Raw genomic sequence first — 71,240 nt, forward strand, 5'->3', positions numbered from 1 at the left:
GGCAAAGAACGCTGAGATCACGGATGCTAGGAAAGGTTTCTGAGAGGCCCCTCAGACGGCTAAGATCACAGACATGACATATCCACATAACACACAACACACAAAAGACAAGTGACACGAGACACACCGGGACTGCTCTGCCCTGCTGCCCGGCTCAGCACCGTAACCAAAACTGAGACTTTGCTTTTATGAAGCCTAAGGGGCCACATCTTGCCTACCCTCATCTCCAGAGCCAATTCAAACCCCCCACCCTGGGAGTCTGACCTAGCACCCCACTTTCATCCCCTCTGTGGTTCATAGCCCTCTACTTATCTCTCAGACATCTGGTGATGCTGGTCCGTATCGGGTGCGAAGGAAGGCCGCCTCACCGGCTGGGGAGTTCCTGCTGCCACCGGGCTGTTGTCTCTCAGACAGCTAGATTAAAGAAAACCAAACATCGGTGCCTGATCTTGGCACCGCATCGGCCAAAACCCACAAGCCTGCTACTCACCGTTCTCCTAACAATGGCCGATCTCCTGGAGTCACACGCGTCAGCCATGCTCAGACACCGATGCCAGCATCACAGAGTACACCTGCATGAAGAGGACAGGAGATGATGTGGGATTGCTGAAAACTGAGTGGACCCTCGCTCCTCATCCCTACTCGCCCGACTCACCGCAATTCCTCGGCGGTTCCCGACAGCTACCCGGAAGACAGGGCTGACGAGGGCAGCGAAACCGGTCCGTCTTCTGGTGGGGGATGGCAGCTTGATGTGCTCAGAGTGGCTTGACTAAGACACAAAAACCAGAATGGAGACTTAGACTTGCCCCAGGAACTGAGACCTCAGCAACAATGAAGGCTACTGGCCACTGCTCACCTTGCCTTCTTGAACTTGACTGCTGAGATCCAGCTATGCTTCCTAAAAATAAAGACAAAGAACAGACCTGTAACAGGGTCACACTTGCCACACACCCTGCACAGACAAATGGTGACTGACCTGATTTCGGGAACCCCCTCACACACGATAGGGTGCGCAGCCATGGATGCGATGCACCTGCACCTGAAAGAAAGTAAGAACATAGGTCAAACACCAGCAGTATAACTCAAAAGCTGCAAAAACCTTCTATCAACCTAGGAATATCATCTAGAGTCCAACTACACCCAACATTACAAATTCCAAGTCCCCAGGATTGGTCCTATTCCACCAGGCTAGGCAACAGGGCAGAGCAGCTCCGCTACCAATGTGTGCGGACACCCGTGACACAGGACAGACGGGACAGGACAAACAATGGGCACAACACACGGACAGAAATCTCTTGGCAAGGAAAATGGCTGCAAGGACTGAGAGAATGCAAAAGGAGATGACCGAGCTGACAGCAATGGTGAGCTGATGAGGCTCAGAGAGCCCTGGAAGAAGAAGATGCAAACTGAATTCTTTCTTCCAAGAACAGCACAGATGGATGCCTAAGAATCCTACAGTCAGAATCCTCTACCTAACCTCATATAATCACAAGTCCTAATCCACCACAATGGATCCAGGTGGGGCACAGCTGTCCGCACAGCTCACAACAAGACCTAAAAAGACATCAGATGGGATGCTTCCAAAGAGGGAAGAGAGTCTGATGCCTGTCTGAGCTCCCAGATCAGAAGTTCTATGGCCTGCGTGCCAGACCAGGGAATGCAGAGATCACAGATGCAAAGAATGACGCCAGGGTTTCTGACAGGACCCTCAAAGGGCTAAGGTACAAGACATGAGATACACAAACAACACACGAGGCACAACAGACAAGTGACCCGAGACACACCGGGACTGCTCTGCCGTGCACACCTCAGCACCGTGATCAAAAGTGAGTTGGCTTTTATGGGGCCTAAGGGGCCACTTCATGAACACCCCCCACCTACAAAGCGGACTCAAAAATCCCTCCCGGTAATTCCCAAACCGGCACCCTGCTTTCATCCCCTCTGCGGGTCACATCCCTCTACTTATCTGAGACATCGGGGTATGCTGGTCCCTGTCAGGTGCAATAAAAAGCCACCTCGTTGGCTGGGAAGGTCCTGCTGGCACCGGGCTGGTGTCTCTCAGACATGTATTAAAGAAAACAAAACGTCACTGCCTGACCGTGGCACCCCATTGCCCAAAACCCCACCAGTCTGCTACTCACCGTGCTCCTAGGAATGCCCGGCGGCTCAGGCTTCGCGCTTCGCGCACGCTCAGAGACCGAGGCCATAGTCACAGGGGACACCTGGATTAAGAGAGAATAAGGTGATTTGGCACAGCTGAAACCTGAGCGAACCCTCGCTCCTCCTCCCTACTTCCACCGCTCACCAAAACATCTCGGCAGTTGCCGAAGGCCACGCAGATAGCGCCATTAAATAGAGGAGTTCAGGGCTTCATCGCCGGGTCCCGTAACACATGCGCAGGACTCGCATCTGCGGGAAACCCAGTGCATCGGCCGGATGGCGACAGGGGCTTGGCATGCTCCGAGTAGATTGCCTAAAGCACACCAATGAGAATGGAAACTTAGAACTGCATCAACAATTGAGAGCTGAACAATAACAACTACTTCTCTCTACTGCTCACCTTGACTGCTGGTATCCAGATTGACTTCCTAAAAAGAAAAACAAAGAACAGAGCTGTAACAGAGTCATCGGAACACTTCCGCTGCAGAGACAAATGATGCCTCACCTGCTTGTGGGAATCCCCTCACCCTGGATGGGGCCCTCAGGCACTGATTTAATCCATCTGAATCTGAAAAAAGTTAGGACAAGAGTCAAACTGCTGCAGGATAACTGATGAGCTCCAGACATCCTGTGTCCATCTACAAATCCCATCTAGGATCAAACTACACCCCACATTACACATCCCAAGCCCTCAGGACTTGTCCTATCGCACCAGGCTATGCAACAGGGCAGAGCAGCTCCGGCCCAAATGTGTGCTGACACCCGTGACACGGCACAGACAGGACGTGACAAACAAAGGGTACAACCCACAGACAAAAATCTCTTGGCAAGGAAAATGGCTGCAAGGACTGAGAAAATGCAAAAGGAGATGACTGACTTGAAACTGAAGGTCAGCTGCTGATACTCAGAGAACCCTGGAAGAAGAAGCAGCTAACTCAATGATTTATTGCAAGAACAGCAAAGAGGGATGCCTAGAAATCTTATGGTCAGAATCCTCTACCTAACCTCATATTGTTACAAGTCCTAATCCACCACAATGGATCCAGGTGGGGCATAGCTGTCCATACAGCTCAGAACAAGACCTAAAAAGAGACCACATGGAATGCTTCCAAAGAGAGAAGAGAGTCTGATGCCTGTCTGAGCTCCCCAGTCAGAAGTCCTATGGCCTGCGTGCCAGCCCAAGGAATGCACAGATCACAGACGCTACCAATGATGCCAAGGCTTCCGACAGGCCTGCCTAAAGTAAAAGACATGGCATACAAAAACAACACATAATGCACAACAGACAAGTGACCCGAGACACACCGAGACTGCTCTGCCCTGCGCACTTCAGCACTGTGACCAAATGTGAGACTTGGCTTTCATGGGGCCAAAGAAGCCGTTTAATGAACGCCCCACACCTCCAAACTGGACTCAAAAACCCCTCCCGGTAATTCCCAAACCAGCACCCCACTGTCATCCCCTCCCCAGGTCGCAGCCCTCTACTTATCTCTCAGACATCAGGGGATGCTGGTCCCTGTCAGGTGCAAAGAAAGGCCACCTCGTCAGCGGGGAAGGTCCTGCTGGCACCGCACTGGTGTCTCTCAGACACCTATAATTAAGAGAACCAAACATCAGTGCCTGATCTTAGCACCGCGTGGGCGAAGAACTATGTGGGCCAGATACCTGCCAGGCAGCTACTTGCCCTCTCCTGAGTGTGCCTGGCTCCTTCAGGCTCCAGCTTCATCCCGATTCCCAGGCGGTGGCCTTCATTAGTGGTGGCACCTGGCTTAGAGAAAGGCAAAGTTAAACGGCATTCCTGTGAGTGCAGTGGAGGACCTTGTATGCTGTAAGACATGGGAACGCCTATGTTAGGCTTCTGAGAAGCCTTGTGTGTGGGGGGCCCTCAAATAAACACCCTTTCTCACCCTGCTGCCTGCAAACCCCCTCCCAAGAACTCCTAAACTGGATACCTGCTCTCTCTCCCTCTCCCAGTCACAATCCTCAACTCACCTGAGGCCTCAATCTCAAACATCATCCTTGACACTGGGCAGATCCCTCTTGTGACACGATGAATCTCCTGAAAAATCATTATACCTAAGAGCTGAGCACTACCAACTACTTCTCTCTGCTGCTCACCTTGGCTGCTGGTATCCAGATTGACTTCCTAAAAAGAAAGACAAAACACAGAGCTGTAACAGAGTCACCATACACACTTCTGCTGCAGAGACAAATGGGGCCTTACCTCCTTGGGGGAATCCCCTCACCTGGGATGGGGCCCTCTGGCACAGATTTAAGCCATCTGAACCTGAAAAAAAAAAATTAGGACAAGAGTCAAAAAGTTGCATGATAACTGAAGAGCTCCAGAGATCCTATGTCCATCTACAAATCCCATCTAGAGTCCAGGTACACCCCACATTACACATACCAAGTCTCCAAGACTTCTACTATCGTACCAGGCCATGCGGCAGGGCAGAGCAGCCCCATCCCAAAAGTGTGCAGACACCCGTGACACAGGACAGACCAGACGTGACAAACAAAGGACACAAGACACAGACAGAAATCTCTTAGCAAGGAAAACAGCTGCAAGGACTGAGAGAATGCAAAACAAGATGATGGAGCTGAAACCGATGGTGAGCTGATGAGGCTCAGAGAACCCTGGAGGAAGAGGATGCTAAACTGAATTCTTTCTTCCAAGAACTGCAAAGATGGATGCCTAGGAATCCTACAATCAGAAGCCTCTACCTAACTTCGTATTATTACAAAGTCCTAATCCACCATAATGGATCCTGGTGGGGCATAGCTGTCCATACAGCTGAGAACAAGACCTGAAAAGACAACTGACTGGATGCTTCCAAACAGAGAACTTTTGACTGGGGAGCTCAGACAGGTATCAGAATTGCATCTATGGCCTGGGTGCCAGGCCAAGGAATGCAGAGATGACAGATGCTACCAATGATGCCAGGGTTTCTGACAGGACCCTCAAAGGGCTAAGGAAAAAGACATGAGATACACAAGCAACACATAATGCACAATAGACAAGTGACACGATACACACCGGGACTGCTCTGCCCTCCTGCACACCTCAGCACTGTGATCAAAAGTGAGACTTGGCTTTTACGGGGCCTAAGGGGCCACTTCATGGACACCCCCAGCTCCAAGGGGACTCCAAAACCCCTCCCGGTAATTCCCAAACCGGCACTCTGCTTTCATCCCCCCTGTGGGTCATGGCCCTCTACTTATCTCTCAGACATCAGGGGATGCTGGTCTCAGGTGCAAAGAAAGGCCACCTCGTCAGCTGGGAAGGTCCTGCTGGCACCGGGCTGGTGTCTCTCAGACAGCTGTATTATAGAGAAAACTAAACATCAGTGCCTGATCTTGGCACCACATCACCCAAAACCCCACCAGTGTGCTACTCACAGTGCTCCTAAGAAGGCCCGGCACCTCCTACTCCTAACCCTGACCCTCGGCCAGGGATGCAAGGCATCTGCACCTGAAAGAAAGTTAGAACATATGTCAAACACCTCCAGGGCAACTCGCAAGCTGCAAACACCTTATGCCAACCTAGGAATAGCATCTACAGCCCAAGTACACCCCACATTACAAATTCCAACTTCCTAGGCTTGTCCTACTGCAGCATGCCACGCGGCAGGGCAGAACAGCTCCGGCACAAATATGTGCAGACACCTGTGACACAGAACGTGACAAACAGGGGGACGTGAAACACGACACATCATGCTTGTGGTGAGGGGATTGAGGGGGGAAGGGAAAAGGGACCCCAAAGACACACTAGGGAACGCGGCACACCGGACAACGTGACACAGACCGGAGCTGTTCTGCACTGCCCGCCTAAAAGCTGCCATCAAAAGTAAAGCCTCTCCCTTTAGCTATCCTAAGAGGCCCTTGCAGAAGATTGCTTTTCCATCTGGTAATTTTTAAATCTGGCCTAAGAACTCCCAACCTGCTACTCTCTCATCATCCCATCTCCAAGCTATAGCCCCCAACTTATCTTTTGTTTGATTGGTGATGTGGATCCACATTGCACCTGAAATGAGTCTGCCTTGGACGGGCCTCGTGGTGGCCTGTTAGCTTCTGGGTCAGCTACAATGAAAAAAACCAAAACCAAAGTATGAGTCCAGAGTTATGTGGGCCAAATCCCACCAAGGCAGCTACTTGCCCTCTCCTGAGTGTGCCTGGCGCCTTCAGGCTCCAGCTTCACCCTGATTACAAGGCTGTGGCCTTTATTAGGAGTGGCACCTGGGTTAGAGAAAGGCAAAATTGAATAGCATTCCTATGAGTGCAGTAGATAACCTTGTGTGCTGTAGGACATGGGAATACCTCTGCTAGGCTTCTGAGAAGCCTTAGGGGGGGTCCTCAAATAAACATCCTTTTCCACCCTGCTACCTTCAAACTCCCCCCACCCACAATAATTCCTAACCGTATACCTGCTCACCCTCCCTCTCCTAATCACAATCCTCAACTCACCTGAAGCCTCTGTCTCAAACATCATCCTTGACACTGGGCAGATCCCTCTTGTGACATGACGACTCTGCTGAAAAAAGCATGGTACTTGACACAACCAGGAATCTCTGGAAGCTGCACTCCTTCTAAAAAAAAGTACAAAACAAAACAATACCTAAACCAGAAATTACAAATGCACTTTACCACCCCTAAACACAAAACCCAAAATCGTGAACCTAAATGCGCCTTCTATTCCACGCTGTTTACTTCACAGAATCTTCAAAGCTTCAGTTCTTTAGATGCCCAGAAACACCCGCTGAAAAGAAGCTGAGATAAGCTGAAAGAGCCTCTTCACTGAAATGAGAGGAGAGCTCTTACCCCAGCACATCCCAGAGAGGGAATGAAGCCCCTCAGCCAAGGCTGGGGTTAATATACCCCTGATTGTGCCCGCCTCTCGTTCCCATGGCACCTGGGAAAAGGGAGGGGGCGACTCCCACCGGGTATAAAAGCCCTCAGAGCAGCTGCCGCTGTTTCGCCCCTCAGACTTGAATTGAAGGGGAGTGAAGGGCTTGTTATAGAAAAAAACTCTTCAGAAAAATAACAGCGCTTTCTTTTTTACAACAACTACTTGGAGCACAAGTGAGGAAAACTGGTAAGAAATAAAACTTTCTGTTTAGGCAGCATAACTAGATAAATTGGGTAATTGGCTGTTAACTTACGTAACTATTCCTTAGTAACTACGTAACTAGTGGCTACTAAGTAGTACTTCCCATGTGATTAAACTGGGTGGAGAAGAATACTAATGATATGAATAGTCTAAGTCGCCTTGGGACCTCCAATTTTGGCCATCTACCTTATAAGTAAAAATAAGAAAGATAAAAGCCTCCCAGGCAGTGTTAGGGTTAAGTGCATGCCAGGCTCATCCTTCTCTGAGATACTTGGTCCTACAGCACAGAAAGAAGTGCCCTGAAATGTAGTTTTAAACCCTTAAAATGCTGGAAAAGGCAGAGCTTCCTTCAAGTGACCTCCTTAAAAAGAGGAAATGGGGCAGTTATCTCTACTGAAGGTAATGCAATAACAAATACCTAGTTTCTGCTATTTAATTTGCTCTCCTTAAGTATTGGGAAAAGAGGGGCTTTCCACACTTTAAAATCTCTCCAGTGATGAAAAGAGAAGGATTTTTCCCTCAGTTCAAACCCTTAGGATGGAGGGATAGCTGGGCTTCTCCCTCAATTTGGGCCTCAGGACAACAAAAAGGGGGTGGCTACTCTTACTTCAAACCCATAAGAAACATTGTCAAGATTTTCCCCTTTTTTTTAAACTGCCAAATAATAGAGAATGGGGACTCACTGTCAATTAACGCCCCTAACAGCATAGAAAAGGCAGGGATTCTTTCAACTGAGACCATTACAATTGCAGGGGAATCCAAGTCCCTACCAGTTTGAACACAAACAGTAATGGAAAAGGAAGCTTTTCCCCTTTTCCCTAAACCCTTTTTCTCCTAATAACCCTTCTCCTTTCTGGGAGTGCTCTGGAGGGTCTGGGGCTTTGGAGAGGGACTGACACAGTAAAAGGGGACAGTTGCAAGCCCTCTCCTGGAACCCCACATGCTGCCTGGTCTGCTCAGATGCTGCCCCTTGGCAAAAGGGCTCTTCCCTTGGCGTTTTCCCAAAGTGATGCTCTGTGCCCGGGTGGGTCCGGCTGCTCCCTAGTCCGTGCTGGATGCTCTGACCATAGTTCATGGAGGGACACTTGGGATACCCCTGTTAGCCCCTCTGGCCGAGCAGCTCCCTGTGCACCTGTGCCCGGGTAACCCTCTGAAAGCAACTGGTCACACGGGGCGCTGCTAGACCTTGGACTGGGGGTGGAGGTGAAGAAAGGTCCTGTGAGGAGCTCCTTCCCCTACACAGCCCTTCTTCTGCCCCTTAAACCATGGGGTGCCACACTTTCCTTTCGAAGGAAATTAACAGCCTTTCCTCTCTGTGTGCCCATGCCTGAAACTGCGATTCGGCCTCCAAAACTGCAGAGAACAATTTCTCACAGCCCGCAGCTGCCGACACCAAGAATTCTCGCTGCCCTTGCAGTGCCACGTGCCTCTGACGTGGACACGCAGCAGGTGTGAGTTTGGTTTTACAGGGAAGACGCCGGCACAGGATTTCTCCAGGAGCAAAGATGCCCCCACCGAGAACTCGGGCTGCCCTGGCAGTGGCAAGCACCTCCTAGTGCAAACTGGCATCAGGAAACTCAGGGGGTGAGTTTTTCTGTGCAGAAATTCTCCCGGACCAAACCTGAGACCATCTAACCCTAACCACAACAACTTAACTGGGTCTAAAACTTACAACCTTTGGACTGGCAGGGTGGGACCCGACCCACTGTGCCACCGCTGGCCCCTTTCTAAAGCATTCCACTGCAGTCCTAAAACTCTGCCTTTTCAGAGGGTGTTTCCTCTGACCCTGACCATAATCTTGAAAATATGCTAAAGAATCATAGAATGGGTTGGAAAAAGCCCCAACAATACCCTGAAAAGTCCCTTCCAAAATCTTCTAAATACCTTTAAAAGTCCTAGACAAAAAAAACTCAAAAAGACGTGCTCGTCTCCGAATTCCACCTCTTGCTGTCTAGCCCACAGACGTCACCCCTACCTTTTTGCAGTGGGTCTGTTGGTCTCTGAGGGTTCTGTCATTGACCTGGTGTGTGAAGGCTGCTGTCTGGTCTCGCTGTTAGGGTTGCTGTGTTGTGCTGCTGCTCTTGGGGGAAAAGGCTGTTTTTAGGGGGGCTGGTTAGGCTGAGGTTAGGGCTGTCTCGGTCTGACCGCCTGGACCGCGGCCGCTCCGCCGGCCGTGCCGGGGGACGGAGGGGGGGGGGTCCTGCCGTGCGCACCGTGGTCACCGCACGGAGCGGGGTCCCGTCTGTTCTCACTCTGCTCGGCTCCCTCCGCTGCAGCCGGCGTCAGTCCCGGCTTTGTCTCTGCCGGATCAGCCGCCGTGAGCCACGCGGGAGCCATGCACGCTCCAGCTCGGTCTGCACCGGAACGGCCCCTCCGCCGATCCCCGCTGCAGATCCCGCCTCTGGAGGACCGAAACCTGAGCTGTGCCCAGCTCCCCCGTCCCGCCCTGAGCTCCGTTCCCTTGGTAACCACAGCTCCGGCTGCTCAGGGGAACTTTCTAAAGGAATCACCTTCTCGAAACACTACAAGTTCAGTTAAAAGAAAGCCCTCTCCTGCTTCTTCCTAAAAGTACGGGAAGAAAGCTATAGAGGATAAAAATCAAAAAAGAATGGGATAAAGGAATTGGTCTATTTCCATTAAAAGAAGCTCCCATAGGAGGGGGCGGACCAGGTAAGCAACACTCAGCCCCCCATGTTCCTTGCTGCGATTTCTGGAGCCATTTGGGACCCTAAAACCAGACTGACTTTACGGTGGTGGCAGCTTGGGTCAGCGAGGCATCCTGCGCAATGCAGAATTTTAGCAGGCTGATGGCCACGAAGGGCCCCCGGGGCCCTGAACGTGAACACCAGCCCTTTTCTAAGGTAAGCCTGACTCAGCAGCCCAGGTTCCTGATGGGAGATAGCAGGAGACACGTGCCGAGGCAAAAGCAGCTGGAGTTTTCACTGGTGCCAGCTTGGGTCTGGGAGGCACATTTGGCAATGCAGAAATATCAGCAGGCAGCCAGCCACTCCAGGCGAGGCCTCCTGAACACCAATGCCAGCCCTTTCCCAGAAGAAGAAAACTCAGCACCCCAGGTTCCTGATGGGAGATTGCTGGACACATTTGGGGACCCTCAAACCAGCCTGACTCTGCGGTGCTGGCAGCTTGGGTCTGGGAGGCATCCTGCGCAATGCAGAATTTCAGCAGGCAGATGGCCGGCCCCTCTTGGCCAGAGGCTCCTGAACACTAGTGCTGACGCTTTCCCCAGGTAAGCAAAACTCAGCCCCCCAGATTCCTTGTTGCAGATTGCTTGAGTCGGCTGAGGTGGCAGCTTGGGTCTGGGAGGCATCCTCTAACCCAGTAAGAACCAAAAAAAACCCCAACCCTTTCTTCTAAAAAATATTCAAATATATATATCCTTATGTTTTCATATTTACATTCACAATATGCATTATAAATATAAATGTATATTGCTTACTTATACATTTATCTTTATCAATGTCAATTTATAAATAAATTTTTATTCTATATCTACTCCAAGCACTTATTTATCTATTTTATACCTATTTTTACATATTGATTATATATTCCCCTGTCAAGATTTTTACTTCTGTAACACTTATGTTTTATTTTAAATAACATCTGCCTCTACTTAAATAAAAGCCAAAAAAATTCCTTTCCTTTGGAATATATTTACATAGTTTTATATTTTTATTCCTATTTATAATTTATAGTGCCCTATAATGTTATTTATATTCTATATTACAAATCTGCATTTTACTTACTTATGTTTATATTTAAATTTATATTCATAGTTTAGCAATTTCTCTTTATATAATTATTATATATTTCTAACTTACGATTCACATTTTTATAAGACTTATAGTATTTAAAATAAAACTCCTGCCTCTATAAAAACAGAGGACATCCCTTGAGTTAAACAATAGTTAAAATTCTATTCACATCTACCTTTAAAATTTTTATTTATTATATTTATAGATATATATTAGAGAGAATACCTTTTATTATAATAATAGATGTATTATTTTTATATTATGTATTTCTTTTACTTATATTTATTAATATTAGATATTTATAGATATTGGTATATAAATTATATATTTGTATATCTGGATTTCTACTTTTATAGTATTTCTATTTATATTATTTATTTAAAAAAACAGCCTACAACCTAAAAAAACCGAAAAAAATCTCCAATTTATTTTAACCTTTTTATATTTACATTCTATGTTTATATATCTTTCTTAATATATATAAATTATACTCCACTCTATATATAATGTTACAATTATATACCATATATTATACTTTTATGTATGTATCTGTTATCTATGTCTACCACTCTAATTTCATATTTATTTTTAAATTTATATTTATTTCTATTTTCATGTATATGTTAGACCATGTAAGTTCATTAACCCGACACATCAGAACCACAACAATACCGTACCTTTGTCAGCACCTGTACGCAGCCCGCGCTCATCCCATTGCAGCACATCAAAACAAAACCTATTTCTATTACTAAAGGAACAAACATCCCACAACATTGAACCCTAATAAAAACTCAAATAAACCTAACTGTAAATAAATTTTAAATCCCACTATAAGCAGCCCAAAGCCTCCACACATTCTCATCATAAACTTCCTCCTAAACCAATATCTCAAACACCCACAAACTCAAATACACCTTGAAAATGACACAACTACTAATAAAAACAAACACCCATTAAAAATTAAATCTAACCAACTCACTAGACTCAAAACTGTACAACTGACCCAAAACAGTACTAACAAAAAAAAGCTCTACGTTTATGCACAAATAATAACCGATAATCTGGAAAAGTTATTTGAAAAAATTTTACAAATTAACTAAAAGCATAAAAATAAAAAAAAATCTAAACTATTAAAATACTACAAAATATCACTAACTAAATTTAAAAAATATTGCCTATAAAACCCCACCATATAAATGCCCCTCTCCCCAACAATAAAACTAAAAACACCTAACGAACCAGAAAGAAATCGGAACTTAGGAACACTAAAACCATAGCGTTCAAGAAGTCACACCACATCCCTTATCATACACCAACTACAAACAACATAAAACAATACAGTGAATTCTTAAAAACCACCTTAAAACCACTACATTGAAAAACATTTCAAAAATGAAAAACTGCATTTAACAAAAGCCATCTAATAAATTCACACCCAAAACTCCAGCAGCCCAGCTGGCCCTACCAAAGCTGTATGTTTATACATAAATTAAACAAAACCAAAATGCCAGTAATACCTATCAGAAGTCTATGAAAGAAACCTCTTGAAATTAATCCTAGCTCAAATACAAACCAACCCATCCAGAAAGTCAGCTTCACCCAAAAAACAACTTACACAGAGTTAATAATACCAAGAAATAAAACAACACACCATATACCACCAATGAATATAATAGTGTAGGAAAAAAAATACTCCACTTTTTTTTTTTTTTTTTTTTTTTTTTATTTAAACTAACTTATTTTATTAGCTAGAACAGAAGCTTTTGCCAAGACTGTAACAACAACTTCTTTTTCTTCTTCTCCTTCTGAAATATCCCTTCTCACTCCCAAATTCCTCACAACTTCTGAGTTTAAATCCAAGCCAAAAGCAAAATTCGTGCACTTGTGCGTTCGATGCTCCTGCCAGATTCTCTGTTTCCCTCCACATCTTCTTACACTTTCAGTCTTCAGGCTGTCCTGCCGTGATGAGTTTGTCGGAAGAATGGGTAAAGAGAGGATTTCCCTGCCTCCCCCCCAGAGCTGGTTTCCTCAGCCATTTCACTCAATCCCAAACCGGCAATGATGCACGCTCACCTGAAGCAGGGGAATAAATCTCTAAATGTCACTAAATACATAAAATGTACACAAAAATACATAAATGTCACTAAATACATAAAAGCGCATCCCCATTGTTCCAACACTCGGCAGCCCATGCGGCCAAGGTCAGAACTCTCTGCCCCCCGAGGACACGGCAACCAGCGGGGCCCTTTGTCCCACTCTCCAGCATGGACCTACGAAGCCAGAGAGGAGTTTACAGAGACCGGGAGGCGGCCGGACGGGGCGGGCGCCCGGCCCGACCTTCCAAAGCTGGCGGCAGCGAGGGCGGGGAGCGCCACGGCCCCGCTCCGCCGCCTGCCCGCCGCCCCGGGGCCGCCCCGCCGGGATTGTCCGGCCCGCGGTCGCTCCCAGCGCCTGGAGCGGGGCGGGCGCGGGCTCGGGAGCTGCCGCCCTGTTCCGACGCCGCTCGCCCGCCCCCGCCCGCTGCCCCGGCCCGCGGAGCGCTGCGACCGCACCTCCGCCGCCCGCCGAAACCGGCCCCGCCCGGCCGCCCCCGCCGCGGCCGTTCTCCTCGGCCATCGCATCCCTTTGCATGACCGAATGTCCTTCACCCGCCCCCGCCATTTACAGACCCTGGGCCGACCGCCGCTGGCTCCAGCGCCCTTCCCTCGCTCGGCAGCCGCGTCCTTGCCCCGCCCCCGGCACTCAGCGGCGAGGGGCAGGGCGCTGGCTCGGGGGGGTGCGATCCCGCTCTGTGGCCACAGGGGGAGGAGATTTATGGGGGCGTGCGATTTCCCCGCCCATTTCGCCGCCATCTTGAGAAGGTCAAAGAACGCCCGCGACATTTGCGACGCGCCCCTCCCAAAATGGCGGCCGAGGAGGACCCTCGGAAGAAATAGGGTTTTACCCAGATGCCTCTCAGCAACCCGCCTAAATATGTTCGCCCACGGCGCCGCTGACCACATAGGCCGTGTCTTATACACTTAAAATGCCACATAAAAATCCATCGGGGCCGCCGTGGCGTCGGTGTTTCATGCAGGCAGCCGATTCGACCGACGCTGGCCCTCGACTTCCCCGCCCTTCTCGCTGCCATGTTAAGAAGGTCAAGGAAAAGTCCGTGACATCCGCGACTCGCCACTCCCAAGATGGCGGCCTCGCGGCTGCCGGTAGCGACAGAGCTGCAGTACCGCGCTCTGCCCACAAGGCGGCAGCACTGCCGCCCGCCCCAGCCGGGGGCGCAGCGCGCCTCGGGGCTGCGGGCAGGCAAGGTGGCAAAAAAGAACAGGGGCGACCCCCGCCAAAAACTGCTCTGAAATAAATGCCAAAAACCTGCCTCTTATCCCACCAGAATCAAACAAGGCCCCTTGCTTTAAAGCCATGTTTAAATAAATTTTTTATTTCCATTTTTCGTATTTATATTCACATGCATAGCTATAGTGGACATTGATGTAGCATGTAATTTATATAACATTATTCTATTGCTATTATTTATATTTACTTATATTTTGTGCTTTTATAAATATCTTTCCACATTGATTGTATATTTCTATGTCTAAAATTACATTTCTATCATGCTTTCACTATTTAAAATACAAATCCCATCCTAACTAAATAAATACAAAAAAGCTCTATTCTTTTAAACTACATTGAAATATTTTTATATTTATAGCGCTCATGACTACACTCACATTTATATTTGTAGTTTATACTTAAGTATTATATTAATCATTATGTATAACATGTATCCTATTCAAATAAGAGATAAATTATTTTCCTAATTATGTACCATATCTACTGCTACAACTTATTTTTCCTTACATTTTTAATTTTTATATTAACCTTCAGCTATTTATGATCTATTTCTATTCTTAGATTTCTACCTTTATATTATTTGTATTTATAATGTTTATACTAAAACACCTGCTTTTGCCAAATAAAAAAAAAAAATCCCCTTTATTTTAAACTACTTAAAAAAACCTAGAGTATATCAATCTGGTATAACATATAACAAATGATAGATATGATAGATGTAAAATTGATATAAATATTGTAGTGTATTATAGGAAATAAATAAAAATCAATATGATCCATAACACAAGTAATACTGTATAAATGTTATATTTATGTTATTTTATATTTCAAATAATTTAACATTTCTTTATATATTTGCATATACTTGACAAACATTTCTATATTTATACTTGGGTTGCGATTTTTTTCTGGGTGTTTTCTGGGTCTTTTCTTGCCCTTCTTCGAATTTTTTTCTGGGTTATTTCTTGTCCATCTTGGGGGTTTTTTCTGGGTTTTTTCTTGCCCATCTTCAGACTTTTTTCTGGTTTTTTTCTTGCCCATCTCAGAGTTTTTTTTTGGGGGTTTTTTCTGGGTTTTTTTCTTGCCCATCTTGGGTGATTTTCTGGGGTTTTTCTACGTTTTTTTCTTGCCCATCTGGGATTATTTTCTGGGGTTTTTTTCTCGTTGCTTTCTTGCCCATCCTGGGCTTTTTCTGGGTTTTTTTCTTGTCCATCATGTGGTTTTTTTCTGGTTTTTTCCTGCTCATCTTCGTCTGGTTTTCTGGGTTTTAAGCCAAACTCGGTACATATCATGTCAGTTCATGCAATACAACCCGGCTGGGGATTTTTTATTCTAAATTTAACAAGGAGTCGCAAAACCTGGAAAGCAAAAGTCACACACACAAGGTTAAATCCAGTCAGCATGCACTCACACACGCAGAAACGAGCAGACACAGACAGACACAGCCACGTGCTCTCACACACGCTCACACAATCTTTCCACTTAAATGCTCACTGCGGCCCTTACTCGAGATGCTGAAGAACGTGCTGTGACACATCTTCTGGCTGCCGCTCCTTGAGGTAAAATGGCAGATCCTGGGGAAATCAGCAGCCTCGGGGACCTGTGAGACGACAGGAAGGGTCAACGAGTGGCTATCTGACAGCTAGGACTTGTCTCCTCTCTGGACTGATAAATTTTCTACCCAAAATCCAACAGAAGACAGATGTATAGGTACATAGAACATAAGCCACCATAGGCAGATACAATACAAGCCAGGACTTGCAAAAATTCTCTGGAAGATGAATTCTAGCGCCCTATTCCCTTTCAGAAGAAGGAACCTACACAACTACTGCAGTCATCTGAGGAGGTGCATCTGAAAAAAAAGTTAGGACAACAGTCAGACGGTTCAATGATAACTGAAGAGCTCCAGATATCCTGTGTCCATCTACAAATCCCATCTAGAGTCCAACTACACCCCACACTGCACATTACAAATCCCCGGGCCCTCTCCTATTGCACCAGGCTATGCGGCAGGGCAGAGCAGCTCGGGCACAAATGTGTGCTGACAGCCGTGACACAGGATGGACAGGACAGGACAGACAACGGGGACACAACACAGACAGAAAATTCTAGGCAAGGAAAATGGCTGCAAGGACTGAGAGAATGCAAAAGGAGATGACCGAGCTCAAACTGATGGTGAGCTGATGAGGCTCAGAGAACCCCGAAGGAAGAAGATGATAACTGAATGATTTCTTCTAAGAACTGCAAAGATGGATGCCTAGGAATCCTACGGTCAGAATCCTCTACCTAACCTCATATTACGCCAAGTCCTAATCCACCAAAATGGATCCAGGTGGGGGCATAGCTGTCCATACAGCCCAGACCAAGACCTGACAAGACATCAGATGCGATGCTTCCAAAGAGAGAAGAGAGTCTGACGCCTGTCTGAGCTCCCCAGTCAAAAGTTCTGTGGCCTGGGTGCCAGGCCAGGGAATGCAGAGATCACAGATGCTAACAATGATGCCAAGATTAATGACAGGCACCCCTAAGGTAAAAGACATGGGATACACAAACAACACACAATTCACAACAGACAAGTGACACGAGACACACCGGGACTGCTCTGCCCTGCTGCACACCTCAGCACTGTGATCAAAAGTGAGACTTGGCTTCTATGGGGCCTAAGGGGCCACTTCATTAACACCCCCCCACCTCCAAACTGGACTCAAAACCCCCTCCCTGTAATCCCCAAACCAGCACCGTGCTTTCAGCCCCTCTGTGGGTCATGGCCCTCTACTTATCTCTCATACAGCTGGGGATGCTGGTCCCTGTCAGGTGCAAAGAAAGGCCACCTCATCAGATGGGAAGGTCCTGCTGGCACCGGGCTGGTGTCTCTCAGACAGCTAGATTAAAGAGAACCAAACATCAGTGCCTGAACTTGGCACCGCATCGGCCAAAACCCCACCACTCTGCTACTCACCGCGCTCCTAAGAAGGCCCGGCACCTCCTGACCCTGACCCTCTGCCACACGTGGAATGCGTCTGCACCTGAAAGAAAGTTAGAACACATGTCAAACATCACCAGGATAACTCACAAGCTGCAAACACCATATGTCAATCTAGGAACAACATCTAGAGCCCAAGTACAGCCCACATTACAAATTTCAACTCCCCAAGGCTCGTCCTATTGCAGCAGGCCATGCGGCGGGGCAGAACAGCTCCGGCAAAAAATGTGTGCACACACCCGTGACACAGAAAGTGACAAACAGAGGGGACATGAAACACGACACATCATGCTTGTGGTGAGGGCCTCGAGGGGAAAAGGCAAAAGGGACCCCAAAGACACACCAGGGAGCACGGCACACCGGACAACAGGACACAGATCGGAGCTGTTCTGCACTGCCCGCCTGAAAGCTGCCATCAAAAGTAGAGCCTCTCCCTTTAGCTGTCCTAAGAGGCCCTTGGAGAAGATTGCTTTCCCCTCTGCTCATTTTTGAATCTGTCCCAAGAACTCCCAATCTGCTACTCTGCCATCTCCAGACCGCGGCCCCCGACTTATCTTTTGGATGATCGGTGAGGGGAATCCACGCTGCACCTGAAATGAGTCTGCCTTGGAGGGCTCTGTGACGGCCTGTGAGCCTCTCGGTCAGCTGCAATCAAGAAAACCAAAACCAAAGTATGAGTCCAGAGTTATGTGGGCCAAATCCCTGCAAGTCAGCTACTTGCCCTCTCCTGAGTGTGCCTGGCTCCTTCAGGCTCCAGCTTCATCCTGATTCCAAGGCTGTGGCCTTCATTAGGAGTGGCACCTGGGTTACAGAAAGACAAAGTTAAATGGCATTCCTCTGAGTGCAGTGGATCACCTTGTATGCTGTAAGCCATGGGAATGCCTCTGCTAGGCTTCTGAACAGCCTTGTGTGGGGGGGCCCTCAAATAAACACCCTTTCTCACCCTGCTGCTTGCAAACCCGCTCCCAAGAAATCCTAAACTGGATACCTGATCACCCTCCCTCTCCCAGGCACCATCCTCAACTCACCTGAAGCCTCAATCTCAAACATCATCCTTGACACTGGGCAGATCCCTCTTGTGACACGACGAATCTGCTGAAAAATTGTTGTGCTTGAGAGCTGAGCAATAACAGCCAATTCTCTCCACTGCTCACCTTGACTGCTGGCATCCAGATTGACTTCCTGAAAAGAAAGACAAAGAACAGAGCTGTAACACACTCACCATACACACTTCTGCTGCAGAGACAAATGGGGCCTCACCGGCTCGGGGCAATCCCCTCACCCGGGATGGGGCCCTCTGGCACACATTTAATCCATCTGAATCTGAAAAAAAAGTTAGGACAAGAGTCACACTGTTGCAGGATAACTGATGAGCTCCAGATGCCCTGTGCCCATCCACAGATCCCATCTAGTGTCCAACTACACCCCACATTACACATTCCAAGTCTCCAAGACTTCTCCTATCGCACCAGGCTGTGCAGCACGGCAGAGCAGCCCCATCCCAAATGTGTGCTGACACCCGTGACACAGGACAGACAGGACAGACAACAACAGGGGACACAACAGGAAAAGAAATCTCTTGGCAAGGAAAATGGCTGCAAGGACTGAGAGAATGCAAAAGGAGATGAGTGAGCTGAGACCGATGGTGAGCTGATGAGGCTCAGAAAACCCTGGGGGACGAAGATGATAACTGAATGATTAATTCCAAGAACAGCAAAGATGGATGCCTAGGAATCCTACGGTCAGAATGCTGTACCTAACCTCATATTATTACAAGTCCTAATCCACCACAATGGATCCAGGTGGGGCATAGCTGTCCATACAGCTCAGAACTAGACCTGACAAGAAATCTGACTGGATGCTTCCAAAGAGGTAACTTTTGACTGGGGAGCTCAGACAGCTATCAGAAACTCATATATGGCCTGGGTGCCGGGCCAGGGAATGCAGAGATCAGAGATGCTAACAATGATGCCAGGGGTACTGACAGGGCCCTCCAAAGGTAAAAGACATGGGATACACAAACAACACATAATGCACAACAGACAAGTGACACGAGACACACCGGGACTGCTCTGCCCTGCACACCTCAACACTGTGATCAAAAGTGAGACTTGGCTTTTATGAGGCCTAAGGGGCCACCTCATGAACATCCCCCACCGCCAAAGCTGAATCAAAAACTCCACCCCGTATTTCCCGAAACAGCACCATGACTTCATCCCCACTGTGGGTCGTAGCCCTCTACTTATCTCTCATACAGCTGGGGATGCGGGTCTCGGGTGCAAAGAAAGCTCACCTTGTCAAACGGGAAGGTCCTGCTGGCACCGGGCTGGTGTCTCTGAGACAGCTAGATTAAAGAGAACCAAACATCAGGGCCTGATCTTGGCACCGCATTGGCCAAAACCCCACCGCTCTGCTACTCACCGCGCTCCTAAGAAGGCCCGGCACCTCCTGACCCTGACCCTCTGCCACACGTGGAATGCATCTGCACCTGAAAGAAAGTTAGAACATATGTCAAACACCACCAGGATAACTCACAAGCTGCAAACACCTTATGTCAATCTAGGAATAGCATCTAGAGCCCAAGTACAGCCAACATTACAAATTCCCCCTCCCTATGGTTCGTCTTATTGCAGCAGGCCATGCGGCAGGGAAGAACAGCTCTGGCACAAATCTGTGCACACACCCGTGACACAGAATGTGACAAACAGGGGGACATGAAACACGACACATCATGCTTGTGGTGAGGGTCTCGAGGGGAGAAGGCAAAAGGGACCCCAAAGACACACTAGGGAACACGGCACACCGGACAACAGGATACAGACCGGAGCTGTTCTGCACTGCCCGCCTGAAAGCTGCCATCAAAAGTAGAGCCTCTCCCTTTAGCTGTCCTAAGAGGCCTTTGGAGAAGATTGCTTTCCCCACTGCCAATTTTTAAATCTGGCCAAAGAACTGCCAACCTGATACTCTCCCATCGTCTCATCTCCAGACCGCGGCCCCCGACTTATCTTTTAGATGATCGGTGAGGGGAATCCACGCTGCACCTGAAATGAGTCTGCCTTGGAGGGCTCTGTGATGGCCTGTGAGCCTCTCGGTCAGCTGCAATCAAGAAAACCAAAACCAAAGTATGAGTCCAGAGTTATGTGGGCCAAATCCCACCAAGGCAGCTACTTGCTCTCTCCTGAGTGTGCCTGGCTCCTTCAGGCTCCAGCTTCATCCTGATTCCAAGGCTGTGGCCTTTATTAGCAGTGGCACCTGGGTTACAGAAAGACAAAGTTAAATGGCATTCCTCTGAGTGCAGTGGATCACCTTGTGTGCTCTGAGACATGGCAATGCCTCTGCTAGGCTTCTCAGCCTTGTGTGGGGTGCCCTCAAATAAACACCCTTTCTCAACCTGCTGCTTGCAAACCCCCTCCTAAGAACTCCTAAACTGGATACCTGATCACCCTCCCTCTCCCAGGCACCATCCTCAACTCACCTGAAGCCTCAATCTCAAACATCATCCTTGACACTGGGCAGATCCCTCTTGTGACACGACGAATCTGCTGAAAAATTGTTGTGCTTGAGAGCTGAGCAATAACAGCCAATTCTCTCCACTGCTCACCTTGACTGCTGGCATCCAGATTGACATCCTGAAAAGAAAGACAAAGAACAGAGCTGTAACACACTCACCATACACACTTCTGCTGCAGAGACAAATGGGGCCTCACCGGCTCGGGGCAATCCCCTCACCCGGGATGGGGCCCTCTGGCACACATTTAATCCATCTGAATCTGAAAAAAAAGTTAGGACAAGAGTCACACTGTGGCAGGATAACTGATGAGCTCCAGATGTCCTGTGTCCATCTACAAATCCCATCTAGAGTCCAGCTACACCCCACATTACAAACTCCAAGTCTCCAAGACTTCTCCTATCGCACCAGGCTGTGCAGCACGGCAGAGCAGCCCCATCCCAAATGTGTGCAGACACCCGTGACACAGGACAGGACGTGACAAACAATAGGCACAAGACACAGACAGAAATCTCTTGGCAAGGAAAATGGCTGCAAGGACTGAGAAGATGCAAAAGGAGATGACCGAGCTGAGACCGATGGTGAGCTGATGAGGCTCAGAGAACTCTGAAGGAAGAAGATGATTACTGAATGATTAATTCCAAGAACAGCAAAAAGACGGATGCCTAGGAATCCTACAGTCAAAATCCTCTACCTAACCTCGTAATATTACAAGTCCTAATCCACCATAATGGATCCAGGTGGGGCACAGCTGTCCATACAGCTCAGAACAAGACCTGAAAAGACGTCTGACTGGATGCTTCCAAAGAGAGAAGAGAGTCTGATGCCTGTCTGAGCTCGCGAGTCAAAAGCTCTGTGGCCCGGGTGCCAGACCAGGGAATGCAGAGATTACAGATACTAACAGTGATGCCAGGGGTACTGACAGGGCCCTCAAAGGCCTAAGGTAGAAGACAGGAGATACACAAAACAACACACAATGCACAACAGACAAGTGACACGATGCACACGGGGACTGCTCTGCCCTGCACACCTCAGCACTGTGATCAAAAGTGAGACTTGGCTTTCATGGGGCCTAACGAGCCGTTTAATGAACACCCCCCGCTCCAAACTGGACTCAAAAACCCCTCCCAGGAATTCCCAAACAAGCACCATGCCTTCATCCCCACTGTGGGTCGCAGCCCTCTACTTATCTCTCAGACATCTGGGGATGCCAGTCTGTGTCAGGTGCAAAGAAAGGCCACCTCGTCAGCTGGGAAGGTCCTGCTGGCACCGGGCTGGGGTCTCTCAGACAGCTAGATTAAAGAGAACCAAACATCAGGGCCTGATCTTGGCACCGCATTGGCCAAAACCCCACCGCTCTGCTACTCACCGCGCTCCTAAGAAGGCCCGGCACCTCCTAACCCTGACCCTCTGCCACACGTGGAATGCATCTGCACCTGAAAGAAAGTTAGAACATATGTCAAACACCACCAGGGTTACTCACAAGCTGCAAACATCTTATGTCAATCTAGGAACAACATCTAGAGCCCAAGTACAGCCAACATTACAAATTCCCCCTCCCTATGGTTCGTCCTACTGCAGGAGGCCATGCGGCAGGGCAGAACAGCTCTGGCAAAAAATGCGTGCACACACCCGTGACACAGAACGTGGCAAACAGGGGGGACATGAAACACGACACATCATGCTTGTGGTGAGGGTCTCGAGGGGAGAAGGCAAAAGGGACCCCAAAGACACACTAGGGAACACAGAACACTGGACAACACAACACAGACCGGAGCTGTTCTGCACTGCCCGCCTGAAAGCTGCCATCAAAAGGAGAGCCTCTCCCTTTAGCTGTCCTAAGAGGCCCTTGGAGAAGATTGGTTTTCCGGCTGCCAATTTTCAAATCTGCCCCAAGAACTCCCAACCCACTATTCTCTCATCTCCAGGCCAAGGCCCTCGACTTATCTTTTGGATGATCGGTGATGGGAATCCACGCTGCACCTGAAATGAGTCTGCCTCGGAGGGCCTCGTGATGGCCTGTGAGCCTCTCGGTGAGCTACAATAAAGAAAACCAAAACCAAAGTATGAGTCCAGAGTTATGTGGGCCAAATCCCACCAAGGCAGCTACTTGCCCTCTCCTGAGTGTGCCTGGCTCCTTCAGGCTCCAGCTTCATCATGATTCCAAGGCCTTCATTAGGAGTGGCACCTGGGTTAGAGAAAGGCAAAGTTAAATGGCATTCCCCTGGGTGCAGTGGATGACCTTGTGTGCTGTAAGACATGGGAATGCCTCTGCTAGGCTTCTGAGAAGCCTTGTGTGGGGGAGGCCTCAAATAAACAAATAAAGACCCTTTCTCACCCTGCTGCCTGCAAACTCCCTCCCAAGAACTCCTAACTGCTCACCCTCCCTCTCCCAATCACAATCCTCAACTCACCTGAAGCCTCAATCTCAAACATCATCTTGGACCTTGGGCGGATCCCTCTTGTGACATGATCAATCTGCTGAATAAAATGTTGTGCTTGACACAGCTTGGAATCTCAGGGAGTTGCACTCCTCAATTAAAAAAAAAAACAAAACAAAAAAAACCCAACAAAACCAATCCCAAAAACAAACAAAGAAAAAAAACCAAACAAACAAAACCCACACAAACAATAAATCCCAAAACACCTAACTCCCCACAGAAACAAAAAAACCACAGAAAACATCAAAAAATCCAAAACCCCCACAAAAACCAACTAAAAACCCCAAAATGAAAACCAAAAAAAACCAAAAATTCCACCAAAAGAAATCCAACCAAAAAAACAACCAGAGCAAAACTAAAAATTACAAAAGCACCTTACCACTCCTAAACACAAAACCCAAAATCACAAACCTAAATACTCCCTGTATTCCATGCTGTTTTCTTCACAGAATCTTCCAAGCCTCTGTGCTTTAGATGCCCAGAAACACCTGCTGAAAAGATGCTGAGACGGGCTGAAAAAGCCTCTTCACTGAAATGAGGAGAGCTCTTACCCCAGCACATCCCAGAGAGGGAATGAAGCCCCTCAGCCACGGCTGGGGTTAATATACCCCTGATTGTGCCCGCCTCTCGTTCCCATGCCACCCGGGAAAAGGGAGGGGGCGAATCCCACCAAGCCCTCAGAGCAGCTACAGCTGTTTGGCTCCTCTGACTCACGTTCAAGGGCAGTAAAGGGCTTGTTATAGAAGAAAACTTTTCAGAAAAGTAACAGTGCTTTCTTTTTTTGCAACAACTACTTGGAGCAGAAGAACAGAAAACTGGCAAGATATAAAACTTTGTGGTAAGGTTACATAGCTAGATCAATTGGGTAATTGGGTAATTTGCTGTTACCTTACATAATTATTCTGTGTTTACCAAAAGCCATCTAATAAATTCACACCCAAAACTCCAGCAGCCCAGCTGGCCCTACCAAATCTCTATGTTTATGCATACAGTAAACAAAACCAAAATCCCAGTAATACCTATCAGAAGTCTGTGAAAGAAACCTCTTGAAATTGATCCTACCTCAAATACAAAACAACCCATGCAAAGTTAGCTTGACTCAATAAACAATTTACACAGAGCTAATAACACCAAGAAATAAAACAGCACACCATATACCACCAAAGAATATAATAGTGAAGAAAAAAGAAACCACTTTTTTTTTTTTTTTAAAGCTTTTGCCAAGACTCCAACAACAACTTCTTCTCCTTCTGAAATGTCCCTTCTCCTTCCCAAATTCCTTACAACTTCTGAGTTTACATCCAAGCAAAAAGCAAAATTCGTGCACTTGTGCGTTCGATGCTCCTGCCAGATTCTCTGTTTCCCTCCACATCTTCTTACACTTTCAGTCTTCACTCTGTCCTGCCGTGATGAGTTTGACGGACGAATTGGTAAACGTTAAGAGAGGATTTCCCTGCCTCCCTCCCCAGAGCTGGTTTCCTTAGTGCATTTCACTCAATCCCAGGCCGGCAACGATGCACGCTCACCTCAAGCGTGCAAGGCTCACAGCTGCTCGGCTAAACTCGGCTCTAATCGGCTAAACTCGGCCATTGTCATCTGCATTCGGCTGGACTCGACCCTTCGGCACGGCTCGGCTCGCTTCGGCCGAACTCGGAGCCGCTCTCTGCGCCCGGCGCGCCTCGGCTCGCTTCGGCCGAACTCGGAGCCGCTCTCTGTGCGCCCGGCGCGGCTCGGCTCGCTTCGGCCGAACTCGGAGCCGCTCTCTGCGCTCGGCGCGGCTCGGCTCGCTTCGGCCGAACTCGGAGCCGCTCTCTGTGCGCCCGGCGCGGCTCGGCTCGCTTTTGCCGAACTCGGAGCCGATCAGTGCGCCCGGCGCGGCTCGGCTCGCTTCGGCCGAACTCGGAGCCGCTCTCTGCGCTCGGCGCGGCTCGGCTCGCTTCGGCCGAACTCGGAGCCGCTCTCTGCGCTCGGCGCGGCTCGGCTCGCTTCGGCCGAACTCGGAGCCGCTCTCTGCGCCCGGCGCGGCTCGGCTCGCTTCGGCCGAACTCGGAGCCGATCAGTGCGCCCGGCGCGGCTCGGCTCGCTTCGGCCGAACTCGGAGCCTCTCTGTGCGCCCGGCGCGGCTCGGCTCGCTTCGGCCGAACTCGGAGCCGATCAGTGCGCCCGGCGCGGCTCGGCTCGCTTCGGCCGAACTCGGAGCCGCTCTCTGCGCTCGGCGCGCCTCGGCTCGCTTCGGCCGAACTCGGAGCCTCTCTGTGCGCCCGGCGCGGCTCGGCTCGCTTCGGCCGAACTCGGAGCCGCTCTCTGCGCCCGGCGCGGCTCGGCTCGCTTCGGCCGAACTCGGAGCCGATCAGTGCGCCCGGCGCGGCTCGGCTCGCTTCGGCCGAACTCGGAGCCGATCAGTGCGCTCGGCGCGCCTCGGCTCTCTTCGGCCGAACTCGGAGCCGCTCTCTGCCCTCGGCGCGGCTCGGCTCGCTTCGGCCCAACTCGGAGCCGCTCTCTCCGCGTTCGGCTGAGCTCGCTTCGGCTCGGCTCCCTGACGGCGGGCAAGCGGCGCCGCCTCACGTTAAACTCGCCCGGCTCGGGGCTCTCCTGCTGCCGCGTCCCGCGGGCGGCCCGGCCATCGCACGGACACGATCGGGAGCGCGGCGTGGCACAGGAGGTCATTGGGCTGTGACCGCACTCGCGCTAATTAGCGCGCACGAGAGCAGCGGGCTCGGTTCGGCTGAGCTCGGCTCCGTTCAGGCAGCCTCGCAAGCCTGGCCTCGGTTCGCTCGAGGCCGTCAGGTTCCGCCGGTCTCGCCTTGGTTCGGCCGAAGGAGGCGTCGTTCGCTCGTGTTTTTACAAATATCTTTCTATATTGACTGTATATTTCTATATTTAATTTTATACTTCTATAATACTTCCATTATTCCAAATAAAAACCCCGTCTCTAACCAAATAAATAAAAAAACCCTTCTTTTAAAGGATACTGCAATATTTTTTATTTATACTTTGTATAATTATACATTCATATTTTAATTTATCGTTTCTTTGGATGTATTACATTAATAATGATATATTATATATATAAAATTTTAAAATAGATTTAAATTATTATTTAAATTATGTATAATATCTACTGCTACAACTAATTTTTTCTGATATTTTAAATTTTTATATTTATCTGTATGTATTTATTATATATTTCTAAACTTAGATTTCTACCTTTATATTATTTGCATTTATAATTTTTACAATCAAAACACTGCCTATTGACCAATAAAGAAAACCCGCTTTATTTAAGTATTTTAAAAATATTTTCATGTTTATAATTTTCATATTTATATTTATAATTTGTTCAATATTACATGAGAACACACCTGCTCCTGCACCGCAGTGGGGCCCCCTCTCCTGGGGACCTTGGGGTGCCCCAACGGCATCAGAGCCCCGAGTCTTCACCCCCTTCTCCTCTATTTAGAAACTACACTGGAACTTTTTTCTGGAAATAAAGACATTACCTAAATCCTCTCCCCGTGTCCTAGACAGATGGATATTCAGTTATTAGTTGGCTGGGCAGCAGTTTCTTAAATAGAATGATAAACAAGATGTGAACATTTCAGCTACAAGCAAATAGGCAAATCTGAACAAGGTACTGGTGGGCGACCACTGAAGTTATTTTGAAGGAATTTTTTAAACAATAAAATATTGATACCACAAAAATAAAGCAAAAAGCTAACTACTGGCTAAGAAAAAATTAACTTTTGACAGCAACAACATTCCAACCACACAGGCTTTTTCCCGATGTCATACCTTATAACTACCTCTCTTGGGAATTCTCATCATGTATCCCAAAAGGAATAAATACCTCAGAGCGTCCTAAAGCAAAAAGTAGCGCACATGAGCTCCTCACACTCCCGGGAGGCCTGCACAGCGTGCACTGAGTCTGCAACAAATTCTGCTCAGTGAGAGTCTGCAAACAAAGGTTCAATTGATGAATTGAACTGATTGTAAAGGGAGGTTTTCTAAGCACAGAAGCACAACAAAGAACAAGCAAAAACAATTCTTAAAAAAAACCTGCAAGTTTTATTTAGCATATATGCGACTGATTTCCACCCTGTGGCTTCTCACTTTGATTCGCGTCTGTAGGTTCAGGAAGATGACAATGCACACTCTGCCCTCCCTGAGCCCCCCACAGCAGCTGAGCGCTGCTCCGTGCGCTCAGATCGTCAGGAACTGGATTGCCCGCATGGACTGGAACTGCTCTGCTGCAGATTCAGGAGAGAGAGGCTGGCTGAGGCGTCGTCCCAATTCCATTTCTGTGTGACGAGAAGCGGTTTGTTCCCAACGGGTGCAACAATCCCCAGCTCGCTTCCATGGTGAGTACCGATGGCACACAAACGGCAGCCTGAGGAAATCGTGTTCTGGGCTCTAAGTGGTCGGGACAGGGTCTGATTTTTTGTTTTGCATCTGTATGATGATTAGTATGACAGGGCCCTGATCGATGACATGGCAGCACAGAATTAAAAACTCCTCAATAGGATTACATCGACTTCTAGGAAAAGACAAAAGCCTAGGACCCTTCTGAAATCTATTTTTAATGCGAAGCACACGGATTGTCACTATGCTGTGCCTTCCAGCTTTTCAAAGCAGCTTACCTCTGAAGACCAGAAAACATTGATTTCTACAGAAACAACGGGCAACCCCCAGGCTAATCTCAGCACTACTGTTTAATAGGGGATCTGCCAGCGTGCCAGTCCAGCTTCAAGTGTGCTTTATTTCAGTCTAACATCCCCTCAAAATTCTTCTCACATCTCCCAACCCTGACATCTTATTTTTCCCTAAAGCTTCTCATCATTAGCAATTTCCAAGTAACATGGTATTTTTACAACATTCAAAAATGTCATGCTGGACTGTGCTAGAGAGTAATTTGCAAATATAAGCTTAGCAAAGTTTGAATTGACTTGTCCAGAGAAAAAACCTACAAGTGAACACCTACACCTGCCTACAAAGAGCTAACAAGCCCCTGGCAGCTGCCAGCATCAAAGCACAGCGGATGTTTCTAATACAGGGTAAGGATAACAATATCACCTTTTGTTCTCTCCAGCTTGTTTTCCCTGCAGTCATATTTTGCTTCTTATGATTTTTTTAGTCTCTGCATCTTCTTGGACAGCACCGAGCCCGACGACAAGGATACGAGAGTCTTTCCCTGCCGTAGGGAGAGAACCAGGAAAACAGTTAAAATAAGAACAGGGTAGTTTGAAATTCATACTTCCAATGAGAAGCAACGCCTAACAAACAGAACAAAAGTAAACAAAGCATGGTACCTCCCTGGGGACAGAAGACTTACAAACTCTCCAGGATTTACAATTCTAGCGACCAACCCCTTCAGGACGGCAGCCAAGTGTCCCATGAGGTGGTGCTGCACCAAAGAACGATCTGAGAGGTTCCAAAGAGTGAAATGCACAATATTTTGCAAAGCCGTAAAATCTTGCAAAATAACAAAAATACAATAGATGTAAACTACAGGGTAAGAGTACAAGTGTTCACTTTAAGAGCTGGAACCATCCAGGTGAGCACCTGATAACTGGATCCTCACCAGAGTTTGAACCCTTCAGGACACAGAAGGGTTTTCCCCAGAAATTTCACAGACTGAGTTTTGATACAAGTATACTTGCCAGACCCTCAGAAACATCACCCATTCTCCAGGTGTCTGGAGAGAACTGCAAATGGCTCTCACGTAGTTTGAGCTAGCTCTGTAAGGTCTCAGGGTGAATTTCACCAGATGCAACCAAACTGGGCAACTCCCAGTGGGACAGAAGGAACCCAAAGCTTGGGTTCGCAGAGCTGCAGCAAATACTGAGGAAACAAACATAACAGCGTAAAAAATAATAAACCATCCTTTTTTTTTCTCTTGCTTTTGTTTTTTTCTTATTCAGATCAGCATAGCAATTAAAGAGAAGGTGAAAAACTCACCATTACTGAACATTTCATCATCTGTAGGCTGAGCATCCTTAGCACAGAGGACTCCAAAGTTAAAATTCACCGATCCCTGGGAAATAAAACCAAATATTGTATGATAAACAATCAAACAGCAGACGTAAAAATTTGTTTCCTCTAAGGACTTTCGGGTACGTATGTACCTTTGCATACATCCAACACATTGGAACATACACTTTATACCATCTCCTAATAAGTAAAAATTTACCTTTAAACTTTGATAGTACAGCATAAAATTATGAACTTAAATTGGTGATCTGTTATTATTAAGTTGGTGCCTAAAGTTATTTCTGCTGTCAGGTTCAAAAAAACATTAATTTTTTTTACTGGAATGAGCAATTGATTTCAAAGTCATCACAAGCCCACCAAAACACAAAGCAGTATTCACTGGATGGGTCTGTGAGCTAGAAGTAGTTAGGCTTGTACTTCCCTCTTGCTATTCCAGAACCAATAAATCCTGTCAACAAAACCAGGATCTATAGCCCACTGCTGTGAAAGATTCTACGAGGATGATGGTTTGATTTGTGTTTAGAAGTTTTGATTTGAAATGGCCAGTTCAATGGATAAAGACAGTTTAGGTAGTATTACATTGCTATTATTATTATTTCTATTATTATTTTTACTATTACTACTGCTATTGTTATCATCTGCTACTGGAAGAAACAAACCAGTAGTACCTATACTTAATTACTTTTATTTCCAGGAAATAATAAAGAAAAAGAACCAAACCAAAAAAAGTCACTTCCTACCTTTTATATCAAGGGATGAAAAATTTCTCTTGGGCTCTTCTCCAATTTATCAAGACTCATAGCACTGAAAGGCAAACAAAACAGTGCTTTATAGAAGGGCAAGTGCACATTTCAAGGCTGAACCACCAACAGATTGCAGTGACAGCAGTTACAACATGAATCCTTCCTAGAGCCTCTGTTAAATGGAATGTTCTGTGGAACTGCCGTTTCTTTCCCAAAACACTAACTTCCAACACTTCCTAATCATATTTTGTATTTTAAAACAAAAGAAGTTAGTGAGACTCTGTGCGGAGGTCAGGTTTAAATTTATTTCCTTCTAAAGCACAGAGCTCTGTTCCATCACCCTTCACTTCGGCTCTACACTGAATCGTGGTGAGCATTTGAGGAGTGCTCAATAACCAATTCTATTTCTCTCTTTTTCTAGCTCTCTCTATTCCTAAATCATTCCAGACAAGTCAAATGAAAAATGAAAAAAACAAGTTCAGCATCAAAGTCACACTTTTTCCCGTTGTCTGGTCAAGAACAGGCTCTAAATCCACTTACTGCTGCCTTCAACGATTCAGACTTGCAAAAGCATTCTTACATATTTTACAGGTTTATCATAAAACCCACAGAACGCAAGCTCTGAATTACAGGAAAAGGTACACAGGCAAATATCTAAAGGGATCACTTATTAGTAAATACATACCTTGGTAGAGATCGCACTGAGAACCTTTCTGAGGGACTCTAAGGGACGCATGTTTTCTGAGCACCCTATAAACAAGAAAAGCTAGGATATAGTACAGGACATCCCCACTTTTTCTACATATTCAAATAGGATTTTTAATAAAAACAATTCAGTTAAAAAAGAAGGAAGAAAACCAAGCTAATTTTACTCAGCTGTATTTACTGCCGATTTAGAGAAAAATGCCGGGCAGCGTCGGCCGTTGCGGCACACGTCGCGCCGGCAGCAGGGCCTGCCGGGAGTTGGAGTCTCGGGCTGGTAGCCACTCATGTGCCGCGATAGCCGTTGCGTCACACGCCGCGCCGGCAGCAGGGCCTGCCGGGAGTTGGAGTCTCGGGCTGACAGCCACGGCTCCGTCCCCCGCCACCGGGAGCTGCAGTCCCTCCCGGGCATCAAACGGGTCCTTCGCCCCAGGGCGGGGAAGGACCTGAGGCAGGACCGCTCCTCCCGAATGCCCTCTCTTTTCCCCTCCAACTCTTTTTCTTTTTTTAACGCTGGTTTTCACCCCTTTCCCTTCCCTTCCCTTCTGCTCTCCTGCTTTCTTTCCTTTCCTTTCCTTTCCTTTCCTTTTTTTCCCCTTCCCTTTCCCTTTCCCTTTCTTTTTCTTGTATTTGTAATCTTGGTTTTCCTTCCTAGCTTTAGAATCAAAAAGCAGCAGTAGTAACTTTCTGGCTACCTGGGAGTAAAAAAAAACCCAAAACTATAATGATTGAAAGAAAACTATTTATTCCCTGGGAGCCTGAAATTTTCTACTGCTGCACATGACACAGAGCTTTTTATTCCTTCTTATATACAGTTGATATTTTATACTCGCTTTATACACCGCCCCCTGCCGTCTGCACCGGCGCTCTGCAGGCAGAGTGCTGCGGCGTCGTTCGGTTCTGTTTAAATAAACTCGGCTAAATTAGGCTTGGTTCGGCTTAGGTCTAAAATCGTTTCGGTTCGGCTTTTCGTCTAAATTCGGCTTTTCCGGCTCTTCGGCTGAACTCGGCCCGGTTGGGCTAAAGTCGGTCATATTCGGCTCTTTGTCTAAATGCGGCCAATGTCGGCTACAGTCGGCTATCGGTTACACTCGGCTATCATCGGCTCTTCGTCTCAAGTCGGCTGTGTTCGGCTACACTCGGCTCTTCGTCTCAAGTCGGCTGTGTTCGGCCACACTCGGCTCTTCGGTGAAACTCGGCTATTTTCGGCCACACTCGGCTCTTCGGGGAAACTCGGCTGTTTTCGCCCACACTCGGCTCTTCGGCTCTTCGGAACTATTCGGCCCGGCTCGGCTCCCTCAGGGCGGGAAAGCGGCTGTCAGAGGACCCCGGCACAGCGAGGCGTTTCCCCACATGCCTGTCACAAACCCGCCGAAATACGCCCGCCCGCGGCGCCGCTGAGACCACAGCATGTGTCGGGTACACTTGAAACGTCACAGAAAATACCACCGGGGCCGCGCCGGGGTCGGTATTCCATGCAGGCAGTCCACTGACACCCACCCCGGTCCTCCACTTCCCCGCCCTTTTCGCCGCCCTGTTGAGAAGGTCAACCAAAAGTCCGCGACATCCGCGACGCGCCACTCCCAAGGTGGCGGCCTCTCGGTGCAGGGCTGCAGTACCGCGCTCTGCCCACAAGGCGGCAGCACTGCCGCCCGCCCCAGCCGGGGGCGCAGCGCGCCTCGGGGCTGCGGGCAGCGAAGGCGGCAAAAAAGAACAGGGGCGACCCCCGCCAAAAACTGCTCTGAAATAAATGCCAAAAACCTGCCTCTTACCCCACCAGAATCAAACAAGGCCCCTTGCTTTAAAGCCATGTTTAAATAAATTTTTTATTTCCATTTTTCGTATTTATATTCACATGCATAGCTATAGTGGACATTGATGTAGCATGTAATTTATATAACATTATTCTATTTCTATTATTTATATTTACTTATATTTTGTGCTTTTATAAATATCTTTCCACATTGATTGCATATTTCTATGTCTAAAATTACATTTCTATCATGCTTTCACTATTTAAAATACAAATCCCATCCTAACTAAATAAATACAAAAAAGCTCTATTCTTTTAAACTACATTGAAATATTTTTATATTTATAGCGCTCATGACTATATTCACATTTATATTTGCAGTTTATACTTAAGTATTATATTAATCATTATGTATAACATGTATCCTATTCAAATAAGAGATAAATTATTTTCCTAATTATGTACCATATCTACTGCTACAACTTATTTTTTCTTACATTTTTAATTTTTATATTAACCTTCAGCTATTTATGATCTATTTCTATTCTTAGATTTCTACCTTTATATTATTTGTATTTATAATGTTTATACTAAAACACCTGCTTTTGCCAAATAAAAAAAAAAAATCCCCTTTATTTTAAACTACTTAAAAAAACCTAGAGTATATCAATCTGGTATAACATATAACAAATGATAGATATGATAGATGTAAAATTGATATAAATATTGTAGTGTATTATAGGAAATAAATAAAAATCAATATGATCCATAACACAAGTAATACTGTATAAATGTTATATTTATGTTATTTTATATTTCAAATAATTTAACATTTCTTTATATATTTGCATATACTTGACAAACATTTCTATATTTATACTTGGGTTGCGATTTTTTTCTGGGTGTTTTCTGGGTCTTTTCTTGCCCTTCTTCGAATTTTTTTCTGGGTTATTTCTTGTCCATCTTGGGGGTTTTTTCTTGCCCATCTTCAGACTTTTTTCTGGTTTTTTTCTTGCCCATCTCAGAGTTTTTTTTTGGGGGTTTTTTTCTGGGTTTTTTTCTTGCCCATCTTGGGTGATTTTCTGGGGTTTTTCTACGTTTTTTTCTTGCCCATCTGGGATTATTTTCTGGGGTTTTTTTCTCGTTGCTTTCTTGCCCATCCTGGGCTTTTTCTGGGTTTTTTTCTTGTCCATCATGTGGTTTTTTTCTGGTTTTTTCCTGCTCATCTTCGTCTGGTTTTCTGGGTTTTAAGCCAAAATCGGTACATATCATGTCAGTTCATGCAATACAACCCGGCTGGGGATTTTTTATTCTAAATTTAACAAGGAGTCGCAAAACCTGGAAAGCAAAAGTCACACACACAAGGTTAAATCCAGTCAGCATGCACTCACACACGCAGAAACGAGCAGACACAGACAGACACAGCCACGTGCTCTCACACACGCTCACACAATCTTTCCACTTAAATGCTCACTGCGGCCCTTACTCGAGATGCTGAAGAACGTGCTGTGACACATCTTCTGGCTGCCGCTCCTTGAGGTAAAATGGCAGATCCTGGGGAAATCAGCAGCCTCGGGGACCTGTGAGACGACAGGAAGGGTCAACGAGTGGCTATCTGACAGCTAGGACTTGTCTCCTCTCTGGACTGATAAATTTTCTACCCAAAATCCAATAGAAGACAGATGTATAGGTACATAGAACATAAGCCACCATAGGCAGATACAATACAAGCCAGGACTTGCAAAAATTCTCTGGAAGATGAATTCTTGTGCCCTATTCCCTTTCAGAAGAAGGAACCTACACAACTACTGCAGTCATCTGAGGAGGTGCATCTGAAAAAAAAGTTAGGACAACAGTCAGACGGTTCAATGATAACTGAAGAGCTCCAGATATCCTGTGTCCATCTACAAATCCCATCTGGAGTCCAACTACACCCCACACTGCACATTACAAATCCCCGGGCCCTCTCCTATTGCACCAGGCTATGCGGCAGGGCAGAGCAGCTCGGGCACAAATGTGTGCTGACAGCCGTGACACAGGATGGACAGGACAGGACAGACAACGGGGACACAACACAGACAGAAAATTCTAGGCAAGGAAAATGGCTGCAAGGACTGAGAGAATGCAAAAGGAGATGACCGAGTTCAAACTGATGGTGAGCTGATGAGGCTCAGAGAACCCCGAAGGAAGAAGATGATAACTGAATGATTTCTTCTAAGAACTGCAAAGATGGATGCCTAGGAATCCTACGGTCAGAATCCTCTACCTAACCTCATATTACGCCAAGTCCTAATCCACCAAAATGGATCCAGGTGGGGGCATAGCTGTCCATACAGCCCAGACCAAGACCTGACAAGACATCAGATGCGATGCTTCCAAAGAGAGAAGAGAGTCTGACGCCTGTCTGAGCTCCCCAGTCAAAAGTTCTGTGGCCTGGGTGCCAGGCCAGGGAATGCAGAGATCACAGATGCTAACAATGATGCCAAGATTAATGACAGGCACCCCTAAGGTAAAAGACATGGGATACACAAACAACACACAATTCACAACAGACAAGTGACACGAGACACACCGGGACTGCTCTGCCCTGCTGCACACCTCAGCACTGTGATCAAAAGTGAGACTTGGCTTCTATGGGGCCTAAGGGGCCACTTCATTAACACCCCCCCACCTCCAAACTGGACTCAAAACCCCCTCCCTGTAATCCCCAAACCAGCACCGTGCTTTCAGCCCCTCTGTGGGTCACGGCCCTCTACTTATCTCTCATACAGCTGGGGATGCTGGTCCCTGTCAGGTGCAAAGAAAGGCCACCTCATCAGATGGGAAGGTCCTGCTGGCACCGGGCTGGTGTCTCTCAGACAGCTAGATTAAAGAGAACCAAACATCAGTGCCTGAACTTGGCACCGCATCGGCCAAAACCCCACCACTCTGCTACTCACCGCGCTCCTAAGAAGGCCCGGCACCTCCTGACCCTGACCCTCTGCCACACGTGGAATGCATCTGCACCTGAAAGAAAGTTAGAACACATGTCAAACATCACCAGGATAACTCACAAGCTGCAAACACCATATGTCAATCTAGGAACAACATCTAGAGCCCAAGTACAGCCCACATTACAAATTTCAACTCCCCAAGGCTTGTCCTATTGCAGCAGGCCATGCGGCAGGGCAGAACAGCTCCGGCAAAAAATGTGTGCACACACCCGTGACACAGAAAGTGACAAACAGGGGGGACATGAAACACGACACATCATGCTTGTGGTGAGGGCCTCGAGGGGAAAAGGCAAAAGGGACCCCAAAGACACACCAGGGAGCACGGCACACCGGACAACAGGATACAGACCGGAGCTGTTCTGCACTGCCCGCCTGAAAGCTGCCATCAAAAGTAGAGCCTCTCCCTTTAGCTGTCCTAAGAGGCCTTTGGAGAAGATTGCTTTCCCCTCTGCTCATTTTTGAACCTGTCCCAAGAACTCCCAATCTGCTACTCCACCATCTCCAGACCGTGGCCCCCGACTTATCTTTTGGATGATCGGTGAGGGGAATCCACGCTGCACCTGAAATGAGTCTGCCTTGGAGGGCTCTGTGATGGCCTGTGAGCCTCTCGGTCAGCTGCAATCAAGAAAACCAAAACCAAAGTATGAGTCCAGAGTTATGTGGGCCAAATCCCTGCAAGTCAGCTACTTGCCCTCTCCTGAGTGTGCCTGGCTCCTTCAGGCTCCAGCTTCATCCTGATTCCAAGGCTGTGGCCTTCATTAGGAGTGGCACCTGGGTTACAGAAAGACAAAGTTAAATGGCATTCCTCTGAGTGCAGTGGATCACCTTGTATGCTGTAAGCCATGGGAATGCCTCTGCTAGGCTTCTGAACAGCTTTGTGTGGGGGGGCCCTCAAATAAACACCCTTTCTCACCCTGCTGATTGCAAACCCGCTCCCAAGAAATCCTAAACTGGATACCTGATCACCCTCCCTCTCCCAGGCACCATCCTCAACTCACCTGAAGCCTCAATCTCAAACATCATCCTTGACACTGGGCAAATCCCTCTTGTGACACGATGAATCTGCTGAAAAATTGTTGTGCTTGAGAGCTGAGCAATAACAGCCAATTCTCTCCACTGCTCACCTTGACTGCTGGCATCCAGATTGACTTCCTGAAAAGAAAGACAAAGAACAGAGCTGTAACACACTCACCATACACACTTCTGCTGCAGAGACAAATGGGGCCTCACCTGCTTGGGGCAATCCCCTCACCCGGGATGGGGCCCTCTGGCACACATTTAATCCATCTGAATCTGAAAAAAAAGTTAGGACAAGAGTCACACTCTTGTAGGATAACTGATGAGCTCCAGATGCCCTGTGCCCATCCACAGATCCCATCTAGCGTCCAACTACACCCCACATTACACATTCCAAGTCTCCAAGACTTCTCCTATCGCACCAGGCTGTGCAGCACGGCAGAGCAGACCCATCCCAAATGTGTGCAGACACCCGTGACACAGGACAGACAGGACAGACAACAACAGGGGACACAACAGGAAAAGAAATCTCTTGGCAAGGAAAATGGCTGCAAGGACTGAGAGAATGCAAAAGGAGATGAGTGAGCTGAGACCGATGGTGAGCTGATGAGGCTCAGAAAACCCTGGGGGACGAAGATGATAACTGAATGATTAATTCCAAGAACAGCAAAGATGGATGCCTAGGAATCCTACGGTTAGAATGCTGTACCTAACCTCATATTATTACAAGTCCTAATCCACCACAATGGATCCAGGTGGGGCATAGCTGTCTATACAGCTCAGAACTAGACCTGACAAGAAATCTGACTGGATGCTTCCAAAGAGGTAACTTTTGACTGGGGAGCTCAGACAGCTATCAGAAACTCATATATGGCCTGGGTGCCGGGTCAGGGAATGCAGAGATCAGAGATGCTAACAATGATGCCAGGGGTACTGACAGGGCCCTCCAAAGGTAAAAGACATTGGATACACAAACAACACATAATGCACAACAGACAAGTGACACGAGACACACCGGGACTGCTCTGCCCTGCACACCTCAACACTGTGATCAAAAGTGAGACTTTGCTTTTATGAGGCCTAAGGGGCCACCTCATGAACATCCCCCACCTCCAAAGCTGAATCAAAAACTCCACCCAGTATTTCCCGAAACAGCACCATGACTTCATCCCCACTGTGGGTCGTAGCCCTCTACTTATCTCTCATACAGCTGGGGATGCGGGTCTCGGGTGCAAAGAAAGCTCACCTTGTCAAACGGGAAGGTCCTGCTGGCACCGGGCTGGTGTCTCTGAGACAGCTAGAGTAAAGAGAACCAAACATCAGTGCCTGATCTTGGCACCGCATTGGCCAAAACCCCACCGCTCTGCTACTCACCGCGCTCCTAAGAAGGCCTGGCACCTCCTAACCCTGACCCTCTGCCACACGTGGAATGCATCTGCACCTGAAAGAAAGTTAGAACATATGTCAAACACCACCAGGGTAACTCACAAGCTGCAAACACCTTATGTCAATCTAGGAATAGCATCTAGAGCCCAAGTACAGCCAACATTACAAATTCCCCCTCCCTATGGTTCGTCTTATTGCAGCAGGCCATGCGGCAGGGAAGAACAGCTCTGGCACAAATCTGTGCACACACCCGTGACACAGAATGTGACAAACAGGGGGACATGAAACACGACACATCATGCTTGTGGTGAGGGTCTCGAGGGGAGAAGGCAAAAGGGACCCCAAAGACACACTAGGGAACACGGCACACCGGACAACAGGATACAGACCGGAGCTGTTCTGCACTGCCCGCCTGAAAGCTGCCATCAAAAGTAGAGCCTCTCCCTTTAGCTGTCCTAAGAGGCCTTTGGAGAAGATTGCTTTCCCCACTGCCAATTTTTAAATCTGGCCAAAGAACTGCCAACCTGATACTCTCCCATCGTCTCATCTCCAGACCGCGGCCCCCGACTTATCTTTTAGATGATCGGTGAGGGGAATCCACGCTGCACCTGAAATGAGTCTGCCTTGGAGGGCTCTGTGATGGCCTGTGAGCCTCTCGGTCAGCTGCAATCAAGAAAACCAAAACCAAAGTATGAGTCCAGAGTTATGTGGGCCAAATCCCACCAAGGCAGCTACTTGCTCTCTCCTGAGTGTGCCTGGCTCCTTCAGGCTCCAGCTTCATCCTGATTCCAAGGCTGTGGCCTTAATTAGGAGTGGCACCTGGGTTACAGAAAGACAAAGTTAAATGGCATTCCTCTGAGTGCAGTGGATCACCTTGTGTGCTCTAAGACATGGCAATGCCTCTGCTAGGCTTCTCAGCCTTGTGTGGGGTGCCCTCAAATAAACACCCTTTCTCAACCTGCTGCTTGCAAACCCCCTCCTAAGAACTCCTAAACTGGATACCTGATCACCCTCCGTCTCCCAGTCACCATCCTCAACTCACCTGAAGCCTCAATCTCAAACATCATCCTTGACACTGGGCAGATCCCTCTTGTGACACGATGAATCTGCTGAAAAATTGTTGTGCTTGAGAGCTGAGCAATAACAGCCAATTCTCTCCACTGCTCACCTTGACTGCTGGCATCCAGATTGACATCCTGAAAAGAAAGACAAAGAACAGAGCTGTAACACACTCACCATACACACTTCTGCTGCAGAGACAAATGGGGCCTCACCGGCTCGGGGCAATCCCCTCACCCGGGATGGGGCCCTCTGGCACACATTTAATCCATCTGAATCTGAAAAAAAAGTTAGGACAAGAGTCACACTCTTGTAGGATAACTGATGAGCTCCAGATGTCCTGTGTCCATCTACAAATCCCATCTAGAGTCCAACTACACCCCACATTACAAACTCCAAGTCTCCAAGACTTCTCCTATCGCACCAGGCTGTGCAGCACGGCAGAGCAGCCCCATCCCAAATGTGTGCAGACACCCGTGACACAGGACAGGACGTGACAAACAATAGGCACAAGACACAGACAGAAATCTCTTGGCAAGGAAAATGGCTGCAAGGACTGAGAAGATGCAAAAGGAGATGACCGAGCTGAGACCGATGGTGAGCTGATGAGGCTCAGAGAACTCTGAAGGAAGAAGATGATTACTGAATGATTAATTCCAAGAACAGCAAAAAGACGGATGCCTAGGAATCCTACAGTCAAAATCCTCTACCTAACCTCGTAATATTACAAGTCCTAATCCACCATAATGGATCCAGGTGGGGCACAGCTGTCCATACAGCTCAGAACAAGACCTGAAAAGACGTCTGACTGGATGCTTCCAAAGAGAGAAGAGAGTCTGATGCCTGTCTGAGCTCGCGAGTCAAAAGCTCTGTGGCCTGGGCGCCAGGCCAAGGAGTGCAGAGATCACAGAGGCTAACAATGATGCCAGGGTTTCTCACAGGCCCCCCTAAGTGAAAGATATGGCATACGCAAACAACACATAATGCACAATAGACAAGTGACACGATGCACACCGGGACTGCTCTGCCCTTCTGCACACCTCAGCACTGCAATCAAAAGTGAGACTTGGCTTTTATGGGGCCTAAGGGGCCACTTCATGAACACACCACACCCCCCCCCCCCCAAAACTGGACTCAAAACCCCCTCCCAGGAATTCCCAAACCAGCACCCTGCTTTCATCCCCTCTGTGGGTCACAGCCCTCTACTTATCTCTCAGACATCTGGGGATGCCAGTCTGTGTCAGGTGCAAAGAAAGGCCACCTCGTCAGCTGGGAAGGTCCTGCTGGCACCGGGCTGGTGTCTCTGAGACAGCTAGAGTAAAGAGAACCAAACATCAGTGCCTGATCTTGGCACCGCATTGGCCAAAACCCCACCGCTCTGCTACTCACCGCGCTCCTAAGAAGGCCCGGCACCTCCTAACCCTGACCCTCTGCCACACGTGGAATGCATCTGCACCTGAAAGAAAGTTAGAACATATGTCAAACACCACCAGGGTAACTCACAAGCTGCAAACACCTTATGTCAATCTAGGAATAGCATCTAGAGCCCAAGTACAGCCAACATTACAAATTCCCCCTCCCTATGGTTCGTCTTATTGCAGCAGGCCATGCGGCAGGGAAGAACAGCTCTGGCACAAATCTGTGCACACACCCGTGACACAGAATGTGACAAACAGGGGGACATGAAACACGACACATCATGCTTGTGGTGAGGGTCTCGAGGGGAGAAGGCAAAAGGGACCCCAAAGACACACTAGGGAACACAGCACACCGGACAACAGGATACAGACCGGAGCTGTTCTGCACTGCCCGCCTGAAAGCTGCCATCAAAAGTAGAGCCTCTCCCTTTAGCTGTCCTAAGAGGCCTTTGGAGAAGATTGCTTTCCCCACTGCCAATTTTTAAATCTGGCCAAAGAACTGCCAACCTGATACTCTCCCATCGTCTCATCTCCAGACCGCGGCCCCCGACTTATCTTTTAGATGATCGGTGAGGGGAATCCACGCTGCACCTGAAATGAGTCTGCCTTGGAGGGCTCTGTGATGGCCTGTGAGCCTCTCGGTCAGCTGCAATCAAGAAAACCAAAACCAAAGTATGAGTCCAGAGTTATGTGGGCCAAATCCCACCAAGGCAGCTACTTGCTCTCTCCTGAGTGTGCCTGGCTCCTTCAGGCTCCAGCTTCATCCTGATTCCAAGGCTGTGGCCTTAATTAGGAGTGGCACCTGGGTTACAGAAAGACAAAGTTAAATGGCATTCCTCTGAGTGCAGTGGATCACCTTGTGTGCTCTAAGACATGGCAATGCCTCTGCTAGGCTTCTCAGCCTTGTGTGGGGTGCCCTCAAATAAACACCCTTTCTCAACCTGCTGCTTGCAAACCCCCTCCTAAGAACTCCTAAACTGGATACCTGATCACCCTCCGTCTCCCAGTCACCATCCTCAACTCACCTGAAGCCTCAATCTCAAACATCATCCTTGACACTGGGCAGATCCCTCTTGTGACACGATGAATCTGCTGAAAAATTGTTGTGCTTGAGAGCTGAGCAATAACAGCCAATTCTCTCCACTGCTCACCTTGACTGCTGGCATCCAGATTGACATCCTGAAAAGAAAGACAAAGAACAGAGCTGTAACACACTCACCATACACACTTCTGCTGCAGAGACAAATGGGGCCTCACCGGCTCGGGGCAATCCCCTCACCCGGGATGGGGCCCTCTGGCACACATTTAATCCATCTGAATCTGAAAAAAAAGTTAGGACAAGAGTCACACTCTTGTAGGATAACTGATGAGCTCCAGATGTCCTGTGTCCATCTACAAATCCCATCTAGAGTCCAACTACACCCCACATTACAAACTCCAAGTCTCCAAGACTTCTCCTATCGCACCAGGCTGTGCAGCACGGCAGAGCAGCCCCATCCCAAATGTGTGCAGACACCCGTGACACAGGACAGGACGTGACAAACAATAGGCACAAGACACAGACAGAAATCTCTTGGCAAGGAAAATGGCTGCAAGGACTGAGAAGATGCAAAAGGAGATGACCGAGCTGAGACCGATGGTGAGCTGATGAGGCTCAGAGAACTCTGAAGGAAGAAGATGATTACTGAATGATTAATTCCAAGAACAGCAAAAAGACGGATGCCTAGGAATCCTACAGTCAAAATCCTCTACCTAACCTCGTAATATTACAAGTCCTAATCCACCATAATGGATCCAGGTGGGGCACAGCTGTCCATACAGCTCAGAACAAGACCTGAAAAGACGTCTGACTGGATGCTTCCAAAGAGAGAAGAGAGTCTGATGCCTGTCTGAGCTCGCGAGTCAAAAGCTCTGTGGCCTGGGCGCCAGGCCAAGGAGTGCAGAGATCACAGAGGCTAACAATGATGCCAGGGTTTCTCACAGGCCCCCCTAAGTGAAAGATATGGCATACGCAAACAACACATAATGCACAATAGACAAGTGACACGATGCACACCGGGACTGCTCTGCCCTGCTGCACACCTCAGCACTGCAATCAAAAGTGAGACTTGGCTTTTATGGGGCCTAAGGGGCCACTTCATGAACACACCACACCCCCCCCCCCCAAAACTGGACTCAAAACCCCCTCCCAGGAATTCCCAAACCAGCACCCTGCTTTCATCCCCTCTGTGGGTCACAGCCCTCTACTTATCTCTCAGACATCTGGGGATGCCAGTCTGTGTCAGGTGCAAAGAAAGGCCACCTCGTCAGCTGGGAAGGTCCTGCTGGCACCGGGCTGGTGTCTCTGAGACAGCTAGAGTAAAGAGAACCAAACATCAGTGCCTGATCTTGGCACCGCATCGGCCAAAACCCCACCGCTCTGCTACTCACCGCGCTCCTAAGAAGGCCCGGCACCTCCTAACCCTGACCCTCTGCCACACGTGGAATGCATCTGCACCTGAAAGAAAGTTAGAACACATGTCAAACACCACCAGGATAACTCACAAGCTGCAAACACCTTATGTCAATCTAGGAATAGCATCTAGAGCCCAAGTACAGCCAACATTACAAATTCCCCCTCCCTATGGTTCGTCTTATTGCAGCAGGCCATGCGGCAGGGAAGAACAGCTCTGGCACAAATCTGTGCACACACCCGTGACACAGAATGTGACAAACAGGGGGACATGAAACACGACACATCATGCTTGTGGTGAGGGTCTCGAGGGGAGAAGGCAAAAGGGACCCCAAAGACACACTAGGGAACACGGCACACCGGACAACAGGATACAGACCGGAGCTGTTCTGCACTGCCCGCCTGAAAGCTGCCATCAAAAGTAGAGCCTCTCCCTTTAGCTGTCCTAAGAGGCCTTTGGAGAAGATTGCTTTCCCCACTGCCAATTTTTAAATCTGGCCAAAGAACTGCCAACCTGATACTCTCCCATCGTCTCATCTCCAGACCGCGGCCCCCGACTTATCTTTTAGATGATCGGTGAGGGGAATCCACGCTGCACCTGAAATGAGTCTGCCTTGGAGGGCTCTGTGATGGCCTGTGAGCCTCTCGGTCAGCTGCAATCAAGAAAACCAAAACCAAAGTATGAGTCCAGAGTTATGTGGGCCAAATCCCACCAAGGCAGCTACTTGCTCTCTCCTGAGTGTGCCTGGCTCCTTCAGGCTCCAGCTTCATCCTGATTCCAAGGCTGTGGCCTTAATTAGGAGTGGCACCTGGGTTACAGAAAGACAAAGTTAAATGGCATTCCTCTGAGTGCAGTGGATCACCTTGTGTGCTCTAAGACATGGCAATGCCTCTGCTAGGCTTCTCAGCCTTGTGTGGGGTGCCCTCAAATAAACACCCTTTCTCAACCTGCTGCTTGCAAACCCCCTCCTAAGAACTCCTAAACTGGATACCTGATCACCCTCCCTCTCCCAGTCACCATCCTCAACTCACCTGAAGCCTCAATCTCAAACATCATCCTTGACACTGGGCAGATCCCTCTTGTGACACGATGAATCTGCTGAAAAATTGTTGTGCTTGAGAGCTGAGCAATAACAGCCAATTCTCTCCACTGCTCACCTTGACTGCTGGCATCCAGATTGACATCCTGAAAAGAAAGACAAAGAACAGAGCTGTAACACACTCACCATACACACTTCTGCTGCAGAGACAAATGGGGCCTCACCGGCTCGGGGCAATCCCCTCACCCGGGATGGGGCCCTCTGGCACACATTTAATCCATCTGAATCTGAAAAAAAAGTTAGGACAAGAGTCACACTGTGGCAGGATAACTGATGAGCTCCAGATGTCCTGTGTCCATCTACAAATCCCATCTAGAGTCCAACTACACCCCACATTACAAACTCCAAGTCTCCAAGACTTCTCCTATCGCACCAGGCTGTGCAGCACGGCAGAGCAGCCCCATCCCAAATGTGTGCAGACACCCGTGACACAGGACAGGACGTGACAAACAATAGGCACAAGACAAAGACAGAAATCTCTTGGCAAGGAAAATGGCTGCAAGGACTGAGAAGATGCAAAAGGAGATGACCGAGCTGAGACCGATGGTGAGCTGATGAGGCTCAGAGAACTCTGAAGGAAGAAGATGATTACTGAATGATTAATTCCAAGAACAGCAAAAAGACGGATGCCTAGGAATCCTACAGTCAAAATCCTCTACCTAACCTCGTAATATTACAAGTCCTAATCCACCATAATGGATCCAGGTGGGGCACAGCTGTCCATACAGCTCAGAACAAGACCTGAAAAGACGTCTGACTGGATGCTTCCAAAGAGAGAAGAGAGTCTGATGCCTGTCTGAGCTCGCGAGTCAAAAGCTCTGTGGCCCGGGTGCCAGACCAGGGAATGCAGAGATTACAGATACTAACAGTGATGCCAGGGGTACTGACAGGGCCCTCAAAGGCCTAAGGTAGAAGACAGGAGATACACAAAACAACACACAATGCACAACAGACAAGTGACACGATGCACACGGGGACTGCTCTGCCCTGCACACCTCAGCACTGTGATCAAAAGTGAGACTTGGCTTTCATGGGGCCTAACGAGCCGTTTAATGAACACCCCCCGCTCCAAACTGGACTCAAAAACCCCTCCCAGGAATTCCCAAACAAGCACCATGCCTTCATCCCCACTGTGGGTCGCAGCCCTCTACTTATCTCTCAGACATCTGGGGATGCCAGTCTGTGTCAGGTGCAAAGAAAGGCCACCTCGTCAGCTGGGAAGGTCCTGCTGGCACCGGGCTGGGGTCTCTCAGACAGCTAGATTAAAGAGAACCAAACATCAGGGCCTGATCTTGGCACCGCATTGGCCAAAACCCCACCGCTCTGCTACTCACCGCGCTCCTAAGAAGGCCCGGCACCTCCTAACCCTGACCCTCTGCCACACGTGGAATGCATCTGCACCTGAAAGAAAGTTAGAACATATGTCAAACACCACCAGGGTTACTCACAAGCTGCAAACACCTTATGTCAATCTAGGAATAGCATCTAGAGCCCAAGTACAGCCAACATTACAAATTCCCCCTCCCTATGGTTCGTCTTATTGCAGCAGGCCATGCGGCAGGGCAGAACAGCTCTGGCACAAATCTGTGCACACACCCGTGACACAGAAAGTGACAAACAGGGGGACATGAAACACGACACATCATGCTTGTGGTGAGGGTCTCGAGGGGAGAAGGCAAAAGGGACCCCAAAGACACACTAGGGAACACAGCACACCGGACAACAGGATACAGACCGGAGCTGTTCTGCACTGCCCGCCTGAAAGCTGCCATCAAAAGTAGAGCCTCTCCCTTTAGCTGTCCTAAGAGGCCTTTGGAGAAGATTGCTTTCCTCTCTGCTCATTTTTGAATCTGTCCCAAAAACTCCCAACCTGCTACTCCACCAACTCCAGGCTGTGGCCCCCGACTTATCTTTTGGATGATCGGTGAGGGGAATCCACGCTGCACCTGAAATGAGTCTGCCTTGGAGGGCTCTGTGATGGCCTGTGAGCCTCTCGGTCAGCTGCAATCAAGAAAACCAAAACCAAAGTATGAGTCCAGAGTTATGTGGGCCAAATCCCTGCAAGTCAGCTACTTGCCCTCTCCTGAGTGTGCCTGGCTCCTTCAGGCTCCAGCTTCATCCTGATTCCAAGGCTGTGGCCTTTATTAGCAGTGGCACCTGGGTTACAGAAAGACAAAGTTAAGTGGCTCTGAGTGCAGTGGATCACCTTGTATGCTGTAAGCCATGGGAATGCCTCTGCTAGGCTTCTGAGACACCTTGGGAGGGGCTCTCAAATAAACAAATAAAGACCCTTTCTCACCCTGCTGCCTGCAAACCCCCTCTCAAGAACTCCTAACTGGATGCCTGCTCACCCTCCCTCTCCCAGTAACCATCCTCAACTCACCTGAAGCCTCAATCTCAAACATCATCCTTGACACTGGGCAGATCCCTCTTGTGACACGATGAATCTGCTGCGAAATTGTTGTGCTTGAGAGCTGAGCAATAACAACCAATTCTCTCCACTGCTCACGTTGACTGCTGGCATCCAGATTTACTTCCTAAAAGAAAGGCAAAGAACAGCAGTGTAACAGAGTCAGTTGAGAGGTGTAACAGAGTCTGCTGCAGAGGCAAATGGGGCCTCACCTACTCAGGAGAATCCCCACACCTGGCATGGGGCCCTCTGGCACACATTTAATCCATCTGAACCTGAAAAAAAAGTTAGGACAAGAGTCACACTGTTGCAGGATAACTGATGAGCTCCAGATGTCCTGTGTCCATCTACAAATCCCATCTAGAGTCCAACTACACCCCACATTACAAATTCCAAGTCCCTGGGACTTCTCCTATCGCACCAGGCTGTGCAGCAGGGCAGAGCAGCTCGGGCACAAACGTGTGCTGACAGCCGTGACACAGGATAGGACAGACAACGGGGACACAACAGGAACAGAAATCTCTTGGCAAGGAAAACGGCTGCAAGGACTGAGAGAATGCAAAAGGAGATGAGTGAGCTGAGACCGATGGTGAGCTGATGAGGCTCAGAGAACCCTGGAGGAAGAAGATGATTACTGAATGATTTATTCCAAGAACAGCAAAGACTGATGCCTAGGAATCCTACAGTCAAAATCCTCTACCTAACCTCGTAATATTACAAGTCCTAATCCACCATAATGGATCCAGGTGGGGCACAGCTGTCCATACAGCTCAGAACAAGACCTGAAAAGACGTCTGACTGGATGCTTCCAAAGAGAGAAGAGAGTCTGATGCTTGTCTGAGCTCCCTAGTCAAAAGTTCTGTGGCCTGGGCGCCAGGCCAAGGAGTGCAGAGATCACAGAGGCTAACAATGATGCCAGGGTTTCTCACAGGCCCCCCTAAGTGAAAGATATGGCATACGCAAACAACACATAATGCACAATAGACAAGTGACACGATGCACACCGGGACTGCTCTGCCCTGCTGCACACCTCAGCACTGCAATCAAAAGTGAGACTTGGCTTTTATGGGGCCTAAGGGGCCACTTCATGAACACACCACACCCCCCCCTCCAAAATTGGACTCAAAACCCCCTCCCAGGAATTCCCAAACCAGCACCCTGCTTTCATCCCCTCTGTGGGTCACAGCCCTCTACTTATCTCTCAGACATCTGGGGATGCTGGTCCCTGTCCGGTGCAGAGAAAGGCCACCTCGTCAGCTGGGAAGGTCCTGCTGGCACTGGGCTGGTGTCTCTGAGACAGCTAGAGTAAAGAGAACCAAACATCAGTCCCTGATCTTGGCACCGCATCGGCCAAAACCCCACCACTCAGCTACTCACCGCGCTCCTAAGAAGGCCCGGCACCTCCTAACTCTGACCCCCTGCCACACATGGAATGCGTCTGCACCTGAAAGAAAGTTACAACATATGCCAAACACCACCAGGATAACTCAAAAGGTGCAAACACCTTATGTCAATCTAGGAATAGCATCTAGAGCCCAAGTACGGCCAGCATTACAAATTCCAACGCCCCACGGTTTCTCCTACTGCAGCAGGCCATGCGGCAGGGCAGAACAGCTCCGGCACAAATGTGTGCACACACCCGTGACACAGAACGTGGCAAACAGGGGGGACATGAAACACGACACATCATGCTTGTGGTGAGGGTCTCGAGGGGAGAAGGCAAAAGGGACCCCAAAGACACACTAGGGAACACAGAACACTGGACAACACAACACAGACCGGAGCTGTTCTGCACTGCCCGCCTGAAAGCTGCCATCAAAAGGAGAGCCTCTCCCTTTAGCTGTCCTAAGAGGCCCTTGGAGAAGATTGCTTTTCCGGCTGCCAATTTTCAAATCTGCCCCAAGAACTCCCAACCCACTATTCTCTCATCTCCAGGCCAAGGCCCTCGACTTATCTTTTGGATGATCGGTGATGGGAATCCACGCTGCACCTGAAATGAGTCTGCCTCGGAGGGCCTCGTGATGGCCTGTGAGCCTCTCGGTGAGCTACAATAAAGAAAACCAAAACCAAAGTATGAGTCCAGAGTTATGTGGGCCAAATCCCACCAAGGCAGCTACTTGCTCTCTCCTGAGTGTGCCTGGCTCCTTCAGGCTCCAGCTTCATCATGATTCCAAGGCCTTCATTAGGAGTGGCACCTGGGTTAGAGAAAGGCAAAGTTAAATGGCATTCCCCTGAGTGCAGTGGATGACCTTGTGTGCTGTAAGACATGGGAATGCCTCTGCTAGGCTTCTGAGAAGCCTTGTGTGGGGGAGGCCTCAAATAAACAAATAAAGACCCTTTCTCACCCTGCTGCCTGCAAACTCCCTCCCAAGAACTCCTAACTGCTCACCCTCCCTCTCCCAATCACAATCCTCAACTCACCTGAAGCCTCAATCTCAAACATCATCTTGGACCTTGGGCGGATCCCTCTTGTGACATGATCAATCTGCTGAATAAAATGTTGTGCTTGACACAGCTTGGAATCTCAGGGAGTTGCACTCCTCAATTAAAAAAAAAAACAAAACAAAAAAAACCCAACAAAACCAATCCCAAAAACAAACAAAGAAAAAAAACCAAACAAACAAAACCCACACAAACAATAAATCCCAAAACACCTAACTCCCCACAGAAACAAAAAAACTACAGAAAACATCAAAAAATCCAAAACCCCCACAAAAACCAACTAAAAACCCCAAAATGAAAACCAAAAAAAACCAAAAATTCCACCAAAAGAAATCCAACCAAAAAAACAACCAGAGCAAAACTAAAAATTACAAAAGCACCTTACCACTCCTAAACACAAAACCCAAAATCACAAACCTAAATACTCCCTGTATTCCATGCTGTTTTCTTCACAGAATCTTCCAAGCCTCTGTGCTTTAGATGCCCAGAAACACCTGCTGAAAAGATGCTGAGACGGGCTGAAAAAGCCTCTTCACTGAAATGAGGAGAGCTCTTACCCCAGCACATCCCAGAGAGGGAATGAAGCCCCTCAGCCACGGCTGGGGTTAATATACCCCTGATTGTGCCCGCCTCTCGTTCCCATGCCACCCGGGAAAAGGGAGGGGGCGAATCCCACCAAGCCCTCAGAGCAGCTGCAGCTGTTTGGCTCCTCTGACTCACGTTCAAGGGCAGTAAAGGGCTTGTTATAGAAGAAAACTTTTCAGAAAAGTAACAGTGCTTTCTTTTTTTGCAACAACTACTTGGAGCAGAAGAACAGAAAACTGGCAAGATATAAAACTTTGTGGTAAGGTTACATAGCTAGATCAATTGGGTAATTGGGTAATTTGCTGTTACCTTACATAATTATTCTGTGTTTACCAAAAGCCATCTAATAAATTCACACCCAAAACTCCAGCAGCCCAGCTGGCCCTACCAAATCTCTATGTTTATGCATACAGTAAACAAAACCAAAATCCCAGTAATACCTATCAGAAGTCTGTGAAAGAAACCTCTTGAAATTGATCCTACCTCAAATACAAAACAACCCATGCAAAGTTAGCTTGACTCAATAAACAATTTACACAGAGCTAATAACACCAAGAAATAAAACAGCACACCATATACCACCAAAGAATATAATAGTGAAGAAAAAAGAAACCACTTTTTTTTTTTTTTTAAAGCTTTTGCCAAGACTCCAACAACAACTTCTTCTCCTTCTGAAATGTCCCTTCTCCTTCCCAAATTCCTTACAACTTCTGAGTTTACATCCAAGCAAAAAGCAAAATTCGTGCACTTGTGCGTTCGATGCTCCTGCCAGATTCTCTGTTTCCCTCCACATCTTCTTACACTTTCAGTCTTCACTCTGTCCTGCCGTGATGAGTTTGACGGACGAATTGGTAAACGTTAAGAGAGGATTTCCCTGCCTCCCTCCCCAGAGCTGGTTTCCTTAGTGCATTTCACTCAATCCCAGGCCGGCAACGATGCACGCTCACCTCAAGCGTGCAAGGCTCACAGCTGCTCGGCTAAACTCGGCTCTAATCGGCTAAACTCGGCCATTGTCATCTGCATTCGGCTGGACTCGACCCTTCGGCACGGCTCGGCTCGCTTCGGCCGAACTCGGAGCCGCTCTCTGTGCGCCCGGCGCGGCTCGGCTCGCTTCGGTCGAACTCGGAGCCGCTCTCTGCGCTCGGCGCGCCTCGGCTCGCTTCGGCCGAACTCGGAGCCTCTCTGTGCGCCCGGCGCGGCTCGGCTCGCTTCGGCCGAACTCGGAGCCGATCAGTGCGCTCGGCGCGGCTCGGCTCGCTTCGGCCGAACTCGGAGCCGCTATCTGCGCCCGGCGCGGCTCGGCTCGCTTCGGCCGAACTCGGAGCCGATCAGTGCGCCCGGCGCGGCTCGGCTCGCTTCGGCCGAACTCGGAGCCGATCAGTGCGCTCGGCGCGGCTCGGCTCGCTTCGGCCGAACTCGGAGCCGATCAGTGCGCCCGGCGCGGCTCGGCTCGCTTCGGCCGAACTCGGAGCCGATCAGTGCGCCCGGCGCGGCTCGGCTCGCTTCGGCCGAACTCGGAGCCGATCAGTGCGCTCGGCGCGGCTCGGCTCGCTTCGGCCGAACTCGGAGCCGCTCTCTGCGCCCGGCGCGGCTCGGCTCGCTTCGGCCGAACTCGGAGCCGATCAGTGCGCCCGGCGCGGCTCGGCTCGCTTCGGCCGAACTCGGAGCCTCTCTGTGCGCCCGGCGCGGCTCGGCTCGCTTCGGCCGAACTCGGAGCCGCTCTCTGTGCGCCCGGCGCGGCTCGGCTCGCTTCGGTCGAACTCGGAGCCGCTCTCTGCGCTCGGCGCGCCTCGGCTCGCTTCGGCCGAACTCGGAGCCTCTCTGTGCGCCCGGCGCGGCTCGGCTCGCTTCGGCCGAACTCGGAGCCGCTCTCTGCGCCCGGCGCGGCTCGGCTCGCTTCGGCCGAACTCGGAGCCGATCAGTGCGCTCGGCGCGGCTCGGCTCGCTTCGGCCGAACTCGGAGCCGCTCTCTGCGCTCGGCGCGGCTCGGCTCGCTTCGGCCGAACTCGGAGCCGCTCTCTGCGCTCGGCGCGCCTCGGCTCTCTTCGGCCGAACTCGGAGCCGATCAGTGCGCTCGGCGCGCCTCGGCTCTCTTCGGCCGAACTCGGAGCCGCTCTCTGCCCTCGGCGCGGCTCGGCTCGCTTCGGCCCAACTCGGAGCCGCTCTCTCCGCGTTCGGCTGAGCTCGCTTCGGCTCGGCTCCCCGACGGCGGGCAAGCGGCGCCGCCTCACGTTAAACTCGCCCGGCTCGGGGCTCTCCTGCTGCCGCGTCCCGCGGGCGGCCCGGCCATCGCACGGACACGATCGGGAGCGCGGCGTGGCACAGGAGCTCATTGGGCTGTGACCGCACTCGCGCTAATTAGCGCGCACGAGAGCAGCGGGCTCGGTTCGGCTGAGCTCGGCTCCGTTCAGGCAGCCTCGCAAGCCTGGCCTCGGTTCGCTCGAGGCCGTCAGGTTCCGCCGGTCTCGCCTTGGTTCGGCCGAAGGAGGCGTCGTTCGCTCGTGTTTTTACAAATATCTTTCTATATTGACTGTATATTTCTATATTTAATTTTATACTTCTATAATACTTCCATTATTCCAAATAAAAACCCCGTCTCTAACCAAATAAATAAAAAAACCCTTCTTTTAAAGGATACTGCAATATTTTTTATTTATACTTTGTATAATTATACATTCATATTTTAATTTATCGTTTCTTTGGATGTATTACATTAATAATGATATATTATATATATAAAATTTTAAAATAGATTTAAATTATTATTTAAATTATGTATAATATCTACTGCTACAACTAATTTTTTCTGATATTTTAAATTTTTATATTTATCTGTATGTATTTATTATATATTTCTAAACTTAGATTTCTACCTTTATATTATTTGCATTTATAATTTTTACAATCAAAACACTGCCTATTGACCAATAAAGAAAACCCGCTTTATTTAAGTATTTTAAAAATATTTTCATGTTTATAATTTTCATATTTATATTTATAATTTGTTCAATATTACATGAGAACACACCTGCTCCTGCACCGCAGTGGGGCCCCCTCTCCTGGGGACCTTGGGGTGCCCCAACGGCATCAGAGCCCCGAGTCTTCACCCCCTTCTCCTCTATTTAGAAACTACACTGGAACTTTTTTCTGGAAATAAAGACATTACCTAAATCCTCTCCCCGTGTCCTAGACAGATGGATATTCAGTTATTAGTTGGCTGGGCAGCAGTTTCTTAAATAGAATGATAAACAAGATGTGAACATTTCAGCTACAAGCAAATAGGCAAATCTGAACAAGGTACTGGTGGGCGACCACTGAAGTTATTTTGAAGGAATTTTTTAAACAATAAAATATTGATACCACAAAAATAAAGCAAAAAGCTAACTACTGGCTAAGAAAAAATTAACTTTTGACAGCAACAACATTCCAACCACACAGGCTTTTTCCCGATGTCATACCTTATAACTACCTCTCTTGGGAATTCTCATCATGTATCCCAAAAGGAATAAATACCTCAGAGCGTCCTAAAGCAAAAAGTAGCACACATGAGCTCCTCACACTCCCGGGAGGCCTGCACAGCGTGCACTGAGTCTGCAACAAATTCTGCTCAGTGAGAGTCTGCAAACAAAGGTTCAATTGATGAATTGAACTGATTGTAAAGGGAGGTTTTCTAAGCACAGAAGCACAACAAAGAACAAGCAAAAACAATTCTTAAAAAAAACCTGCAAGTTTTATTTAGCATATATGCGACTGATTTCCACCCTGTGGCTTCTCACTTTGATTCGCGTCTGTAGGTTCAGGAAGATGACAATGCACACTCTGCCCTCCCTGAGCCCCCCACAGCAGCTGAGCGCTGCTCCGTGCGCTCAGATCGTCAGGAACTGGATTGCCCGCATGGACTGGAACTGCTCTGCTGCAGATTCAGGAGAGAGAGGCTGGCTGAGGCGTCGTCCCAATTCCATTTCTGTGTGACGAGAAGCGGTTTGTTCCCAACGGGTGCAACAATCCCCAGCTCGCTTCCATGGTGAGTACCGATGGCACACAAATGGCAGCCTGAGGAAATCGTGTTCTGGGCTCTAAGTGGTCGGGACAGGGTCTGATTTTTTGTTTTGCATCTGTATGATGATTAGTACGACAGGGCCCTGATCGATGACATGGCAGCACAGAATTAAAAACTCCTCAATAGGATTACATCGACTTCTAGGAAAAGACAAAAGCCTAGGACCCTTCTGAAATCTATTTTTAATGCGAAGCACACGGATTGTCACTATGCTGTGCCTTCCAGCTTTTCAAAGCAGCTTACCTCTGAAGACCAGAAAACATTGATTTCTACAGAAACAACGGGCAACCCCCAGGCTAATCTCAGCACTACTGTTTAATAGGGGATCTGCCAGCGTGCCAGTCCAGCTTCAAGTGTGCTTTATTTCAGTCTAACATCCCCTCAAAATTCTTCTCACATCTCCCAACCCTGACATCTTATTTTTCCCTAAAGCTTCTCATCATTAGCAATTTCCAAGTAACATGGTATTTTTACAACATTCAAAAATGTCATGCTGGACTGTGCTAGAGAGTAATTTGCAAATATAAGCTTAGCAAAGTTTGAATTGACTTGTCCAGAGAAAAAACCTACAAGTGAACACCTACACCTGCCTACAAAGAGCTAACAAGCCCCTGGCAGCTGCCAGCATCAAAGCACAGCGGATGTTTCTAATACAGGGTAAGGATAACAATATCACCTTTTGTTCTCTCCAGCTTGTTTTCCCTGCAGTCATATTTTGCTTCTTATGATTTTTTTAGTCTCTGCATCTTCTTGGACAGCACCGAGCCCGACGACAAGGATACGAGAGTCTTTCCCTGCCGTAGGGAGAGAACCAGGAAAACAGTTAAAATAAGAACAGGGTAGTTTGAAATTCATACTTCCAATGAGAAGCAACGCCTAACAAACAGAACAAAAGTAAACAAAGCATGGTACCTCCCTGGGGACAGAAGACTTACAAACTCTCCAGGATTTACAATTCTAGCGACCAACCCCTTCAGGACGGCAGCCAAGTGTCCCATGAGGTGGTGCTGCACCAAAGAACGATCTGAGAGGTTCCAAAGAGTGAAATGCACAATATTTTGCAAAGCCGTAAAATCTTGCAAAATAACAAAAATACAATAGATGTAAACTACAGGGTAAGAGTACAAGTGTTCACTTTAAGAGCTGGAACCATCCAGGTGAGCACCTGATAACTGGATCCTCACCAGAGTTTGAACCCTTCAGGACACAGAAGGGTTTTCCCCAGAAATTTCACAGACTGAGTTTTGATACAAGTATACTTGCCAGACCCTCAGAAACATCACCCATTCTCCAGGTGTCTGGAGAGAACTGCAAATGGCTCTCACGTAGTTTGAGCTAGCTCTGTAAGGTCTCAGGGTGAATTTCACCAGATGCAACCAAACTGGGCAACTCCCAGTGGGACAGAAGGAACCCAAAGCTTGGGTTCGCAGAGCTGCAGCAAATACTGAGGAAACAAACATAACAGCGTAAAAAATAATAAACCATCCTTTTTTTTTCTCTTGCTTTTGTTTTTTTCTTATTCAGATCAGCATAGCAATTAAAGAGAAGGTGAAAAACTCACCATTACTGAACATTTCATCATCTGTAGGCTGAGCATCCTTAGCACAGAGGACTCCAAAGTTAAAATTCACCGATCCCTGGGAAATAAAACCAAATATTGTATGATAAACAATCAAACAGCAGACGTAAAAATTTGTTTCCTCTAAGGACTTTCGGGTACGTATGTACCTTTGCATACATCCAACACATTGGAACATACACTTTATACCATCTCCTGATAAGTAAAAATTTACCTTTAAACTTTGATAGTACAGCATAAAATTATGAACTTAAATTGGTGATCTGTTATTATTAAGTTGGTGCCTAAAGTTATTTCTGCTGTCAGGTTCAAAAAAACATTAATTTTTTTTACTGGAATGAGCAATTGATTTCAAAGTCATCACAAGCCCACCAAAACACAAAGCAGTATTCACTGGATGGGTCTGTGAGCTAGAAGTAGTTAGGCTTGTACTTCCCTCTTGCTCTTCCAGAACCAATAAATCCTGTCAACAAAACCAGGATCTATAGCCCACTGCTGTGAAAGATTCTACGAGGATGATGGTTTGATTTGTGTTTAGAAGTTTTGATTTGAAATGGCCAGTTCAATGGATAAAGACAGTTTAGGTAGTATTACATTGCTATTATTATTATTTCTATTATTATTTTTACTATTACTACTGCTATTGTTATCATCTGCTACTGGAAGAAACAAACCAGTAGTACCTATACTTAATTACTTTTATTTCCAGGAAATAATAAAGAAAAAGAACCAAACCAAAAAAAGTCACTTCCTACCTTTTATATCAAGGGATGAAAAATTTCTCTTGGGCTCTTCTCCAATTTATCAAGACTCATAGCACTGAAAGGCAAACAAAACAGTGCTTTATAGAAGGGCAAGTGCACATTTCAAGGCTGAACCACCAACAGATTGCAGTGACAGCAGTTACAACATGAATCCTTCCTAGAGCCTCTGTTAAATGGAATGTTCTGTGGAACTGCCGTTTCTTTCCCAAAACACTAACTTCCAACACTTCCTAATCATATTTTGTATTTTAAAACAAAAGAAGTTAGTGAGACTCTGTGCGGAGGTCAGGTTTAAATTTATTTCCTTCTAAAGCACAGAGCTCTGTTCCATCACCCTTCACTTCGGCTCTACACTGAATCGTGGTGAGCATTTGAGGAGTGCTCAATAACCAATTCTATTTCTCTCTTTTTCTAGCTCTCTCTATTCCTAAATCATTCCAGACAAGTCAAATGAAAAATGAAAAAAACAAGTTCAGCATCAAAGTCACACTTTTTCCCGTTGTCTGGTCAAGAACAGGCTCTAAATCCACTTACTGCTGCCTTCAACGATTCAGACTTGCAAAAGCATTCTTACATATTTTACAGGTTTATCATAAAACCCACAGAACGCAAGCTCTGAATTACAGGAAAAGGTACACAGGCAAATATCTAAAGGGATCACTTATTAGTAAATACATACCTTGGTAGAGATCGCACTGAGAACCTTTCTGAGGGACTCTAAGGGACGCATGTTTTCTGAGCATCCTATAAACAAGAAAAGCTAGGATATATTACAGGACATCCCCACTTTTTCTACATATTCAAATAGGATTTTTAATAAAAACAATTCAGTTAAAAAAGAAGGAAGAAAACCAAGCTAATTTTACTCAGCTGTATTTACTGCCGATTTAGAGAAAAATGCCGGGCAGCGTCGGCCGTTGCGGCACACGTCGCGCCGGCAGCAGGGCCTGCCGGGAGTTGGAGTCTCGGGCTAGTAGCCACTCATGTGCCGCGATAGCCGTTGCGTCACACGCCGCGCCGGCAGCAGGGCCTGCCGGGAGTTGTAGTCTCGGGCTGACAGCCACGGCTCCGTCCCCCGCCACCGGGAGCTGCAGTCCCTCCCGGGCATCAAACGGGTCCTTCGCCCCAGGGCGGGGAAGGACCTGAGGCAGGACCGCTCCTCCCGAATGCCCTCTCTTTTCCCCTCCAACTCTTTTTCTTTTTTTAACGCTGGTTTTCACCCCTTTCCCTTCCCTTCCCTTCCCTTCCCTTCTGCTCTCCTGCTTTCTTTCCTTTCCTTTCCTTTTTTTCCCCTTCCCTTTCCCTTTCCCTTTCCCTTTCTTTTTCTTGTATTTGTAATCTTGGTTTTCCTTCCTAGCTTTAGAATCAAAAAGCAGCAGTAGTAACTTTCAGGCTACCTGGGAGTAAAAAAAACCCCAAAACTATAATGATTGAAAGAAAACTATTTATTCCCTGGGAGCCTGAAATTTTCTACTGCTGCACATGACACAGAGCTTTTTATTCCTTCTTATATACAGTTGATATTTTATACTCGCTTTATACACCGCCCCCTGCCGTCTGCACCGGCGCTCTGCGCGCAGAGCGCTGCGGCGTCGTTCGGTTCTGTTTAAATAAACTCGGCTAAATTAGGCTTGGTTCGGCTTAGGTCTAAAATCGTTTCGGTTCGGCTTTTCGTCTAAATTCGGCTTTTCCGGCTCTTCGGCTGAACTCGGCCCGGTTGGGCTAAAGTCGGTCATATTCGGCTCTTTGTCTAAATGCGGCCAATGTCGGCTACAGTCGGCTATCGGTTACACTCGGCTATCATCGGCTCTTCGTCTCAAGTCGGCTGTGTTCAGCTACACTCGGCTCTTCGTCTCAAGTCGGCTGTGTTCGGCCACACTCGGCTCTTCGGTGAAACTCGGCTATTTTCGGCCACACTCGGCTCTTCGGTGAAACTCGGCTGTTTTCGGCTACACTCGGCTCTTCGGGGAAACTCGGCTGTTTTCGCCCACACTCGGCTCTTCGGCTCTTCGGAACAATTCGGCCCGGCTCGGCTCCCTCAGGGCGGGAAAGCGGCTGTCAGAGGACCCCGGCACAGCGAGGCGTTTCCCCACATGCCTGTCACAAACCCGCCGAAATACGCCCGCCCGCGGCGCCGCTGAGACCACAGCATGTGTCGGGTACACTTGAAACGTCACAGAAAATACCACCGGGGCCGCGCCGGGGTCGGTATTCCATGCAGGCAGTCCACTGACACCCACCCCGGTCCTCCACTTCCCCGCCCTTTTCGCCGCCCTGTTGAGAAGGTCAACCAAAAGTCCGCGACATCCGCGACGCGCCACTCCCAAGGTGGCGGCCTCTCGGTGCAGGGCTGCAGTACCGCGCTCTGCCCACAAGGCGGCAGCACTGCCGCCCGCCCCAGCCGGGGGCGCAGCGCGCCTCGGGGCTGCGGGCAGCGAAGGCGGCAAAAAAGAACAGGGGCGACCCCCGCCAAAAACTGCTCTGAAATAAATGCCAAAAACCTGCCTCTTACCCCACCAGAATCAAACAAGGCCCCTTGCTTTAAAGCCATGTTTAAATAAATTTTTTATTTCCATTTTTCGTATTTATATTCACATGCATAGCTATAGTGGACATTGATGTAGCATGTAATTTATATAACATTATTCTATTTCTATTATTTATATTTACTTATATTTTGTGCTTTTATAAATATCTTTCCACATTGATTGCATATTTCTATGTCTAAAATTACATTTCTATCATGCTTTCACTATTTAAAATACAAATCCCATCCTAACTAAATAAATACAAAAAAGCTCTATTCTTTTAAACTACATTGAAATATTTTTATATTTATAGCGCTCATGACTATATTCACATTTATATTTGCAGTTTATACTTAAGTATTATATTAATCATTATGTATAACATGTATCCTATTCAAATAAGAGATAAATTATTTTCCTAATTATGTACCATATCTACTGCTACAACTTATTTTTTCTTACATTTTTAATTTTTATATTAACCTTCAGCTATTTATGATCTATTTCTATTCTTAGATTTCTACCTTTATATTATTTGTATTTATAATGTTTATACTAAAACACCTGCTTTTGCCAAATAAAAAAAAAAAATCCCCTTTATTTTAAACTACTTAAAAAAACCTAGAGTATATCAATCTGGTATAACATATAACAAATGATAGATATGATAGATGTAAAATTGATATAAATATTGTAGTGTATTATAGGAAATAAATAAAAATCAATATGATCCATAACACAAGTAATACTGTATAAATGTTATATTTATGTTATTTTATATTTCAAATAATTTAACATTTCTTTATATATTTGCATATACTTGACAAACATTTCTATATTTATACTTGGGTTGCGATTTTTTTCTGGGTGTTTTCTGGGTCTTTTCTTGCCCTTCTTCGAATTTTTTTCTGGGTTATTTCTTGTCCATCTTGGGGGTTTTTTCTTGCCCATCTTCAGACTTTTTTCTGGTTTTTTTCTTGCCCATCTCAGAGTTTTTTTTTGGGGGTTTTTTTCTGGGTTTTTTTCTTGCCCATCTTGGGTGATTTTCTGGGGTTTTTCTACGTTTTTTTCTTGCCCATCTGGGATTATTTTCTGGGGTTTTTTTCTCGTTGCTTTCTTGCCCATCCTGGGCTTTTTCTGGGTTTTTTTCTTGTCCATCATGTGGTTTTTTTCTGGTTTTTTCCTGCTCATCTTCGTCTGGTTTTCTGGGTTTTAAGCCAAAATCGGTACATATCATGTCAGTTCATGCAATACAACCCGGCTGGGGATTTTTTATTCTAAATTTAACAAGGAGTCGCAAAACCTGGAAAGCAAAAGTCACACACACAAGGTTAAATCCAGTCAGCATGCACTCACACACGCAGAGACGAGCAGACACAGCCACGTGCTCTCACACACGCTCACACAATCTTTCCACTTAAATGCTCACTGCGGCCCTTACTCGAGATGCTGAAGAACGTGCTGTGACACATCTTCTGGCTGCCGCTCCTTGAGGTAAAATGGCAGATCCTGGGGAAATCAGCAGCCTCAGGGACCTGTGAGACGACAGGAAGGGTCAACGAGTGGCTATCTGACAGCTAGGACTTGTCTCCTCTCTGGACTGATAAATTTTCTACCCAAAATCCAATAGAAGACAGATGTATAGGTACATAGAACATAAGCCACCATAGGCAGATACAATACAAGCCAGGACTTGCAAAAATTCTCTGGAAGATGAATTCTTGTGCCCTATTCCCTTTCAGAAGAAGGAACCTACACAACTACTGCAGTCATCTGAGGAGGTGCATCTGAAAAAAAAGTTAGGACAACAGTCAGACGGTTCAATGATAACTGAAGAGCTCCAGATATCCTGTGTCCATCTACAAATCCCATCTGGAGTCCAACTACACCCCACACTGCACATTACAAATCCCCGGGCCCTCTCCTATTGCACCAGGCTATGCGGCAGGGCAGAGCAGCTCGGGCACAAATGTGTGCTGACAGCCGTGACACAGGATGGACAGGACAGGACAGACAACGGGGACACAACACAGACAGAAAATTCTAGGCAAGGAAAATGGCTGCAAGGACTGAGAGAATGCAAAAGGAGATGACCGAGTTCAAACTGATGGTGAGCTGATGAGGCTCAGAGAACCCCGAAGGAAGAAGATGATAACTGAATGATTTCTTCTAAGAACTGCAAAGATGGATGCCTAGGAATCCTACGGTCAGAATCCTCTACCTAACCTCATATTACGCCAAGTCCTAATCCACCAAAATGGATCCAGGTGGGGGCATAGCTGTCCATACAGCCCAGACCAAGACCTGACAAGACATCAGATGCGATGCTTCCAAAGAGAGAAGAGAGTCTGACGCCTGTCTGAGCTCCCCAGTCAAAAGTTCTGTGGCCTGGGTGCCAGGCCAGGGAATGCAGAGATCACAGATGCTAACAATGATGCCAAGATTAATGACAGGCACCCCTAAGGTAAAAGACATGGGATACACAAACAACACACAATTCACAACAGACAAGTGACACGAGACACACCGGGACTGCTCTGCCCTGCTGCACACCTCAGCACTGTGATCAAAAGTGAGACTTGGCTTCTATGGGGCCTAAGGGGCCACTTCATTAACACCCCCCCACCTCCAAACTGGACTCAAAACCCCCTCCCTGTAATCCCCAAACCAGCACCGTGCTTTCAGCCCCTCTGTGGGTCACGGCCCTCTACTTATCTCTCATACAGCTGGGGATGCTGGTCCCTGTCAGGTGCAAAGAAAGGCCACCTCATCAGATGGGAAGGTCCTGCTGGCACCGGGCTGGTGTCTCTCAGACAGCTAGATTAAAGAGAACCAAACATCAGTGCCTGAACTTGGCACCGCATCGGCCAAAACCCCACCACTCTGCTACTCACCGCGCTCCTAAGAAGGCCCGGCACCTCCTAACCCTGACCCTCTGCCACACGTGGAATGCATCTGCACCTGAAAGAAAGTTAGAACACATGTCAAACATCACCAGGATAACTCACAAGCTGCAAACACCATATGTCAATCTAGGAACAACATCTAGAGCCCAAGTACAGCCCACATTACAAATTTCAACTCCCCAAGGCTTGTCCTATTGCAGCAGGCCATGCGGCAGGGCAGAACAGCTCCGGCAAAAAATGTGTGCACACACCCGTGACACAGAAAGTGACAAACAGGGGGGACATGAAACACGACACATCATGCTTGTGGTGAGGGCCTCGAGGGGAAAAGGCAAAAGGGACCCCAAAGACACACCAGGGAGCACGGCACACCGGACAACAGGATACAGACCGGAGCTGTTCTGCACTGCCCGCCTGAAAGCTGCCATCAAAAGTAGAGCCTCTCCCTTTAGCTGTCCTAAGAGGCCTTTGGAGAAGATTGCTTTCCCCTCTGCTCATTTTTGAACCTGTCCCAAGAACTCCCAATCTGCTACTCCACCATCTCCAGACCGTGGCCCCCGACTTATCTTTTGGATGATCGGTGAGGGGAATCCACGCTGCACCTGAAATGAGTCTGCCTTGGAGGGCTCTGTGATGGCCTGTGAGCCTCTCGGTCAGCTGCAATCAAGAAAACCAAAACCAAAGTATGAGTCCAGAGTTATGTGGGCCAAATCCCACCAAGGCAGCTACTTGCCCTCTCCTGAGTGTGCCTGGCTCCTTCAGGCTCCAGCTTCATCCTGATTCCAAGGCTGTGGCCTTCATTAGGAGTGGCACCTGGGTTACAGAAAGACAAAGTTAAATGGCATTCCTCTGAGTGCAGTGGATCACCTTGTATGCTGTAAGCCATGGGAATGCCTCTGCTAGGCTTCTGAACAGCTTTGTGTGGGGGGGCCCTCAAATAAACACCCTTTCTCACCCTGCTGCTTGCAAACCCGCTCCCAAGAAATCCTAAACTGGATACCTGATCACCCTCCCTCTCCCAGGCACCATCCTCAACTCACCTGAAGCCTCAATCTCAAACATCATCCTTGACACTGGGCAAATCCCTCTTGTGACACGATGAATCTGCTGAAAAATTGTTGTGCTTGAGAGCTGAGCAATAACAGCCAATTCTCTCCACTGCTCACCTTGACTGCTGGCATCCAGATTGACTTCCTGAAAAGAAAGACAAAGAACAGAGCTGTAACACACTCACCATACACACTTCTGCTGCAGAGACAAATGGGGCCTCACCTGCTTGGGGCAATCCCCTCACCCGGGATGGGGCCCTCTGGCACACATTTAATCCATCTGAATCTGAAAAAAAAGTTAGGACAAGAGTCACACTCTTGTAGGTTAACTGATGAGCTCCAGATGCCCTGTGCCCATCCACAGATCCCATCTAGCGTCCAACTACACCCCACATTACACATTCCAAGTCTCCAAGACTTCTCCTATCGCACCAGGCTGTGCAGCACGGCAGAGCAGACCCATCCCAAATGTGTGCAGACACCCGTGACACAGGACAGACAGGACAGACAACAACAGGGGACACAACAGGAAAAGAAATCTCTTGGCAAGGAAAATGGCTGCAAGGACTGAGAGAATGCAAAAGGAGATGAGTGAGCTGAGACCGATGGTGAGCTGATGAGGCTCAGAAAACCCTGGGGGACGAAGATGATAACTGAATGATTAATTCCAAGAACAGCAAAGATGGATGCCTAGGAATCCTACGGTTAGAATGCTGTACCTAACCTCATATTATTACAAGTCCTAATCCACCACAATGGATCCAGGTGGGGCATAGCTGTCTATACAGCTCAGAACTAGACCTGACAAGAAATCTGACTGGATGCTTCCAAAGAGGTAACTTTTGACTGGGGAGCTCAGACAGGTATCAGAAACTCATATATGGCCTGGGTGCCGGGCCAGGGAATGCAGAGATCAGAGATGCTAACAATGATGCCAGGGGTACTGACAGGGCCCTCCAAAGGTAAAAGACATTGGATACACAAACAACACATAATGCACAACAGACAAGTGACACGAGACACACCGGGACTGCTCTGCCCTGCACACCTCAACACTGTGATCAAAAGTGAGACTTTGCTTTTATGAGGCCTAAGGGGCCACCTCATGAACATCCCCCACCTCCAAAGCTGAATCAAAAACTCCACCCAGTATTTCCCGAAACAGCACCATGACTTCATCCCCACTGTGGGTCGTAGCCCTCTACTTATCTCTCATACAGCTGGGGATGCGGGTCTCGGGTGCAAAGAAAGCTCACCTTGTCAAACGGGAAGGTCCTGCTGGCACCGGGCTGGTGTCTCTGAGACAGCTAGAGTAAAGAGAACCAAACATCAGTGCCTGATCTTGGCACCGCATTGGCCAAAACCCCACCGCTCTGCTACTCACCGCGCTCCTAAGAAGGCCCGGCACCTCCTAACCCTGACCCTCTGCCACACGTGGAATGCATCTGCACCTGAAAGAAAGTTAGAACATATGTCAAACACCACCAGGATAACTCACAAGCTGCAAACACCTTATGTCAATCTAGGAATAGCATCTAGAGCCCAAGTACAGCCAACATTACAAATTCCCCCTCCCTATGGTTCGTCTTATTGCAGCAGGCCATGCGGCAGGGAAGAACAGCTCTGGCACAAATCTGTGCACACACCCGTGACACAGAATGTGACAAACAGGGGGACATGAAACACGACACATCATGCTTGTGGTGAGGGTCTCGAGGGGAGAAGGCAAAAGGGACCCCAAAGACACACTAGGGAACACGGCACACCGGACAACAGGATACAGACCGGAGCTGTTCTGCACTGCCCGCCTGAAAGCTGCCATCAAAAGTAGAGCCTCTCCCTTTAGCTGTCCTAAGAGGCCTTTGGAGAAGATTGCTTTCCCCACTGCCAATTTTTAAATCTGGCCAAAGAACTGCCAACCTGATACTCTCCCATCGTCTCATCTCCAGACCGCGGCCCCCGACTTATCTTTTAGATGATCGGTGAGGGGAATCCACGCTGCACCTGAAATGAGTCTGCCTTGGAGGGCTCTGTGATGGCCTGTGAGCCTCTCGGTCAGCTGCAATCAAGAAAACCAAAACCAAAGTATGAGTCCAGAGTTATGTGGGCCAAATCCCACCAAGGCAGCTACTTGCTCTCTCCTGAGTGTGCCTGGCTCCTTCAGGCTCCAGCTTCATCCTGATTCCAAGGCTGTGGCCTTAATTAGGAGTGGCACCTGGGTTACAGAAAGACAAAGTTAAATGGCATTCCTCTGAGTGCAGTGGATCACCTTGTGTGCTCTAAGACATGGCAATGCCTCTGCTAGGCTTCTCAGCCTTGTGTGGGGTGCCCTCAAATAAACACCCTTTCTCAACCTGCTGCTTGCAAACCCCCTCCTAAGAACTCCTAAACTGGATACCTGATCACCCTCCCTCTCCCAGTCACCATCCTCAACTCACCTGAAGCCTCAATCTCAAACATCATCCTTGACACTGGGCAGATCCCTCTTGTGACACGATGAATCTGCTGAAAAATTGTTGTGCTTGAGAGCTGAGCAATAACAGCCAATTCTCTCCACTGCTCACCTTGACTGCTGGCATCCAGATTGACATCCTGAAAAGAAAGACAAAGAACAGAGCTGTAACACACTCACCATACACACTTCTGCTGCAGAGACAAATGGGGCCTCACCGGCTCGGGGCAATCCCCTCACCCGGGATGGGGCCCTCTGGCACACATTTAATCCATCTGAATCTGAAAAAAAAGTTAGGACAAGAGTCACACTCTTGTAGGATAACTGATGAGCTCCAGATGTCCTGTGTCCATCTACAAATCCCATCTAGAGTCCAACTACACCCCACATTACAAACTCCAAGTCTCCAAGACTTCTCCTATCGCACCAGGCTGTGCAGCACGGCAGAGCAGCCCCATCCCAAATGTGTGCAGACACCCGTGACACAGGACAGGACGTGACAAACAATAGGCACAAGACACAGACAGAAATCTCTTGGCAAGGAAAATGGCTGCAAGGACTGAGAAGATGCAAAAGGAGATGACCGAGCTGAGACCGATGGTGAGCTGATGAGGCTCAGAGAACTCTGAAGGAAGAAGATGATTACTGAATGATTAATTCCAAGAACAGCAAAAAGACGGATGCCTAGGAATCCTACAGTCAAAATCCTCTACCTAACCTCGTAATATTACAAGTCCTAATCCACCATAATGGATCCAGGTGGGGCACAGCTGTCCATACAGCTCAGAACAAGACCTGAAAAGACGTCTGACTGGATGCTTCCAAAGAGAGAAGAGAGTCTGATGCCTGTCTGAGCTCGCGAGTCAAAAGCTCTGTGGCCTGGGCGCCAGGCCAAGGAGTGCAGAGATCACAGAGGCTAACAATGATGCCAGGGTTTCTCACAGGCCCCCCTAAGTGAAAGATATGGCATACGCAAACAACACATAATGCACAATAGACAAGTGACACGATGCACACCGGGACTGCTCTGCCCTTCTGCACACCTCAGCACTGCAATCAAAAGTGAGACTTGGCTTTTATGGGGCCTAAGGGGCCACTTCATGAACACACCACACCCCCCCCCCCCAAAACTGGACTCAAAACCCCCTCCCAGGAATTCCCAAACCAGCACCCTGCTTTCATCCCCTCTGTGGGTCACAGCCCTCTACTTATCTCTCAGACATCTGGGGATGCTGGTCCCTGTCCGGTGCAAAGAAAGGCCACCTCGTCAGCTGGGAAGGTCCTGCTGGCACCGGGCTGGTGTCTCTGAGACAGCTAGAGTAAAGAGAACCAAACATCAGTGCCTGATCTTGGCACCGCATTGGCCAAAACCCCACCGCTCTGCTACTCACCGCGCTCCTAAGAAGGCCCGGCACCTCCTAACCCTGACCCTCTGCCACACGTGGAATGCATCTGCACCTGAAAGAAAGTTAGAACATATGTCAAACACCACCAGGATAACTCACAAGCTGCAAACACCTTATGTCAATCTAGGAATAGCATCTAGAGCCCAAGTACAGCCAACATTACAAATTCCCCCTCCCTATGGTTCGTCTTATTGCAGCAGGCCATGCGGCAGGGAAGAACAGCTCTGGCACAAATCTGTGCACACACCCGTGACACAGAATGTGACAAACAGGGGGACATGAAACACGACACATCATGCTTGTGGTGAGGGTCTCGAGGGGAGAAGGCAAAAGGGACCCCAAAGACACACTAGGGAACACGGCACACCGGACAACAGGATACAGACCGGAGCTGTTCTGCACTGCCCGCCTGAAAGCTGCCATCAAAAGTAGAGCCTCTCCCTTTAGCTGTCCTAAGAGGCCTTTGGAGAAGATTGCTTTCCCCACTGCCAATTTTTAAATCTGGCCAAAGAACTGCCAACCTGATACTCTCCCATCGTCTCATCTCCAGACCGCGGCCCCCGACTTATCTTTTAGATGATCGGTGAGGGGAATCCACGCTGCACCTGAAATGAGTCTGCCTTGGAGGGCTCTGTGATGGCCTGTGAGCCTCTCGGTCAGCTGCAATCAAGAAAACCAAAACCAAAGTATGAGTCCAGAGTTATGTGGGCCAAATCCCACCAAGGCAGCTACTTGCTCTCTCCTGAGTGTGCCTGGCTCCTTCAGGCTCCAGCTTCATCCTGATTCCAAGGCTGTGGCCTTAATTAGGAGTGGCACCTGGGTTACAGAAAGACAAAGTTAAATGGCATTCCTCTGAGTGCAGTGGATCACCTTGTGTGCTCTAAGACATGGCAATGCCTCTGCTAGGCTTCTCAGCCTTGTGTGGGGTGCCCTCAAATAAACACCCTTTCTCAACCTGCTGCTTGCAAACCCCCTCCTAAGAACTCCTAAACTGGATACCTGATCACCCTCCCTCTCCCAGGCACCATCCTCAACTCACCTGAAGCCTCAATCTCAAACATCATCCTTGACACTGGGCAGATCCCTCTTGTGACACGATGAATCTGCTGAAAAATTGTTGTGCTTGAGAGCTGAGCAATAACAGCCAATTCTCTCCACTGCTCACCTTGACTGCTGGCATCCAGATTGACATCCTGAAAAGAAAGACAAAGAACAGAGCTGTAACACACTCACCATACACACTTCTGCTGCAGAGACAAATGGGGCCTCACCGGCTCGGGGCAATCCCCTCACCCGGGATGGGGCCCTCTGGCACACATTTAATCCATCTGAATCTGAAAAAAAAGTTAGGACAAGAGTCACACTGTGGCAGGATAACTGATGAGCTCCAGATGTCCTGTGTCCATCTACAAATCCCATCTAGAGTCCAACTACACCCCACATTACAAACTCCAAGTCTCCAAGACTTCTCCTATCGCACCAGGCTGTGCAGCACGGCAGAGCAGCCCCATCCCAAATGTGTGCAGACACCCGTGACACAGGACAGGACGTGACAAACAATAGGCACAAGACAAAGACAGAAATCTCTTGGCAAGGAAAATGGCTGCAAGGACTGAGAAGATGCAAAAGGAGATGACCGAGCTGAGACCGATGGTGAGCTGATGAGGCTCAGAGAACTCTGAAGGAAGAAGATGATTACTGAATGATTAATTCCAAGAACAGCAAAAAGACGGATGCCTAGGAATCCTACAGTCAAAATCCTCTACCTAACCTCGTAATATTACAAGTCCTAATCCACCATAATGGATCCAGGTGGGGCACAGCTGTCCATACAGCTCAGAACAAGACCTGAAAAGACGTCTGACTGGATGCTTCCAAAGAGAGAAGAGAGTCTGATGCCTGTCTGAGCTCGCGAGTCAAAAGCTCTGTGGCCCGGGTGCCAGACCAGGGAATGCAGAGATTACAGATACTAACAGTGATGCCAGGGGTACTGACAGGGCCCTCAAAGGCCTAAGGTAGAAGACAGGAGATACACAAAACAACACACAATGCACAACAGACAAGTGACACGATGCACACGGGGACTGCTCTGCCCTGCACACCTCAGCACTGTGATCAAAAGTGAGACTTGGCTTTCATGGGGCCTAACGAGCCGTTTAATGAACACCCCCCGCTCCAAACTGGACTCAAAAACCCCTCCCAGGAATTCCCAAACAAGCACCATGCCTTCATCCCCACTGTGGGTCGCAGCCCTCTACTTATCTCTCAGACATCTGGGGATGCCAGTCTGTGTCAGGTGCAAAGAAAGGCCACCTCGTCAGCTGGGAAGGTCCTGCTGGCACCGGGCTGGGGTCTCTCAGACAGCTAGATTAAAGAGAACCAAACATCAGGGCCTGATCTTGGCACCGCATTGGCCAAAACCCCACCGCTCTGCTACTCACCGCGCTCCTAAGAAGGCCCGGCACCTCCTAACCCTGACCCTCTGCCACACGTGGAATGCATCTGCACCTGAAAGAAAGTTAGAACATATGTCAAACACCACCAGGGTTACTCACAAGCTGCAAACACCTTATGTCAATCTAGGAATAGCATCTAGAGCCCAAGTACAGCCAACATTACAAATTCCCCCTCCCTATGGTTCGTCTTATTGCAGCAGGCCATGCGGCAGGGCAGAACAGCTCTGGCACAAATCTGTGCACACACCCGTGACACAGAAAGTGACAAACAGGGGGACATGAAACACGACACATCATGCTTGTGGTGAGGGTCTCGAGGGGAGAAGGCAAAAGGGACCCCAAAGACACACTAGGGAACACAGCACACCGGACAACAGGATACAGACCGGAGCTGTTCTGCACTGCCCGCCTGAAAGCTGCCATCAAAAGTAGAGCCTCTCCCTTTAGCTGTCCTAAGAGGCCTTTGGAGAAGATTGCTTTCCTCTCTGCTCATTTTTGAATCTGTCCCAAAAACTCCCAACCTGCTACTCCACCAACTCCAGGCTGTGGCCCCCGACTTATCTTTTGGATGATCGGTGAGGGGAATCCACGCTGCACCTGAAATGAGTCTGCCTTGGAGGGCTCTGTGATGGCCTGTGAGCCTCTCGGTCAGCTGCAATCAAGAAAACCAAAACCAAAGTATGAGTCCAGAGTTATGTGGGCCAAATCCCTGCAAGTCAGCTACTTGCCCTCTCCTGAGTGTGCCTGGCTCCTTCAGGCTCCAGCTTCATCCTGATTCCAAGGCTGTGGCCTTTATTAGCAGTGGCACCTGGGTTACAGAAAGACAAAGTTAAGTGGCTCTGAGTGCAGTGGATCACCTTGTATGCTGTAAGCCATGGGAATGCCTCTGCTAGGCTTCTGAGACACCTTGGGAGGGGCTCTCAAATAAACAAATAAAGACCCTTTCTCACCCTGCTGCCTGCAAACCCCCTCTCAAGAACTCCTAACTGGATGCCTGCTCACCCTCCCTCTCCCAGTAACCATCCTCAACTCACCTGAAGCCTCAATCTCAAACATCATCCTTGACACTGGGCAGATCCCTCTTGTGACACGATGAATCTGCTGCGAAATTGTTGTGCTTGAGAGCTGAGCAATAACAACCAATTCTCTCCACTGCTCACGTTGACTGCTGGCATCCAGATTTACTTCCTAAAAGAAAGGCAAAGAACAGCAGTGTAACAGAGTCAGTTGAGAGGTGTAACAGAGTCTGCTGCAGAGGCAAATGGGGCCTCACCTACTCAGGAGAATCCCCACACCTGGCATGGGGCCCTCTGGCACACATTTAATCCATCTGAACCTGAAAAAAAAGTTAGGACAAGAGTCACACTGTTGCAGGATAACTGATGAGCTCCAGATGTCCTGTGTCCATCTACAAATCCCATCTAGAGTCCAACTACACCCCACATTACAAATTCCAAGTCCCTGGGACTTCTCCTATCGCACCAGGCTGTGCAGCAGGGCAGAGCAGCTCGGGCACAAACGTGTGCTGACAGCCGTGACACAGGATAGGACAGACAACGGGGACACAACAGGAACAGAAATCTCTTGGCAAGGAAAACGGCTGCAAGGACTGAGAGAATGCAAAAGGAGATGAGTGAGCTGAGACCGATGGTGAGCTGATGAGGCTCAGAGAACCCTGGAGGAAGAAGATGATTACTGAATGATTTATTCCAAGAACAGCAAAGACTGATGCCTAGGAATCCTACAGTCAAAATCCTCTACCTAACCTCGTAATATTACAAGTCCTAATCCACCATAATGGATCCAGGTGGGGCACAGCTGTCCATACAGCTCAGAACAAGACCTGAAAAGACGTCTGACTGGATGCTTCCAAAGAGAGAAGAGAGTCTGATGCTTGTCTGAGCTCCCTAGTCAAAAGTTCTGTGGCCTGGGCGCCAGGCCAAGGAGTGCAGAGATCACAGAGGCTAACAATGATGCCAGGGTTTCTCACAGGCCCCCCTAAGTGAAAGATATGGCATACGCAAACAACACATAATGCACAATAGACAAGTGACACGATGCACACCGGGACTGCTCTGCCCTGCTGCACACCTCAGCACTGCAATCAAAAGTGAGACTTGGCTTTTATGGGGCCTAAGGGGCCACTTCATGAACACACCACACCCCCCCCTCCAAAATTGGACTCAAAACCCCCTCCCAGGAATTCCCAAACCAGCACCCTGCTTTCATCCCCTCTGTGGGTCACAGCCCTCTACTTATCTCTCAGACATCTGGGGATGCTGGTCCCTGTCCGGTGCAGAGAAAGGCCACCTCGTCAGCTGGGAAGGTCCTGCTGGCACTGGGCTGGTGTCTCTGAGACAGCTAGAGTAAAGAGAACCAAACATCAGTCCCTGATCTTGGCACCGCATCGGCCAAAACCCCACCACTCAGCTACTCACCGCGCTCCTAAGAAGGCCCGGCACCTCCTAACTCTGACCCCCTGCCACACATGGAATGCGTCTGCACCTGAAAGAAAGTTACAACATATGCCAAACACCACCAGGATAACTCAAAAGGTGCAAACACCTTATGTCAATCTAGGAATAGCATCTAGAGCCCAAGTACGGCCAGCATTACAAATTCCAACGCCCCACGGTTTCTCCTACTGCAGCAGGCCATGCGGCAGGGCAGAA

The 71,240-nt window shown here is 48.3% G+C and overlaps 7 long non-coding RNA genes across 14 annotated transcripts; all 7 read right to left on the reverse strand.

Moving 5' to 3' along the window:
- Positions 1-12,738: 12,738 nt before the first annotated feature.
- LOC132085855 (uncharacterized) lies at positions 12,739-13,831 on the reverse strand. The gene is made up of 2 exons (XR_009420290.1): positions 13,710-13,831; positions 12,739-13,113 (listed from the first exon to the last, which is right to left on the reverse strand). It is a non-coding gene; the product is annotated as an uncharacterized LOC132085855 (long non-coding RNA).
- An 869-nt stretch (positions 13,832-14,700) lies between these two features.
- LOC132085882 (uncharacterized) lies at positions 14,701-16,124 on the reverse strand. Its single transcript, XR_009420303.1, has 2 exons — positions 15,895-16,124; positions 14,701-15,746 (listed from the first exon to the last, which is right to left on the reverse strand). It is a non-coding gene; the product is annotated as an uncharacterized LOC132085882 (long non-coding RNA).
- Positions 16,125-22,998: 6,874 nt separating this feature from the next.
- Positions 22,999-24,949, reverse strand: LOC132085883 (uncharacterized). The gene is made up of 3 exons (XR_009420304.1): positions 23,732-24,949; positions 23,294-23,357; positions 22,999-23,067 (listed from the first exon to the last, which is right to left on the reverse strand). It is a non-coding gene; the product is annotated as an uncharacterized LOC132085883 (long non-coding RNA).
- A 2,413-nt stretch (positions 24,950-27,362) lies between these two features.
- Positions 27,363-30,954, reverse strand: LOC132085861 (uncharacterized). 5 transcript variants are annotated; one of them, XR_009420295.1, is made up of 5 exons: positions 30,737-30,954; positions 30,049-30,112; positions 29,276-29,351; positions 28,391-28,508; positions 27,363-27,707 (listed from the first exon to the last, which is right to left on the reverse strand). It is a non-coding gene; the product is annotated as an uncharacterized LOC132085861 (long non-coding RNA). The 5 variants fall into 5 exon arrangements; XR_009420296.1 differs by having other exon boundaries at positions 27,363-27,796; XR_009420297.1 differs by having other exon boundaries at positions 28,391-29,158.
- Positions 30,955-32,553: 1,599 nt separating this feature from the next.
- Positions 32,554-49,345, reverse strand: LOC132085874 (uncharacterized). Of its 2 annotated transcripts, XR_009420301.1 has the most exons (4): positions 49,201-49,345; positions 34,308-34,338; positions 33,993-34,086; positions 32,554-33,844 (listed from the first exon to the last, which is right to left on the reverse strand). It is a non-coding gene; the product is annotated as an uncharacterized LOC132085874 (long non-coding RNA). The 2 variants fall into 2 exon arrangements; XR_009420300.1 differs by lacking the exons at positions 34,308-34,338; positions 49,201-49,345 and having other exon boundaries at positions 33,993-34,298.
- A 3,731-nt stretch (positions 49,346-53,076) lies between these two features.
- On the reverse strand, positions 53,077-56,668 carry LOC132085845 (uncharacterized). 3 transcript variants are annotated; one of them, XR_009420283.1, is made up of 5 exons: positions 56,451-56,668; positions 55,763-55,826; positions 54,990-55,065; positions 54,105-54,222; positions 53,077-53,510 (listed from the first exon to the last, which is right to left on the reverse strand). It is a non-coding gene; the product is annotated as an uncharacterized LOC132085845 (long non-coding RNA). The 3 variants fall into 3 exon arrangements; XR_009420282.1 differs by having other exon boundaries at positions 54,105-54,872; XR_009420281.1 differs by having other exon boundaries at positions 54,105-55,065.
- Positions 56,669-58,311: 1,643 nt separating this feature from the next.
- Positions 58,312-59,822, reverse strand: LOC132085839 (uncharacterized). Its single transcript, XR_009420279.1, has 2 exons — positions 59,741-59,822; positions 58,312-59,602 (listed from the first exon to the last, which is right to left on the reverse strand). It is a non-coding gene; the product is annotated as an uncharacterized LOC132085839 (long non-coding RNA).
- Between the last annotated feature and the right edge of the window lie 11,418 nt (positions 59,823-71,240).

The sequence above is a fragment of the Ammospiza nelsoni genome, chromosome 32 (assembly GCF_027579445.1).
Source record: "Ammospiza nelsoni isolate bAmmNel1 chromosome 32, bAmmNel1.pri, whole genome shotgun sequence".
NCBI lineage: Eukaryota > Metazoa > Chordata > Aves > Passeriformes > Passerellidae > Ammospiza > Ammospiza nelsoni.